At 39.3% G+C, this 72,089-nt stretch overlaps 1 pseudogene; it reads right to left on the minus strand.

Annotated features, from left to right (window-relative positions):
* Positions 1-27,712: 27,712 nt before the first annotated feature.
* LOC107800573 (gamma-glutamyl hydrolase 2-like) lies at positions 27,713-35,530 on the minus strand (annotated as a pseudogene).
* Positions 35,531-72,089: the final 36,559 nt, after the last annotated feature.

A 72,089-nucleotide genomic window follows, 5' to 3' on the forward strand; every position in this document is an offset into this window, starting at 1 on the left:
AAGCAACTGTTGACTGCAAAGTAGACTTCCAACTAACTGGTGCTTTTGCAAAAGTAAACACATAACCAGTAGTTGATCTTCGTTTGTCCAGATCACCCGCAAAATCTGAGTCACAATATCCAACTACAGACTGATTGTATTCCTGCTCAAAAACTAACCCGATATCTACAGTATTATGAATATACCGTAGAATCCACTTCACAGCTTGCCAATGCTCCTTCCCTAGATTGTGCATATATCTGCTAATAACTCCAACAACTTGTGAAATGTCAGGCCTTGTGCAAACCATTGCATACATCAAGCTACCAACAGCATTTGCGTATGGTACCTTTGACATATACTCTCGTTCAGCTTCATCCATTGGCGACATAGTAGTACTTAGCTTAAAATGGGGAGCAAGTGGAGTACTAACTGGCTTAGTCTTGTCATCTATGCCAAGACGTTGTAGTACTCTCTTCAAATATTCTTTCTGAGATAAACAGAGTTTCTTTGAACATCTATCTCTCATTATCTCCATGCCAAGAATTTTCTTTGCCTCACCCAGATCCTTCATCTCGAACTCCTTCTTCAGTTGATTCTTCAATTTATAAATTTCTTCCGAATTCTTGGAAGCTATCAACATATCATCAACGTATAGGAGAAGATATACAAAGGAACCATCTTTAAGCTTGCGCAAATACACACAATGATCGTATTTGCTTCTCTTGTACCTGTAAGCACGTGATTTTTGCTTCACGAGCAATCACTCCAAAAGGAAAACAAAATATAAAAATAGTGACAAGTGACCCCGCGGTACAAATTTTTCATGACATGTATTGTTAGTCTTTTGAGGGTCTGTCCATTTTGCATTTAATCATTATCAAACAAAATACAAAAATGTGTGTCATTAAAAGAAAATTCAAAACATATATATGTGCATCGTTCGTTCTAGGTCTATTTACTTAAATATTTTGTTGCCTTGTTATTTAGTTTTAATTTCATTATTTTTATTATTTGTTATTTTTTTGTTTTAAAAGAAAATGAAATTAGAAAACAAAAAAAAAAGGGATTAAAATCGGTTTGGGCCCAGAAATTGAAACAAAAAAGGTCCCAAAACCAGCATTCAGACCCAGTCCAAACCAGGCCTCAGGCAAACCTCCCAAACGACGCCGTATAAAGGCGTTTGATCTGAGCCGTCTGTCCAGGACGCTCTAACGGCTCAGGACCCCTTTCAGTAACCCGTTTCAAAACCCGACCCAGGAACCAATCCGATCCAACCCCTCACTTAAACCAAACGACCCCGTTTAACTACCAAACGACCCCGTCTCATTTTTCACCATCAGATCCAAGCCGTTGAGATCATCTGATCTAACGGCTCAGATCCGATCAACCTCCCCATATATAAACTCAGCCCTTTACCCCGCACCCCCTATCCGAACCCCACCCCTCACTCGTCTCCTTCCCCAGCCTGAAACCCCCAAACCCTAGCAAGCCGCCTTAGTTTCCCTTCCACCAAAACCCGGCGGCATGAACGCCGGTGGCCACCTCCCGAACACCCTAAGACCCCCTCACTCTCCTGAACATGGATCTGTTACTCCCTAGCCTCGAATCACTTTCCTTCGTCTCGAATCTTCATTTGAAGATTTGAGTCGAACCCGGACCTATGCCAAACCACCCCATCTTCATACCAGACACCCCCCTGACCTTCCTCGTGACCAAACCAAGCTTGGTTTGGTCCGAATCTACCCACAACTCCCAAAAATCCAGATCTGAAAATCCAGACCTTAGAACACATGCACCCGGGGAATCCGGCCGGTCTTGAAAGAGGTTTTGAGGTTCAATGGATCTTAACCAAGGTGTTCTCATGTGAGAACACCCTGGTTAAAATTTGTTCGGCCTCAAATGGGCAGAGTTGAGTCGGATTTGGGTCTGTTTGATTTAAACCTTTTTCGGTAAGTTTTCTTTCCCTTTTCGTTTATATTAATTGCTGATTAAGTCATTAGCATTGCTTTGTGGTAATTGTTTGTTATTTTCTGATAGTTTCTTAATTTCTTTCCTCTCAGTAAAGACTTTTTATTTGGTCGATTGTTTCTGTGTATGATTTAAATGTATCCTATGATAAGCATGTCCGATTAGTATAGTCGTCACATGAATAACTTATATAGGCCCCAGTAGTTGAACAAAAGTTGTCTGATACCCTTTAGGTCCCTGAACATATTGTTTATATGAGCGACTATTTATTACCTGTTATAATTAGTATAGTCGACTCGATAAATGTCGTCGATTAGTTTTCCATAACTAATAAATCGAATGAGCTAATAATGTCGCATGACTAATTGAACTTTGCCACTGACTGAATGCCCCAGCATTGTTTAAAATGGTTTGTTTACATTGTAAAAACTGACTGAAAAGTTTCAGTCCAGGCAGTCTTGAATTTGAACTTTCATCAGTTCAAGAATGCCCTGATGCTGCAATAGGCAGGGCAGTAATAATCAAGGGTTAACAAGGGTATTCTGGGGTGTTAAAAAGGACAGAAAGATTAGTTTAAATAAACTGACAAGTAGGGCACTAATTTGGGATTAAACTAATACCAATGGGGAACAAGACACAAGAGTATGGGGCTTAAAATGAATAATAAAATGATGCCCATAACTCTTGATTAAACAAAAATCAGGCGTGGGGAACAAAGGGGCTGGCACCAAAGATGCTTAGGCATGGGCTTAAAGGGTATGGGTATTCTGCCAATTGGCAGGGCAGGCAGCTTAACAGCACTGGTTCATTTGGCTTATAAATAGGCCATTTGAGAACTTAAAAGGGGCTGGACTTTTAGTCTTCAGAAAAAGAAGAATTTTGAGTCTTGAGACTGGAATCTTTAAGTCTTAAGAAAGGTTTGTGAGTTAAAAGAAAAGATTGAAAACATAAGAGAGTTCCAGTAAGACATTGCAACCAAACACTGTCTGAAAGTTGTATAAGAGTGCATTTTGGTCAAGCTGTCTTGGCCAAGTTCTGTGTTTGCATTGACTGAACTGTTTCTGGTTGTTGAATTGGTAGTGTTGCTGCATTGAATACTCTGTTGTTGCTGTTGTTTCATCATTCTTTTCTGGGTTCACTGGTTTGGTACTCGACTATTTGTTGGTTCTCTTTGGTTCTGGGAAATATTGTTGGTTGTCTGAGGGCTGTGGAAAACATTTGATTGTTGGTTTGTTGCTGTGCTGTTGCTGTGTATCTGCTGTTGCTGTGTTTACTGCATACTGCCCAGCTGATCATTCCTTTCTTCTTTGTTCTCTATACCAGGTACACAACCAATGCACTGTCAAAAAATGTAATTGGAAAAATGAGCATGAATCCAAATGAAAGATCCTGAAGAATGTCTTTTATACATAGATTATTACATTAAATATTCATGTGATGTGTAATAGTTTTACATTTGCTTATGGATACTAGAGGTAGTCTTCAGGCCCATAAATGTCAATGCATGGTAGTCGGATGCTAGAATGTGTATATAGGTTGATGATGAGAGTATGCCCAAGGCAGTAGGTAGTATCCCATACTTAATTCAATAGTGTAGTATGAGCATGTAATGTAGTCCAAGCATGAAATTTGTACACTGTAAATTAGGTTCTTTCCTTTCCAATAAATTGCCATACATAACTCTTAAAGCCATGTTTCAAGATAAAGAACACAAATTCAGGGCCTCAACCTCATGAAGGTCGAGCCCAGGTCGAAAACAGACTAGGCGGGCCCGCATCGAGCGATCAGTGGCCCAGGTCTGGCCTATCACGCATGGGCTGGATTTGGGCCCATGATTATTTGTTCGGCTGACTATATATGCAGCCTCATTTCTGATTTTTTAGCTTTTCTGAATGTCATTACAAACAACTTGCAAGCATTTAATTAATTAGGACTATCTACTGTTTTCAATTGATAAAGACAAACACGACAAGAAACGTAGTTGTTATAGGATATCCTTTAAAAATAAGAACGAGATGAGTTTCGATGAAAATAAACAAAACGCGCAGATGTGGAGCCCTTGTTTAAATGTATATTATCGAAGCATTTAGGTTCCAGGACGGGTTGTTTAGCAAATCTCACAACCCTCCTAAAATAACAATACGTTAGACTCTTTAGGACGCGCCTTAATAAATCTTACCTTCTTAAACTCGGGTGCGCATTTATGTGACCCAAATCCAATTCTCAACGGAGTCGAAATGTGTTTCTAATCACGGGTATATTGATTGTGACGTGGTTCGAGATGCATGTCCATGACGTTGCAAAATTCGTTAAAAAATAAGAACGAGACGAGCCTCGCCAAATAAAAATACAAATTGCGGGGCCCTCAGTAAATATTTGCTTTAAAAATTATTTGGACTTCGGGATGGACCGTTTAGTAAAATTCCACGGTCTTACCCAAAATAAATACGCTAGTCGCTTTAGGCGCGTCTTTAATAATTTAATTTCCTTAAACTCGGGTGCGCATTGATGTGACCCAAATCCAAATCTCAACGGAGTCAAAGTGTGTCGACGACCACGGGTACATTGATTGTAACGCGGTTCGAGATACATTTTCACAACGTTGCAATTCCTGATAAAAACAGTAAAATGATAAAAGCGGTTAAAAGTTAAATTTTGCACATAAGTTCACACTTGTATAAAATCAGATAATCAAGCCGAATATGACAGTTGAGTGACCGTGCTAGAACCACGGAACTCGGGAATGCCTAACACCTTCTCCCGGGTTAACAGAATTCCTTATCCGGATTTCTGGTACGCAAACTGTAATATAGAGTCATTATTTTCCTCGATTCGGGATTAAAATTGGTGACTTGGGACACCCTAAATCTCCCAAGTGGCGACTCTGAAATAAATAAACAAATCCCGTTTCGATTGTCCTTTAATTGGAAAAACTCCCTTGCGCCCTGCGGGTGCGGAAAAAGGAGGTGTGACAGCTCTGGCGACTCTGCTGGGGATCATTTTTACCCAGAACCACTGGTTCAGGGTTAAGAATTCGAGCTTAGAATAATTGTTGTTATTTGGCTTTATTTATTATCGGATTTTTACATGATATATGCTTAATGTGCTAAATGATGCTTTTACCGCTTTAATATTATCTGAATTGTGTATATAAAACTGCTACGAAACCCTCCTCTCTGAGTCTTCTGAATTTATGGTGTACACGTGCGCGTAACCCACCTTTCTGTTAAAGTCATACCAAATAAGACGGAGTTGGGACAAGTAACTAGGCCGGGCAGACTTTCGTGCTCCCGGTACGTTGCCCCCACTTCGGCTCAAACTGTCCGTTTGGGTAAGCCAGGTCTAGAACAATCAACCTCAGGTCTTACACTTAGAATAACTCAGCCATGTACCGGATCCCTAGTAGGAACGTTTATTTGCATCACGTGCATTTGACTTAGGGGACTCAACACAGGGGTTGGGTCTGTCTAGGACAGGTGAACCCAAAATAAAAAGACCATCCTGATGCATCCTACTTGCTATATGTGCATTCATTTGCTTCGAACATGCTTGCTGACCGGTTTAAATAAATTATGGTGAGAGCTGAGGAATAAAATAGGTCTTCATAAATAAAAAGAAAATGAAAAAAAAATAGAATATATATATACATAAAAAATATATAGTTTTCAAATTTTGAAATAAAGGTATCAAATCTTGAAAATAATTTGAAAAAATTCCCAAAAAAAAAAAATTTGAAAAACAATAAAAAAAAATATATAGTTTTAAGTCTTGAAATAGTTTGACTGAAAATGATTGGAGTATGTTTTCGAAATAAGTCTTAACTTTATTAAATTAAAATTTCAGATACAAAATGAGCACCACACAAAACCCTTTCTCCGCAAATACAGAGGAGTTTTTATTCCAGCTTCAAATGTGGTGGTGTGAATTAGGCGAAGATGGTCAAAAGTGGGTCATCAAGCATCTGGGAAATCTCCCGGACATTATGAAGGTAAAACCCCGCGAGGATCTGATTGCGGCATTAGTGACTTTTTGGGACCCTGTTCACAATGTCTTTCGTTTTTCTGACTTCGAGCTCACTCCTACATTAGAGGAGGTAGCCGGATATGTTGGTTTTGACGGAAGTTTAAGGAATCAAAGCTTGATATTCATGAAGTCTCCCTCGGTACATCGATTCTTCGGTCTTCTGAACATCAGCAGTCAAATCAGGAAAAGCAATGTCATCAATGGATGTTGTTCTTTCAACTTTTTGTATTCAAGGTTCGGAAAGTCAGATGGGTTCGAAATTCATGAGAAAGGCCTTACTAACAAGCAAGACAAAGACGCATGGCAGGTTCACCGTCGCTTCGCCTTCATGGTGGCTTTTCTAGGAATCATGGTCTTCCCGAACAAAGAACGAACAATCGATATTCGCACCGCAAAAGTTGTGCAAATCCTCACCTCCAAGGAAAACCACACCATTGTCCCCATCATTCTCTCAGACATTTATCGGGCTTTGACTTTATGTAAAGCAGGAGCGAAAGTCTTCGAAGGATGCGAAATTTTGTTGCAAATGTGGCTGATTGAACATCTCCAACAACAGCCCAAGATCATACAGTACAGGCCAAACAACGATAATTACATCGAGGGTTATGAGGAAAGAGTGAAAAATTATCAGGTTCCAGAAGGGACAAAAGCATGGGTATCTCGGCTAAGGGCTCTAACGGCAAATCAAATTGAATGGACTCTGGGATGGCTACCAATGAGGGAAGTGATACATATGTCAAACTCAAATAGTTATTTGCTACTATTGGGATTGAGAAGCATCCAGCCGTACGCGCCATTGAGAGTCTTAAGGCAACTAGGAAGATATCAGGTAGTCCCCGATGATGAAGATTTGAGCACACAAGAAATCGAATTACACCCAGAGGCCACTATCCCTGAGGCGTTACTTCAACAGATGTGGAATGGGTGTCGATACTTAAAAAGCGATACTCAAGTCCCAGACACCACAAAGGGTGAGATAAATCCCGGATATGCAAGGTGGTTCGAGAAACGGTCTCGCGTGGACGATGTACCAGAACCTGAGCTGAGAAGGCCGATTAAAAGACCCCATATTCAAAACTTCAATGATAAAATCCAAGAGTGGTTGATTTGGGGAGAAAAAGAGAAGGGGTACAAAGCAACTATCCACGCCCTAAAGGAAAATCTAAGGAACCTCAGTCTGGAGAAGGATTTGCAAGCACAAGAAGCTGAAGGCGAGAAGAAGAGTCTAGCCTGTGAGAATGAAAGTCTTCATGCTCGATTCTTGAAAATGAAAAAGGCTTCTGAAACGCCAATAAGGAATTGGAAGGATCAAAAAACCATCGCCAAACTTTTTGAAAGAATGCAGGATTATGATTCCATTCTTGCTGCAAAAGAAAGGGCGTTGAGCAGAGCAAAAGAAAGGGTCAAACAATTAAACGAAGAAGCCAGATCTGATAAGGAACGCCAAAATAGGCAATCCGAGAAAGACAGGGCACAATTCGAGAAGGAAAAAGACCATTGGATACGATCAGGAGACCAACTTCGTGCACAACTAGAAGAGGCAAGGAGATACAGAGAGCATCAACAAGCGGACACTGAGAGAGAAAGAGCGCAGATGAGATTAGAGCAGGCCAGACTCCGAGCTCTATTAGAGTCAGCCCTAGATCGTGAAGGCCGTATCCGAGATGTAGCCACCACTCGCCAGCAGCAATTGCAGGATCAAGGTCAACGTCTCCAAGATTTCAGGGCACAGATCCACGACCTGGCGGTCTACACCTCTCAAAGTTATGTAAACTGCCAAGGCATGGATTATGAAAGGTTTACCGAGCATGCACCCACCTTTGCCCGTCATCTAGCAGTGGAGTTGGAAAGGATGTATCGAACATTGGGAGGACATCCGGGTCAAGCCCCGCCTTGAACAAATGATCTAATAATTTACAACACAAGTGGAAAGTGGGGCACGTTATGAGATGTTAAGAATTGTATCTTTTTATTTCAATTTGAATGTGTGTGTTTCAAGACATTGTTTTTACAAAGTTTTCAAATGTAATGTTGTTCATTTTCTTTGATGTGTATTTCAAGACATTGTTTTACAAAGTTTTCAAATGTAATGTTTGTTCATTTTCTTTTATAAATGTTAGCCTCATGGCAGAACTACGCCTGGTCTGATTCACGCGGGGACGTGATACGTAGGCAATCCCCATAAGATTCGACCGCTTTTAATAAATAAAGAAAAGAAAATGTAAATAAAATAAAACGCAGGGTTTCGCAAAATACTTTAAAGAGACGAATGAGCAAACCGGGATGACGCATGTGGTTTGAAGCAAAGCATGTAGAAACGGTTAACTGCCTAGGTGCATTGCATCCTCTATGTGTTAGGATCAAATCTGTTAAGCTCTAACACTAACAAAGTTTGTTGTTGTCTGATACCAGACAGTTAGTTGTTAAAGAATTCTGGCAACACATTCATACCAAACCAGATCCAAAGGACCGGTAGCAACAAGCATGACTACTTCGGAGAATAGCAATGAGGAAGAAAGGCCGATGAGCCAGTTGTTAAAAGAAGCAATGGAAAAGATTGAAAGGATGGGACTAGAAATGAATGCAATGCAACTAGCCCTAGCCAAAACACAAAAGAGTCCCGAAACACTGGGACACATGCCGGAGTACCCTCACTCTGGCCCTTCCACAAGCCGTCCAAATCCCCTCTATCATCAAGAAAGAAGCCCTCATGATTCCCAAGCTCCACCACCCCATCAACCTCTCCCAACACCCAACATTCCCATTTTTGTGGGACCTGCATCAGCCCTTTTGCAGCGAACGACCAGTGAGCCATTGTTTCAGGCTCACGATACCCAATACTATCCCCCTGAGCCAACATTCCATGCACCCGAACCACAGGCTTACAATCCACATTTGGAAGTACCGGCAGAGGTTGAAAAGCCAGTTAAGGCCCCTGAACAGGATGAAGTGTTGAGAAAGTTCAAAAGCCTAGAGCAATCCTTCAGGAACTTGCACGGGCTGGGCAATCAAGTAAGCGTGGCATACAAAGATCTGTGCCCTTTCCCAGACGTCCAACTCCCGGCTGGGTTCAAGATGCCCAAGTTTGATTTATATGAAGGGCACGGTGATCCCATGGCACATTTGCGGGGATTCTGTAGCAAAATGAGAGGGGCAGGAGGCAAGGACGAGCTTTTGATAGCTTATTTCGGCCAAAGCCTGAGCGGATCTGCACTGGAGTGGTATACCAGGCAGGATTTCAGCAGGTGGTACACGTGGGATGATCTGGCGCAGGCTTTTGCAGGTCATTTCCAGTACAATCTAGAGATAGTCCCTGACCGTCTCACGTTATTAAGAACTGGGAAGAAACCCGGGGAAAGTTTTCGCGAGTTCGGGTTCTGCTGGAGAGAACAAGCAGCTAGAGTCGATCCTCCCATGAGAGAGGGAGAGATGGTGGACTATTTTTTGCAGACATTGGATCCAACCTACTTTGGTCACTTGGTGACAACGGTTGGAAAATCTTTCAACGAGGTGGTCAAAATAGGGGTCATGATAGAAGAAGGTTTGAGGTCGGACAAGATCTTGAACTATTCGGCACTTAAGGCCACAACCCAGGCTATTCAAAGCGGCACGGGAGGTGCATTGAGAAGAAAGAAAGAAGAGGTTGCCACGATCGAGGCAGGCAGTTGGTCCAGGGCTGGCAGGCCGCATTACAACCAACCCAGGCCTCACAGGTCAAACTACCCATACAACCCACCACAAAATTTCTATCCACCTCGAGAACCACATTGTTCCGTACACCAAGCCCAGGTATACACTCAGCCTCCGGTTCGCCCACAATGGCGCGCATCGGCTCCCCAGAACATATATGCACCACCACAAAACACCTACCCTCCACCAAGGGCATATAGAAACCCTTCAGGGGCAGGTTTCCGGGGAAATCCAGATGCTAGGAATGACAGGTTGCGGAAGCAAAGAACCTTCACAGAGCTGGGAGAAACCTACACCGCTTTGTTCCACAAGCTGCGGCAATTGGGTTTGGTTAGTCCTGTCCATACTCGGGAACCAAATCCCCCACCTCAGAATTTGGATCGTTCAATCAGTTGTGAATACTATTCAGGGGTGCTCGGGCACGATACCAAGAAGTGCTGGAAGTTAAGGCATGCCATACAGGATCTTATTGACACCAATAAGATCGAGGTCCAGACAGCGGAGGCTCCTAACATCAACCAAAACCCACTGCCAGCGCACCGCGAAACTCACATGATTGAGTTGGTGTGTGAGGGAGGAGAATTAAGAAAACCCTCACAAATAGTGATGATGATCCAAGCCGCCCCGAAAGAGGTCTTAACTAGTGGAGGAACGAGTGTACAGTCACAGGGAGGAGGCGTCAAGCCGGTAGTGATATTGGGGAAGAGCCCGTCCGTCATAGCAAGCAAACCCGAGCCAAGCAAGTTGGTAATACCAGGGATCCTGCCCACACCGGCAGTCGTGTTGAAAGGGGTATGTAGAGAACGGGTGACCATAAAGCCTGTGGTCCAACTGCCGATGATTGACAGCAGGGCTGTGCCCTGGAAATATGAAAAGGTAGTGGTGATGTACCAAGGAAAACAGGTGGAAGAAGTCAGTTGTGAAGCGCAAGGGCTAACTCGATCAGGTCGATGTTTTGCTCCGGTGGAGTTAAGAAAAACCAACCCAGCGGCAACCAAGAAGCCAGTGTCAGAAGAAGAGGCTGAAGAATTCCTGAGGAACATGAAAGTACAAGACTATTCTGTGGTTGAGCAGCTGAGAAAAACACCTGCCCAGATCTCACTATTGTCATTACTCCTCCATTCCGAGGAACATCGTCGGGCCCTGTTAAAGATATTGAACGAGGCCCATGTACCCAGTGAGATTTCTGTAAACCACCTGGAAACCATTGCCAGCAAGATTTTCGAGGTGAACAGAGTGACATTCTCAGATGATGACCTGCCGGTGGAAGGAACGGAGCACAATAAAGCTCTATACCTAGCTGTCAAATGTGAAGACTCGGTGGTAACCCGAGTATTGGTGGATAACGGCTCAAGCGCCAATATTTGTCCATTATCCACCCTGGACCAGTTAAAGATTGACCGTGGAAGAATCCGGGAGAATAGCATCTGTGTCCGGGGGTTTGACGGAAACGAAACAGCCACTGTGGGGGATGTTGTACTTGAACTGACCATTGGTCCGGTCCTGTTTACCATGGAATTCCAGGTGTTGGACGCCACGGTATCTTATAACCTGCTATTAGGATGACCCTGGATTCATGCAGCCAAGGCGGTGCCTTCCACCCTACATCAGACGGTGAAGTTCGAGTGGGAAAGACAAGAGGTCGTGTTACACGGCGAGGATACAGCATGCACCATGGGCGGAACCATTGTGCCTTTCATAGAGACCACTGATGACAAAGGTCCTTGGGTCTACCAGATTCTCGATACAGGGTCGGCCAACAAAATTTCTGAAGGAGAAATCATCCCGCACCCTAGGGTAGCTACCGCAACAGTCATGATGGTATCAGAAATGTTGGGTAATGGATTTGTGCCGGGAAAAGGCTTGGGAGTCGAGCTTCAAGGGATAGTCCAACCTGTCTCCCTTCCTAAGAATCTGGAAACTTTCGGGTTGGGGTTCAAACCAACCGCAGCAGACAGGAAGCAAGCGCGAAAAATGAAGAAGAGGGTCTGGTTTCTGCCTAAACCAGTGCCACGCCTCTCAAGGTCTTTTGTTAAAGCAAGTGACAAGGGGTCACCGATCCCAAAGATTCGAGGACCTTTGATCGGTATAAATGAAGACCTCAATCAGAGTTTTGAGAGGCTGTTCGCGGATGTCAGTATGGTGGAAGCTAGAGAAGGTTCCAGCAGAGCAGAGATACAATTTGTGGGGCCTGAGGCCAAGACCAACAATTGGACGGTTACTCCTCTTCCTGTCCGAGGGGAGTCTTGGTAGTAGGCTTTGATTAATGTTTTGTTTGTTTGTTTGTTTGATCAGATTATTCAAGGGTGTAATCCAAATTTTACTTTCGTTTTTGTAAAAGTGTGAACCCTTTTTATCCCGCAAATTTAATAAAGTTCTTTTCTTTTGTCCCATTTTAATGTTTGTTTTGTTCTTTTTCTTTCTGAACAGTTCTCTTTTTACTGGTTCTAATGACATGGCATGCACAGCGGATCTTCGACCTAGTCTAATAAATCAATCTGAAACCGACTCAATGATGCAAAAGGTCATTTGTGACGATGAATATGAATGTGACGAAGGTGAAGCCTTCGAAGAAATAAACAGAGAACTGTGCCAATTTGAAGAGAAACCCAAGCCTAACCTAAATGACACCGAGGCTGTGAATCTAGGAGACGTTGATAACGTCCAAGAGACCAAAATTAGCATCCACATTGAGCCGAATGTCAGAGCAGAATTGATCAAAACTCTCAGGGAATTCAAAGATGTTTTTGCCTGGTCATATGATGATATGCCTGGATTAAGCACCAATTTAGTGGTTCACAAATTACCCACTGACCCGGCATACCCTCCGGTCAAGCAAAAACTAAGGAAATTTAAAACAGAAACGAGTGTAAAGATCAAGGAAGAAGTGATTAAGCAGTTACAAGCGAAGGTCATTCGGGTCACTCGATATCCCGAGTGGTTGGCCAATGTGGTACCAGTCCCAAAGAAGGATGGAAAAATCAGGGTGTGCGTTGACTACCGCAACCTCAACAAAGCAAGTCCCAAGGACAATTTTCCGCTGCCCAACATTCATATCTTAATCGACAATTGCGCAGGGCGCGAGATTGGATCCTTTGTGGATTGCTATGCAGGTTATCATCAGATCCTAATGGATGAGGAGGATGCTGAGAAAATAGCGTTTATTACGCCATGGGGAACCTACTGCTATCGGGTAATGCCGTTCGGGTTAAAGAACACTGGGGCAACATACATGCGAGCAATGACTGCGGTGTTTCATGACATGATACACAAGGAAATTGAGGTGTACGTCGATGATGTGATCATCAAATCTTGGCGCCGGGAGGACCATGTAGCAGACCTAAGGAGGTTTTTCCAAAGACTCTGGAGGTATGATATCAAGCTTAACCCGGCCAAATGCGCATTCGGAGTTCCATCAGGAAAGTTGCTAGGATTCATCGTCAGTCGACGGGGGATTGAGTTAGACCCATCCAAAATTGAATCCATCAGAGATTTGCCACCGCCAAGGAACAAAACAGAGGTAATGAGTTTGGTGGGTAGACTCAATTATATCAGCAGGTTCATCGCTCAACTCACAGCAACTTGTGAGCCTATATTTCGGTTGCTGAGAAAGGATGCTGCGGTAGGTTGGACAGCAGAGTGTCAGGAGGCCTTCGACCAAATCAAAGGGTATCTGTCTAATCCACCCGTGTTAGTCCCGCCTAATCCCGGGAAGCCCCTAATCCTTTACCTGACGGTTTTGGAAAATTCATTTGGTTGTGTACTGGGGCAACATGATGACACAGGAATGAAGGAGCGGGCCATCTACTATCTTAGCAAGAAATTCACAGTGCATGAGGTCAAATATACTCAACTCGAGAAAACGTGTTGCGCCCTAACTTGGGTAGCTCAGAAGTTGAAGCACTACTTGTCTTCATATACTACTTATCTCATATCCCGCTTGGACCCATTGAAGTATATCTTTCAGAAACCTATGCCCACGGGTAGGTTGGCAAAGTGGCAAATTCTGCTCACAGAGTTTGATATCATCTACGTAACAAGGACGGCCATGAAAGCCCAGGCACTGGCAGACCATTTGGCAGAGAATCCCGTTGATGAAAAATACGAGCCTTTAAGAACGTATTTTCCTGACGAAGAGGTGATGCATACGAATGAGTTGGAATTACCTGAGGAACCGGGTTGGAAGCTTTTCTTCGATAGAGCTGCAAACACAAAAGGGGTAGGAATAGGAGCAGTACTCATTTCTGAAACAGGACGGCATTATCCTGTTACGGCTCAACTACGTTTCTATTGCACCAACAATATGGCCGAGTATGAGGCTTGCATTCTGGGTCTGCGCTTGGCTGCTGACATGGATGTCCAAGACGTCTTGGTCTTGGGAGACTCGGACCTCTTGGTACATCAAATTCAGGGTGAATGGGAAACACGAGATCTAAAGCTCATACCATACCGACAATGCTTGCATGATCTGAGCAAGTAGTTTCGATCGGTGAAATTCAAACACATTCCGAGAGTTCACAATGAGGTTGCAGATGCTTTGGCCACCTTAGCATCAATGCTGCACCACCCTGACAAAATGTATGTTGATCCTCTACACATCCAGGTCCGTGATCAGCACGCCTACTGCAATGCCATAGAAGAAGAAGCAGATGGCGAACCCTGGTTTCATGATATCAAGGAATACCTCAGAATGGGGATATATCCAGAACATGCATCTGGAGACCAAAAAAGAGCCCTTCGGCATTTGTCGAATGGTTTCTTCCTCAGCGGAGGAGTATTGTACAAAAGAACCCCGGATTTGGGATTGTTGAGATGCATAGATGCCGGGCAGGCAACGTCGGTTATGGCAGAAGTACATGTTGGAGTTTGTGGGCCACACATGAGCGGATATGTATTGGCAAGAAAAATCCTTCGAACAGGGTGTTATTGGCTAACCATGGAACACGACTGCATCACTTTCGTGAGGAAATGCCATCAGTGCCAGTTACATGGAGATTTGATTCATTCTCCGCCAACAGAGTTACATACGATGTCAGCACCCTGGCCGTTTGTAGCATGGGGCATGGATGTCATTGGGCCCATCGAGCCAGCAGAATCCAACGGTCATAGGTTCATTCTAGTGACCATTGATTACTTCACCAAATGGGTTGAGGCTAAAACCTTCAAATCAGTAACCAAGAAGGCAGTGGTGGACTTTGTTCACTCCCATATCATCTGCAGATTTGGGATCCCAAAAGTGATCATCACGGATAACAGTGCGAATCTTAATAGCAGCTTGATGAGAGAGGTATGCCAACAATTCAAGATTACACACCGCAATTCCGCCCCATATCGTCCTAAGGCAAATGGAGCAGTCGAAGCAGCCAATAAGAATATCAAGAAGATACTGCGAAAAATGGTGGAAGGGTCCAGACAATGGCACGAGAAATTACCCTTTGCCTTGTTGGGTTACCGCACTACCGTCCGGACTTCCATAGGCACAACTCCTTATTTGTTGGTGTATGGAACTGAGGCCGTGATACCAGCGGAGGTCGAAATTCCGTCCCTCCGAATTGTCACTGAAGCCGGGATTGATGATGATGAATGGATCAAAGCTCGCTTGGAACAGTTGAGCCTGATAGATGAGAAAAGATTGGCAGCAGTGTGCCATGGTCAGCTGTACCAGAAGAGAATGGCAAGAGCGTATAATAAGAAGGTGCGCCCTAGGAAATTTGAAGTAGGGCAGCAGGTATTAAAGAAGATCCTCCCACATCAGGTCGAGGCAAAAGGCAAATTCGCCCCAAATTGGCAAGGGCCTTATATCGTGACCAGAATATTGTCCAACGGTGCTTTGTGTTTGACAGATGTCGAAGGTAGATGTGTCGACATGGCTATCAATTCAGATGCAGTCAAGAGATATTATGCGTAACTTCTTTAATTATGGCAATTTTTTGGTTTATTTGTTTGTATTTGGCATTTGTCGAATGATGAGATGACGGAGGCAATTCTTTCTTCTATCCAAACACTTTTAACCCTCGCTTCCCCCTTTGAGCCTTAAGCAATTCTTTCAATACCCCTCTTTTGGAATCACTAATGGGAAAGATATGAAAAAAAGAGAAAAGAAAAGAAAAGAAAAAGAAAAGAAAAAGACATGGAAAAAATGAGAAGAAGGAAAGGAAAAAAAAAGAAGAAGAAGATAAATCACAAATACAAAACCGTGGGAACTACGTTTGACCTGATTCCTCAAAGAGGATACGTAGGCGCCTCACGGCTCGGTCATAGTATGCATCATAGCAAATATAGGATGCATAATGTACATAGTGTGCACAATATAGCACAATGTGCGTAACGCACGTAGCTCAACATAAGCGTAAAAAATAAATTCCCCAAGCAAGAAAACTGGGGCAGAGGTTATGTTTTAAGTTCCAACAAAGGTTTGATTCCAAAAGTTGTAGCACATCACCCTTCAAATTGTTTTCATTTTTATAGCCTTTCTTCAAACCCACACCAAAACCAACATCAACATCCAAAAGACCTCCCGATCAATGTTCGAGAGATGCCAAGTCCGGCGAATAAGGCCGAGAATAATACACTGATCCCCAGCAAAGAAGAGGATCGTAAGACTGGAAATGAGTTGATGGTCAAGGGAATCTCCAGAAAGGAGGGACGTATCTACAACACCCCGATTTCCTGAAAGGAATAAAATGAGAGAGTCTTATCGGTGAAAACCTTCACAAGCACCGAGAGGCGATGTAAGATGAGGGATATGAAATGAGAGAGTCTTATTGGTGAAAACCTTCACAGGCACCATAAGGCGCTGGGAGATGAGAGAAAAGAGAGAGTCTAATTAGTGAAAACCCCTCGAAGGGCACTATGAGGCGACAAGACAGATCAGCAAAGCTACCACATTCGAAACGAAATGAACACTCCTTTATCATCCCCAGCAAGTCAAACCATCGGGCAAATCAATTGATACAAATAGACTGGGTCGGGAATCTATGGTGCACGCCATGATCACGGGGACCAGTTGTGTCCTCCAGATAAGTTCTTTTGATTGTCTCCTCCCACAAAAATATTGGTTCAGAAAGATTTTCTCCTTTCCATATCTTTTATTTCTTTTCCTAAAACGTGTCTTGAAAGGATTTTTCAAAGCTTACTACCAGAAACCGAAGGGGAATTCATCCAATGCAGGATAATACAAACAGTCTTAAAGGCCGGTCCCAGGCCATGCAGTGATCATACCCGACACTATCGGAGGAAGTAAGGTCATAAAGGGAGTGGTTTCAGGAGTTAAAAGCAGACTCCCGCAGCATGTGCTTAAAGAGAAAGCAGAAAGGGGAATTAATTGAAAGCCAATCCCCAGCAGGCTAGAGACCCCCCCAGCAGGCAACTCTGCCCGTTAATCGATTATGGGGACATAAAGCAAGAAAAGGGGAAGAGAGAAAAGTTGCTCGCCGGAAAGGCACCCTCTACCACCACAATTAAAACTGACTAAATCCTTTTGTCTGTTGCAGGAGAACAAGGAATTGACAAAGGCAGCAAGATGCAACACCAGGGAAGTCACCAAAACCGGGGCAGAAAATTTTCTGCCAATTGTCGAAAATTTTCTCAGAAGAACGGGGAAGCAATTTCAATACTTTTAAGTTCTAGGTCGCCCACCAGTATAATGCGGGAATACATTTATGTTCTAGGTCGCCCACCAGTATAATGCGGGAATACATTTATGTTCTAGGTCGCCCACCAGTATAATGCGGGAATACTTTTAAGTTCTAGGTCGCCCACCAGTATAATGCGGGAATGCTTTTATGTTCTAGGTCGCCCACCAGTATAATGCGGGAATACTTTTAAGTTCTAGGTCGCCCACCAGTATAATGCGGGAATACATTTATGTTCTAGGTCGCCCACCAGTATAATGCGGGAATACATTTATGTTCTAGGTCGCCCACCAGTATAATGCGGGAATACATTTATGTTCTAGGTCGCCCACCAGTATAATGCGGGAATACTTTTAAGTTCTAGGTCGCCCACCAGTATAATGCGGGAATGCTTTTATGTTCTAGGTCGCCCACCAGTATAATGCGGGAATACTTTTAAGTTCTAGGTCGCCCACCAGTATAATGCGGGAATGCTTTTATGTTCTAGGTCGCCCACCAGTATAATGCGGGAATACTTTTAAGTTCTAGGTCGCCCACCAGTATAATGCGGGAATACATTTCAGTTCTAGGTCGCCCACCAGTATAATGCGGGAATACATTTAAGTTCTAGGTCGCCCACCAGTATAATGCGGGAATACATTTAAGTTCTAGGTCGCCCACCAGTATAATGCGGGAATACTTTTAAGTTCTAGGTCGCCCACCAGTATAATGCGGGAATACATTTATGTTCTAGGTCGCCCACCAGTATAATGCGGGAATACATTTATGTTCTAGGTCGCCCACCAGTATAATGCGGGAATACTTTTAAGTTCTAGGTCGCCCACCAGTATAATGCGGGAATACATTTATGTTCTAGGTCGCCCACCAGTATAATGCGGGAATACTTTTAAGTTCTAGGTCGCCCACCAGTATAATGCGGGAATACTTTTATGTTCTAGGTCGCCCACCAGTATAATGCGGGAATACATTTAAGTTCTAGGTCGCCCACCAGTATAATGCGGGAATACTTTTAAGTTCTAGGTCGCCCACCAGTATAATGCGGGAATACTTTTAAGTTCTAGGTCGCCCACCAGTATAATGCGGGAATACATTTATGTTCTAGGTCGCCCACCAGTATAATGCGGGAATACATTTATGTTCTAGGTCGCCCACCAGTATAATGCGGGAATACATTTAAGTTCTAGGTCGCCCACCAGTATAATGCGGGAATACTTTTAAGTTCTAGGTCGCCCACCAGTATAATGCGGGAATACTTTTAAGTTCTAGGTCGCCCACCAGTATAATGCGGGAATACATTTATGTTCTAGGTCGCCCACCAGTATAATGCGGGAATACTTTTAAGTTCTAGGTCGCCCACCAGTATAATGCGGGAATACTTTTATGTTCTAGGTCGCCCACCAGTATAATGCGGGAATACTTTTAAGTTCTAGGTCGCCCACCAGTATAATGCGGGAATACATTTAAGTTCTAGGTCGCCCACCAGTATAATGCGGGAATACATTTATGTTCTAGGTCGCCCACCAGTATAATGCGGGAATACTTTTAAGTTCTAGGTCGCCCACCAGTATAATGCGGGAATACTTTTAAGTTCTAGGTCGCCCACCAGTATAATGCGGGAATACTTTTAAGTTCTAGGTCGCCCACCAGTATAATGCGGGAATACTTTTATGTTCTAGGTCGCCCACCAGTATAATGCGGGAATACTTTTAAGTTCTAGGTCGCCCACCAGTATAATGCGGGAATACTTTTAAGTTCTAGGTCGCCCACCAGTATAATGCGGGAATACATTTCAGTTCTAGGTCGCCCACCAGTATAATGCGGGAATACATTTAAGTTCTAGGTCGCCCACCAGTATAATGCGGGAACACTTTTAGCTCTATAGTTTGGAATCAGTAGCCCCACCTGAAGACGGAAGGTTACAACAGAGAGCCCCAAGCAGGAAAAACAATAAAATCCCCAGCGCCAAGAAGCAGAAGTCTGCCAAAGCAAGCGCACATTCAAAAGGAAGAAAGAACGCGTCTCAGAAGAAGCAGTTCGGAAACATTGTAGCATGCCCAGTATGACAATACTGATGAAGAGACATACCACTGAAGAAACCAGTGGAAGATTTAAAGAAGAAAGCCATGTTCCCAGCAAATCAAACAAAGTGATGAAAACTGGCATTCAGAAAGGCGATGGACCAGCATCATCTCCAAAGTTCACAAAATAAAGGCGTCAGAGGAAAGCGTTAGCCGCCAAGAAAGCAAGACAACAAGAACAAGTTGAAGATATATGAGATCTCACACTCTAGCTTAGCTTCTTGTTTTTCCTTTCAAGAATAATGTAACAAGGAGATTAGTGAGCGGTAGCATCCTACAGCAGCATGCAACAGCGCACAACAGCAGCAAGCAATACAGTCACACGGTAGTCCCAGCTACCAAAATTTCCCGAACTACATTGACCTGATTCCTGTTTCAGCCCAGGATATGTAGGAAACCTCTGAAGCAAAGGTTCGGTCAAATCTTTTTCAAAAATGCTTCACACGGAGTATTCGGACGGGCAAAAATCGCTCGCTTATCTTTGCGCGAAAACCCTTCGTGTCTTCGTGCAAAGAGGGGCAGCTGTAAACACGTGATTTTTGCTTCACGAGCAATCACTCCAAAAGGAAAACAAAATATAAAAATAGTGACAAGTGACCCCGCGGTACAAATTTTTCATGACATGTATTGTTAGTCTTTTGAGGGTCTGTCCATTTTGCATTTAATCATTATCAAACAAAATACAAAAATGTGTGTCATTAAAAGAAAATTCAAAACATATATATGTGCATCGTTCGTTCTAGGTCTATTTACTTAAATATTTTGTTGCCTTGTTATTTAGTTTTAATTTCATTATTTTTATTATTTGTTATTTTTTTGTTTTAAAAGAAAATGAAATTAGAAAACAAAAAAAAAAGGGATTAAAATCGGTTTGGGCCCAGAAATTGAAACAAAAAAAGGGCCCAAAACCAGCATTCAGACCCAGTCCGAACCAGGCCTCAGGCAAACCTCCCAAACGACGCCGTATAAAGGCGTTTGATCTGAGCCGTCTGTCCAGGACGATCTAACGGCTCAGGACCCCTTTCAGTAACCCGTTTCAAACCCGACCCAGGAACCAATCCGATCCAACCCCTCACTTAAACCAAACGACCCCGTCTCATTTTTCACCATCAGATCCAAGCCGTTGAGATCATCTGATCTAACGGCTCAGATCCGATCAACCTCCCCATATATAAACTCAGCCCTTTACCCCGCACCCCCTATCCGAACCCCACCCCTCACTCGTCTCCTTCCCCAGCCTGAAACCCCCAAACCCTAGCAAGCCGCCTTAGTTTCCCTTCCACCAAAACCCGGCGGCATGAACGCCGGTGGCCACCTCCCGAACACCCTAAGACCCCCTCACTCTCCTGAACATGGATCTGTTACTCCCTAGCCTCGAATCACTTTCCTTCGTCTCGAATCTTCATTTGAAGATTTGAGTCGAACCCGGACCTATGCCAAACCACCCCATCTTCATACCAGACACCCCCCTGACCTTCCTCGTGACCAAACCAAGCTTGGTTTGGTCCGAATCTACCCACAACTCCCAAAAATCCAGATCTGAAAATCCAGACCTTAGAACACATGCACCCGGGGAATCCGGCCGGTCTTGAAAGGGGTTTTGAGGTTCAATGGATCTTAACCAAGGTGTTCTCATGTGAGAACACCCTGGTTAAAATTTGTTCGGCCTCAAATGGGCAGAGTTGAGTCGGATTTGGGTCTGTTTGATTTAAACATTTTTCGGTAAGTTTTCTTTCCCTTTTCGTTTATATTAATTGCTGATTAAGTCATTAGCATTGCTTTGTGGTAATTGTTTGTTATTTTCTGATATTTTCTTAATTTCTTTCCTCTCAGTAAAGACCTTTTATTTGGTCGATTGTTTCTGTGTATGATTTAAATGTATCCTATGATAAGCATGTCCGATTAGTATAGTCGTCGCATGAATAATTTATATAGGCCCCAGTAGTTGAACAAAAGTTGTCTGATACCCTTTAGGTCCCTGAACGTATTGTTTATATGAGCGACTATTTATTACCTGTTATAATTAGTATAGTCGACTCGATAAATGTCGTCGATTAGTTTTCCATAACTAATAAATCGAATGAGCTAATAATGTCGCATGACTAATTGAACTTTGCCACTGACTGAATGCCCCAGCATTGTTTGAAATGGTTTGTTTGCATTGTAAAAACTGACTGAAAAGTTTCAGTCCAGGCAGTCTTGAATTTGAACTTTCATCAGTTCAAGAATGCCCTGATGCTGCAATAGGAAGGGCAGTAATAATCAAGGGTTAACAAGGGTATTCTAGGGTGTTAAAAAGGACAGAAAGATTAGTTTAAATAAACTGACAAGTAGGGCACTAATTTGGGATTAAACTAATACCAATGGGGAACAAGACACAAGAATATGGGGCTTAAAATGAATAATAAAATGATGCCCATAACTCTTGATTAAACAAAAATCAGGCGTGGGGAACAAAGGGGCTGGCACCAAAGATGCTTAGGCATGGGCTTAAAGGGTATGGGTATTCTGCCAATTGGCAGGGCAGGCAGCTTAACAGCACTGGTTCATTTGGCTTATAAATAGGCCATTTGAGAACTTAAAAGGGGCTGGACTTTTAGTCTTCAGAAAAAGAAGAATTTTGAGTCTTGAGGCTGGAATCTTTAAGTCTTAAGAAAGGTTTGTGAGTTAAAAGAAAAGATTGAAAACATAAGAGAGTTCCAGTAAGACATTGCAACCAAACACTGTCTGAAAGTTGTATAAGAGTACATTTTGGTCAAGCTGTCTTGGCCAAGTTCTGTGTTTGCATTGACTGAACTGTTTCTGGTTGTTGAATTGGTAGTGTTGCTGCATTGAATACTCTGTTGTTGCTGTTGTTTCATCATTCTTTTCTGGGTTCACTGGTTTGGTACTCGACTATTTGTTGGTTCTCTTTGGTTCTGGGAAATATTGTTGGTTGTCTGAGGGCTGTGGAAAACATTTGATTGTTGGTTTGTTGCTGTGCTGTTGCTGTGTATCTGCTGTTGCTGTGTTTACTGCATACTGCCCAGCTGATCATTCCTTTCTTCTTTGTTCTCTATACCAGGTACACAACCAATGCACTGTCAAAAAATGTAATTGGAAAAATGAGCATGAATCCAAATGAAAGATCCTGAAGAATGTCTTTTATACATAGATTATTACATTAAATATTCATGTGATGTGTAATAGTTTTACATTTGCTTATGGATACTAGAGGTAGTCTTCAGGCCCATAAATGTCAATGCATGGTAGTCGGATGCTAGAATGTGTATATAGGTTGATGATGAGAGTATGCCCAAGGCAGTAGGTAGTATCCCATACTTAATTCAATAGTGTAGTATGAGCCTGTAATGTAGTCCAAGCATGAAATTTGTACACTGTAAATTAGGTTCTTTCCTTTCCAATAAATTGCCATACATAACTCTTAAAGCCATGTTTCAAGATAAAGAACACAAATTCAGGGCCTCAACCTCATGAAGGTCGGGCCCAGGTCGAAAACAGACTAGGCGGGCCCGCATCGAGCGATCAGTGGCCCAGGTCTGGCCTATCACGCATGGGCTGGATTTGGGCCCATGATTATTTGTTCGGCTGACTATATATGCAGCCTCATTTCTGATTTTTTAGCTTTTCTGAATGTCATTACAAACAACTTGCAAGCATTTAATTAATTAGGACTATCTACTGTTTTCAATTGATAAAGACAAACACGACAAGAAACGTAGTTGTTATAGGATATCCTTTAAAAATAAGAACGAGATGAGTTTCGATGAAAATAAACAAAACGCGCAGATGCGGAGCCCTTGTTTAAATGTATATTATCGAAGCATTTAGGTTCCAGGACGGGTTGTTTAGCAAATCTCACAACCCTCCTAAAATAACAATACGTTAGACTCTTTAGGACGCGCCTTAATAAATCTTACCTTCTTAAACTCGGGTGCGCATTTATGTGACCCAAATCCAATTCTCAACGGAGTCGAAATGTGTTTCTAATCACGGGTATATTGATTGTGACGTGGTTCGAGATGCATGTCCATGACGTTGCAAAATTCGTTAAAAAATAAGAACGAGACGAGCCTCGCCAAATAAAAATACAAATTGCGGGGCCCTCAGTAAATATTTGCTTTAAAAATTATTTGGACTTCGGGATGGACCGTTTAGTAAAATTCCACGGTCTTACCCAAAATAAATACGCTAGTCGCTTTAGGCGCGTCTTTAATAATTTAATTTCCTTAAACTCGGGTGCGCATTGATGTGACCCAAATCCAAATCTCAACGGAGTCAAAGTGTGTCGACGACCACGGGTACATTGATTATAACGCGGTTCGAGATACATTTTCACAACGTTGCAATTCCTGATAAAAACAGTAAAATGATAAAAGCGGTTAAAAGTTAAATTTTGCACATAAGTTCACACTTGTATAAAATCAGATAATCAAGCCGAATATGACAGTTGAGCGACCGTGCTAGAACCACGGAACTCGGGAATGCCTAACACCTTCTCCCGGGTTAACAGAATTCCTTATCCGGATTTCTGGTACGCAGACTGTAATATAGAGTCATTATTTTCCTCGATTCGGGATTAAAATTGGTGACTTAGGACACCCTAAATCTCCCAAGTGGCGACTCTGAAATAAATAAACAAATCCCATTTTGATTGTCCTTTAATTGGAAAAACTCCATTGCGCCCTGCGGGTGCGGAAAAAGGAGGTGTGACAGTACCCTTGCCGCAACATAAACTCGTCAAATCGCTTGTACCATTGTCTAGAAGATTGTTTCAATCCGTACAACGATTTTTCAAGTTTGCATACCATATTTTCTTTTCCAGCAACTTTGAATCCTTCTGGCTGAGTCATGTAGATTTCCTCCTCCAAGTTTCCATGTAAAAACGCAGTTTTTACATCCATCTGAACTAGTTCCAAATCCAATTGTGCTACCAAAGCCAACATAATTCTAATGGATGAATGTTTTACAACTGGAGAAAACACTTCATTGTAATCAATTCCCTCCTTTTGAGCATATCCTTTGGCCACCAATCTTGCTTTGTAGCGAACATCTACTTGGTTAGGAAATCCTTCCTTCTTTGCAAATACCCATTTGCACCCAATTGCTTTCTTTCCCTTCGGGAGATTGGCCAATCTCCATGTTTGATTCTGATGAAGGGACTGTATTTCATCACATGGCAATCCTCCACTTATCTTCTTCTGAACTTTGGACAGCGTCTTTATAAGTAGTAGGAACATCATCAGCTATAATTGAGGTTGCACAAGCAACCGTCTCTATGAGACGAATAGGTTTCGTTATTGTTCTTTTTGGCCTGCTGGTTGCTATTGATTCAAGTTGTTGTTGAGGTTCCTGAGTTGAAATCTCCTCTACTGGCTCTCCTTCCAGAGGGTAATCTTCATTTGTTTCCTCCTCTGCTTCTTGTGTAGGAAAAATAAATTTTCCCTCAAACTCCACATGCTTAGAAGCACCTTTATTTTGTTTGGTATCTTCTGTTACCTTATTTACCATAGCAGATTCATCAAAGGTAACATCCCTGCTGAATATTACTTTCTTTGTCATAGGACACCATAAGCGATATCCTTTGACTCCAGAAGTAATTCCCATAAAAATAGCCTTCTTTGCCCTTGGATCCAATTTTGACTCCGTCACATGATAATATGCAGTTGAGTCAAACACGTGCAAAGAGTTATAATCTACAACAGGTTTTCCATACCATTTTTCAAATGGTGTCTTGCCATCAATAGCAGCAGATGGTAGACGATTAATGAGGTGGCATGCATATGTAATTGCCTCAGCCCAAAATTCTTTGCCCAAGCCAGCATTGGACAACATACACCGTACCTTCTCCAGCAAGGTCCGGTTCATACGTTCTGCCACTCCATTTTGTTGTGGTGTATGCCTAACAGTGAAGTGTCAGACGATGCCATCATTTTCACAGACCTTATTGAAATGATCATTTTTGTATTCACCTCCATTGTCTGTGCGAATACACTTGATCCTCTTGCCTGTTTGATTCTCCACCATCGTCTTCCATTTGAGAAAAATTCCCAACACTTCATCTTTGCTCTTCATTGTATACACCCATACTCTTCGGGAAAAATCATCAACAAAGGTTACAAAATAGTGCTTCCCACCCAATGAAGGTGTTTTGGAAGGACCCCAAACATCTGAGTGTACATAATCCAAAATGCCTTTAGTATTATGGATTGCTGTACCAAATTTAACCCTTGTCTGTTTCCTTTTAACACAATGCTCACAAAACTCCAAGTTGCAAGCCTTTGCTCCTTTTAACAATCCTTGATCTGATAGAGTTTTCAAGGATTTTCCTCCAGCATGTCCCAAGCGCATGTGCCATAGCTTGGTTGCTTCTGCTTCTTTGTCATCACTGGATGTCACTGTCGCTGTCCCAATAACTGTACTGCCACGATAGCGGTACATATTATTATTCTTCCGATTAGCCTTCATTACCACTAGTGCACCGGAGCATACTCTCATCACTCCATTTTCTGCAATGATTTTGAACCCTTTTGATTCTAGGGCTCCCACAAAGATGAGATTCTTCTTCAAATCCGGTACATATCGAACATCTGTCAATGTTCTGATCATTCCATCATGGTTCCTTAATCGTATTGAACCAATGCCATATGAGGTAAGAGGGCTGTTATCCGCTGTGTGGACGACTCCATATTCTCCTTCTTGAAATTCCACGAACCAGTCCCTGTTGGGACACATATGATAGCTACAAGCCGAGTCCATCAACCATATGTCTGATGATGTTGATGACTCTGTTGTAACTAATGAGAAGTCTGAATCATCACAATCAGCTACATTTGAATCCATAATGGCCTTTCCATTATTATATTTGACCTTATTCTTCAACTTCGGACAGTCTTTCTTCCAGTGCCCTTTTTCTCGACAAAAGGCACATTCATCTTTGCTGGGTCTGGATCTTGACTTGGATCTTCCCTTCTTTGTCCTCGTTTGATTTTGAGGACGACCCCTCACAAACAGTGCTTCTCCTTCTCCGCCCTTCTGTTTTTCTCGCTTTCTTTGTTCATAGCTGTACAAAGCCGAACAAACTTCTCTGAGAGAAATTTTGTCATTTCCATGGAGTAGAGTAGTTTTAAGGTGCTCGTACTCATCAGGAAGTGACGCCAACAACATTAAGGCCAAGTCACCATCATCATAAGTTGTATCCATATTTTGCAAATCTGTGACCAACTTATTGAAACTGGTGATATGTTCATTCATCGTGGTACCAGGAACATAGGTGAAGTGAAACAGTCTCTTCTTCATGTACAATTTATTTTGACTGTTTTTCTTCAAAAATTTATCCTCCAGTGCTTTCCATAATTTACTTGCAGAAATTTCCTTTGTGTATGGATATTTCTGCTCTCTAGCAAGATAGGATCGAATGGTACCGCAGGCAACACGGTTGATAATTCTCCAATCTTCTTCTCCAATAACATCTGGTTTCTTTTCTTCAATGACCAGATCTAGCCCTTGCTGAAAAAGGACATCTAGAACCTCGCCTTGCCACATCCCAAAATGTCCAGACCCGTCAAATATTTCTACCGCAAATTTCGCATTTGACACAATTCTTGTCATAAGCGAAGATGCCAATGATGACGTATTGTTGACACTTGATGTAGATTCTTCTTGTTTATTGTCTCCCATCTTTGACACAAATATTATTTAATAGCTGACGACACAAATCAAGATTATTTCCTTTCTGGTGTGGAAGATCAGACTAAGCTGCAACCACAGAGCATACTCAGACAGAACCTTGACTCAGTTACCAAGATAAATCTTTTCTGATGTGGAAGATCAGACTATGCTGCAACCACAGAGCATACTTAGACAGTACCTTGGCTCTGATACCAATTGTTGCGGAAGCCAAATGTATATAGTGTGAATAAGTCACAACTACTATACCAAAAATTATGACAGCCACCAAATAATAAATAAGACAATAAAGCAACAATAAAGAGAACACCAGAATTTACGAGGTTCGGCTAATTTTGCCTACTCCTCGGACACAACCAAATATTTTATTCCACTCCAAAAATACAAGTGAAATAATACTAGAGAGAGAAGATACAAATGCCTTAAACAGATGAGAAGGCAAATGAGAGGTGTGTTTCAATCCTAAACATTAGGCCTTCTTTTATAGGGGGGAAATCCCCCCAAACTTAACTCCCAACCGATGTGGGACTTTGGCATTTTCCCAAACTTCAACAAACATCACATACTGACCGCAACTCCAAGTCTTGACGTGCATCTTAGATTGCATAGTTGTTGATGCTCAATTACACTATTTTTTTTCTTTTTCCTCTATAGATAGCTCAAGGCAGAATGCGGAGTGAAGAGATAAACCTCATCATAACCCTTCCTACAGGACAAGATAAAAGAGAATCAAGTTCCTGAAATCAATGTGTTAATTTTACCAACCTGAAATTGCTGCCGGACTTACCCTGCCTTCCCACCATAAGTGGGACTATAATTGTAGATGAGATTATCAAGCACTTTGCGAGCTACTGGCTTGTTAGTAGACTTTCTAGCTTCGCTGCAATTTAAAATATACAAATTAAACTTACAAACCTAGAAGCACAACAGCAAAATATTTTTTTTTTTTAAAAAGGACGGGGTAATAGAGGTTCAGGTATAACTTGACTCAATTCCGGCTCCGGACAGGGCAAGAAATAATTAGGAAAAGATAGGTATGTTTGGCTAGGTGCAAATATGAAGTAGGATGACAAGAGGATGAAAGTGCTTATGCCTATCATACTCTTAATCACAATATGCAGAAGTTAAACAGTTACAGTTGACGAGTAAGAACAATTTGTAAAAAGCAGGCCCCTCAATTAGTTCATACTACTTGTGCATCTGTATGTTTATATCCAAGACAACTGTAGCCTTAAAATCTGTCTTTGCCAACTTATGAGCAATACAAATGAATCCAGTGCCATAGTGGATGCGCTCAACCTATAACTACCTATTAGGAAAGCATTAGTTCTCTTCAATATCTCATCTTAGAAATTAGGATAATCAGATAATTGATAACCAGAAAGCATTTCTCGTCCCTGATAGTATGCCTGGATCTGAACCAATCACCAAGATTCCCCACCCCATCCCACACCTCCGAATCATCCTCGGCAGACAGGAAAGGTAAGAAGGGTCTATACCTGATAAAATAGTTGGCAACATGTGTAGTAACTTGAACTGCATCCTCAGAATGTGGAATCCTTAATGAGCCCCATTCGAAAACATTTTTCTGTAGTAACATAACCAGCTAAAAGCATTTAAATTTGGAATTTCAGGTAAAAGAATTGTGTCAAGATAAAAGGTCGAGTTTTTGCATTAAGATGAGCTATTATCTCCGAGGAAAATTTCAAAGGGCATTAATATATTGTATTAACTCTCCTTGTTTTAATATAAGCCCATAATTAATATCTTTATTCCAATGAAAACATGAAAACAAGATGAGTGTGTATAAAGTTCTGTCAGAACCTTTTTCATGAACCTACCAATAACCTTTGTGCATTACCCACTAAAACGTAATCTGTAACGTAATTTAAGAACACCAAAGCCACTCAAAGAATGAAACAAGCTAGGAAAACATTACACTATGCTATCTCACGTTGTTATATCTAACTATTAAGTTACTGCATACTTCACATATTAATTGTAAATCTGAAGTCAGACGCCAAAGATGGTACCTCTGGGTGTCATTGAAAACCAGCTATAGGATAACGTTTAGCTTGAATAGTAGAGACATAGACCTGAATCAGATAATTAATTAATCAAAACAAATCAGTTCAAAAAGAATATCTACTAGATATCTTATCAATCGGAAACATTCACCAGAAATATCCCAACAGAGAAAAGTGGTAGAATTCAACATGTACCTTGTTGTTTTCATCCGTACTAGTTGTCAAGACCCTGAAAAAGCCACTCAAGTATTTATTCGCCAGAAATCTTTCTGGTGATATACCAAACTGCAGCATTAATAAGGAAACACACAATTAATCAGCCGTATCACTGCATACCTAAAGCGCCCAATAAGGCCTGAAGCAAAAACAGATAAAACGAGAACTCAAAGACGAGGAATATCTAGCCTGCTTGTATTCTAAGATTAGCATGACTCATTCACCTAAAGAAGTGTAACGACCCAGCCAGTCATTTTGAGTGTTGTAACCCAGTTCCCCCATTTACTGCTTATTCTATGCTCAATTTTTGTTATGTGACTTGCCAGGATAGTTGGTTTGGTTCCGGAGATGTTTCGGAATGAATCGGGACACTTAGTCCCAAGGTTGGAAGCTTAAGTTGAAAGAGTTGACCGGATATTGACTTATATGTAAATGGCTCCGAAATGGAGTTTTGATGGTTCTGATAGCTCCGCATGGTGATTTTGACTTAGGAGTGTGTCCGGATATTGATTTGGAGGTACGTAGATTTTGGCTTGAAATGGCGAAAATTGAAAAATTAGGAGTTTGGAAAGTTAGAGAAGTTTGACCGACAGTTGACTTTGTGGTTACCATGCTTGGATTTTGCTTCCGGAAGTTGTAATAGGTCCGTTGTGTTATTTATGACTTGTGTGCAAAATTTGAGGCCAATCGGAGTTGATTTGATAGGTTTTGGCATCAAATATAGAAGTTGGAAGTTCATTAGTTTCAATAGGCTCGAATTGGGGTGCGATTCGTGTTTTTGATGTTAATTGATGTGATTTGAGACCTCGACTAGGCTCGTGTTGTGTGTTAGGACTTGTTGGTATATTTGGTTGAGGTCCCGAGGGCTTCAGGTTTGATTCAGATTGAATTCGGGTTGAGAATTGGACTTAAGAAAATGCTGGTGCTTCAGCTCTGGTGAAATCGCACCTGCGAGAGGTGCGAGCTCGCATAAGCGAGCAGGGGGTCACAGGTACGGGCCTGAAGGGGGTTGGCCAGTGGTCGCAGGTACGAGGGATCTTCCGTATCTGCGAGCCTGCAGATGCGGAGATGGGTAAGTGAGGTTGGCTTCGCAAAAGCGGACGCCTGGGCGCAGAAGCGCTTCCGCAGGTGCAGATCTTGGAGCGCAGGTGCGAAGCTTGGGGAACTTAGTGAGATCCGCAGGTGCAGAGTTTTTTCCGCAGAAGCAGTTCCGCAAATGTGGAGTTTTGGGCCGCAGAAGCGAAGGCCTGGGCAATGTTTAAATTTGAAGGGGTTCCAAGGTTTTAATCATTTTTGGACTTTGTAAGCTCGGATTAAGGCGATGTTTGAGAGGGATTTCGAGTGATTTCTTGATGTAAGTCACTTTTGATCATTTTTATTCAATAATATTGATTACACATTGAATGTTCCACCTAGTTTATGTGCTTTTAAGGTGTAATTTTGGGAGTTTTTGGCTAGGGATTGGAGAGTAAAATTTGGAGATTTGAGTAACGATTAGGTGTCGGAATTTGGTAAATTTGGTATCATTGGACTCATGGTTGAATGAGTGTTCGGATTTTGTAACTTTTGCTGGATTTTGAGACGTGGGCCCGGGGTTGACTTTTTAGTTGACTTTTTGACTTTTGATTAATAACTTAGCATTTTCATATGGAATTGATTCCTATAGCTTGTGTTGATTGTATCGAGTTGTTTGTGGCTAGATTCGAGGCGTTCGGAGGCTGATTCGCGAGGCAAAGGCTTGCTAGCGGGGTGATTCTATTTGCTTGAGATAAGTATCTTATTTAAACTCGGTTGAGGCACTAGTTGCCTGAATTGTTGTGATAGCAATGTGCTATTGGGTGTGCACATGCGTGGGATGAACCCATGTACGGGCACCGGGATCATATATTTATGCGGGTTGTGCTCAGGCTCTTATAAGCCTAGAATTGACTGTTAAACTTTAAGCTATGATATCTCTCATGTTGTAACAGTTTGTGTGATCTATTAGGGCCATGCTGAGGCTACATAGAGGTTTAATCCCTGAACGAACTTGATAAATGCTTTTCAGAGATGAAATTGACGATTTGAGCTACAATAGCACACTTTGCACATGCCTACACTTTAGCATATCATTTATACCAGTCAGGAGCATGGGAATCTTATTTCATTCATCATATACATGTATACTTGTTTAACTGCTCATGTATGGTATATTTGGACTGGAGGCCTGAGACTATGTCGGGCGGATTATGTTATTGGCACGTGAGTTGTCCGTGCGGATCCATATATTGATATTATTTTCACGTGAGTTGTCCGTGTGGATCCATATATTGATATTATTCACACGTGACTTGTCCATGCATGTTCTATTATTAGCACGTGTTTGTCCGTGCAGCGTGTGGATACAGATCCATCCCCTTAGAGTCACTCTCTCATGTTCTCTCTTGATGGTGTATATGCGGTTATTGAGAATACTGATCAGTGGTTTGGAACCGATATGGAAAGTTGAGAGAATCCGGCCAGTGTTGTGTCGAATTTGCATTTCCTTGTTCGTTTATCTGATTTAATTGTTTTCCTCCTCTACATGCCATGATATTGTCTGAGCAGGGTATTTGAGAAAATGTACACATGCACACACAGATATTCTTCTCATGAAACTTGATGAGTTAGCTTTAAATACTATTTTGTGCCGGTTTAAAAGACGGAACTACATCGGAATAACTAGTATCATTAATAATTCAAGCTTCTCTTGCCTTGCCTTATTTATTTACGATACTTATTGAGTTGGATGTACTCATACTGCATTCTGCATTTTGTGTGCAGATCCAGGTGCTTCCGATCATAGAGGTTGCTAGTGGTGGAACTTGTTCAGTTCGGAGACTATTGAGCTAGCTGCCTTGGCGCCCGCAGAACTTGACTCTCCTCCTTTCTCTTTTAGTTTCATTTATACTGCTCTACTTTCCTAGACAGTGTTTTTCTGCAGTCAGACCATTGATATTGTGTAGATGCTCATGTACTCAGTGACACCCGGATTTTGGGGGGGAAATTTTGTATTGAGTTGCGATGTTTTTCTTCCAGTTATTATGAGATTTTATTTACTTAAACCTATTTCAGCATGTTTTAAATTAAAGACGCCTGTATTTGTGAGTTGTCGGCTTGCCTAGTATCGCAATAGGCGCCATCACGGCATGTGTGTTTTTGGGTCGTGACAAGAAGTTTGTCTCTCCTGCGTTAAATCTTCAAACGAAGTTGACGCGACAATCACTGATCTCTAAGTGACAGTCTATGAGTTATGCAAATGTTTATGGAGGAACATGAATTCCTTGCTAAGACAAGCTGAAATAGAACTGCAGATACAGCAGTGTGAATGAATCTAACAAGTAATGTAAGAGATATGGAAGTAACCCCATAGCAGGTGACTCAATGATCAAATGCCTGAATTAATGTTGGATGAAACTAGCATAAGAATCTTAACATTCTAAAACCCAAAACTGATATACAAGCCTTACTAGATGTAATATGCTAAAAGATTTAGGACATAATTCAAGAGTAATACTATTGAGCAATTACAATCTTCACTAGACAAAATAAAACATGTAGTAAATCTTGTAAAATCACAAGTAAGTGTCACACAAGGACAAGAAAAAACCTAATTTGTAAAACTCACATGATGATTTTGCATCACAAGGCAATCTATACTCATCTTCTTTAGCAACACGGGGGGAATCTGCAGGAAAGTTGATAGCCAGTTGTATATCAGTAAAATAAGAATTATTACTGAAACTTGACCCCTTCACAAGCACAACCACTGTACTTTCACATAGCTCTCAAGAAAGTACAATGAAGAGTTTACATGAATGAGAGTATACATTCTCTTTGATATGCAAATGCGGGTCATAAGTGCTCATTCAATATAGAGTTGAGCATCAACAGGCTTTTAAAATGCATGAAGTGAATAGTAGACAATCCTTCCTCCAATATGCCATCATCATAAGCACAATTCTGCTCATCACCACCACCAGTTCCTTTGTTTCCCCTTTTAAATCAGTCCTTCAACCACCGTTTTCTGTTCTTCTTCGAGATGAACATTTTACACATAGCAAGGCCAAGATATTTAAGTAACAGTTCTTACAGATCACATTAAATGCCAGGTTTTGTTCTTCCCAAATAATATTAAACTCTCCTTTCATGCGAAAATTACCTATTATGGTACAGTTTGAATGCAATGGGAGCCTTACATTCAAAGCCGATCAGGCAAGCCTCTTTAATGTTTTTCTATCAATGAAAAGCTTGAATTTACCATTATGACCCAACTATCTGTTATATTTATCTTTTAAAGCCCTTCGAATAGGGTAATCTGGCATTTTTCCCAAGTGAAATGAAATGGAGAAGCAAAGCAGAAAAGAGAAAATTGGAAGAGAGAGAACAAAAAGAAGATGAAGTCATAAAGAGGCAAACAAACATATACCTTCCAAATACTGTTCCTTCAATATCCACATTTTCCACAAACTGTACTGTAGATGCTTGACTCGCTGCACTGAATTCCTCGAGGATATTGTTGTCCTATTATTAGACAAAGAAATGTCTTGAAATCAACCCATGGAAACAACTGAACTCAAGTCTTAAAAATGTAAAAATCTGATAATCGTATAGGAGAAAGTTTGGGTCACATAGAGGTGCGCAAGTTGTTTCCCTATACTGTCTAAGAGGCGGGATTGTGTCCCTGACATATTCTGTTTGGTTTGTAGTTGGTTTTCTGGAAAAACCCTACCTTGACGTGTCAAATATTTCGCAATATTTTAGATATAATACACAGATGTGTGAGTAATATGCAGGCATCAAAGTATACTAAGGTACAACTCAGAACGCGAAATTAGGTATATATGAAAGAAAAAAATCTACAACTGGAAGCACCAGAAAAAGATAGGGAAAATTCTAACTGGCAGCAATATACAACTCATATTCTTTATTGCCTCTTATTCCAAAGAGTTTCTAACTTTTACTGCATCTATACTCGTATAATCTTTAATCAGATGCTATACAATGTCATACATGGAATGCGCTCTCATACATGCACTTAGACAATGAGTATGCTAAGCATACATTCAGGAGTAATTGACTATCGGGAGATTCTGAGAACTGAATATAATATTACAAGCTCGCATTTTATGCATAAAAAATTATAATGGAACACTTTCTGACTTCCCACAGAAATCTTTAATTACTGTTTGTTTGTTTGATAGTATTGTATCAAGTGTCTATGCAAGTTTGTCCTGAAAGCGGAAAAACTGCTGTGAAACCCTTTACAATATATTATATTAAATAGTACCGACTTTTCAAAGTGTAAATTCTCAATAAAGGTAAATGGAACATCTATGTTCTCCGATACACTTTACCTTGGTGATGATCATTGTTAAAAGTTCATATCCCAAGCAGATTGCAAGTATAGGGAAATGCTCGCCAGCATCATTCTTCTCCAAAGCTTTCTGCGAGTATCATTGAAGCATTTAAAATCATTATAATGATTTTCATTAAAGAACATCTTTACTAATATCCTGTATTCGAATTAAAAGACTAGGAAATTTCATTATGTCAAACTTTTTGGTCACAGATTCCAATCCAAATGCAGAGTATTTCCACTTAATAAATATTGCGGCAATAGGAGCATGATAGCATGAGTCTATGTAGGTACAAGCAGAGTAGATAATCACCTGGAAAATTCCTTTAATAACATCAAAATATAGACCGTCCTTGGCCCACCCACCAGTGAAGATAATGCCATTAACAAGATTAAGTTTCTGCAAAGAGAAATTGAATAAGCAAATCTCAAACTGCAATTGATAGGGACGATCCTATGGAAGATAACATCTACTGCTTTTAACATTTCAACACTTCAAAAGACGAGAGAAATGAAAAAGGAATAGTAATTGATACTTGCTTGATTGAGAATTTCAGGAGGCTCTGTGTATATGAGAGGAGTGACTCTAGCACCAGACATTTCAGCAAACTTAACATAGGAAGCAGCAATGCAGGAAATATTAGTAGCGTTGCTAAGGCGGCAGGAGGCGCCATCGCCGGGATGACTAACAATTCCGATAGCCGGCCGGTAATTAAGTGTTGGGTCAGGAGCTGGACAGCTCGACGGGAGAGTCAGCTGGGAGTCAAAGTGTTGACTTCCTGCAGTAGCAGAAGTAGCAATCCCGAAGACAACAAGAAGAAATGAAATCAAAACTTTTTTCCTCATTTAATGTAATTAAGACTGTGTTTCGCTAAGTTTATAAGCCGGTCAAACTGGCTTATAAGTATTTTTTGGCTTATCTACACATTTGGTAAAATTAAAAATGCTTATAAGTTAAGTGCTTATAAGCCAAAAGCCATAAGTTGGTCTCCCCCAACTTATCAAATTTCAGCTTATACGCACTTTAGGTTTGACCAAAATATTTATTATTCTATCCTTAAAATACTTTTTTTAGAACAAAACTCTTCGTCTACCTAGTTTTTCGGCCGCTTATTATTAATTTCAGCATTTTTATCCAAACACGTAACTGCTTATTTTTTAAATCAGTTTCAGCACTTAAAAGTGTTTTTCAGCACCTAATGCTTATCAGCTAAGCCAAACGGGCTCTAAATACGAGGGGAACAAGTACAATGTAGCAAGTGTAGGAGTAACGCAAAATCTAAGTTCTGAAATTATTATAGATGGGAATTAATGCATTTTATTTTGTTTTAGTTTGGAACCAATCGTGGATTATCTGTTAATTCCGAGAAAAGGAAATAAGAAGAAAAGGGGAAAATAACAAAAATGTGATATGATAATTTTTTGACACCGGCAATAGAAGTTTTGGGAAAATATCCCGGCGACAGATTTTAAAGCATGCTTGCCAGAATTTCAGCAAATTATGACAAATTTTTGATGATCACCGAAATTTTCAATTGCAATGCTAAAAATTCAACCCCGACGGATTACCATAATTTTGTAGCATTGTGGCTGAACTTCTAGTGCTTTAAAATTATGACAATTGGCAGAATCACTTTCAAATTCTGACTAACATGTGTTCAAATTCAGCCGAGGCTCTATCGAAACAGCTTCTTTGTCCTATCGGGTAGGGATAAAGTCTGCGTGTACATTATCCTTACCAGACCCCACTTTATAGAATTTTACTGGGTAATTGTTATTGTTGTTTATGTTTCAAAATTCTGGCTAAAGGCTATTTTTCAGGACTTTTCTTATTGGGGTCAAAATTTAAAGGGAAATTTTCGTTTCTATACCATATATGAAACTATATTATCAAATATGTTCATAGTTTGCATATTACCCGCCATGCTAATAGTATTTCTACAAAATATAGACAATTCATTAAATAGGGAATCATTGTAGTTGTAGGCTTCCTTATTTAAGCGCATTAATATTGGGGAATTAAATATTCTTACATATATTTCACAACGCAAATCACACATTAATATTATCGGCTATTTCGATTCAAAATTTAGCGACTCCGTTTTTGCGATACACTGCGTTTCAACATTTTTTCTGATTTCACAAATCAAAAAAGACTAAATCTTCTATAATTCTTCTGCAACAAACGCAATTATGTCCAAAATCCTAATTATGCTACAACTGGATGGGAATTGGGATAGTTATGGGAGATTTAGAGAATTTCAGGTCGATGGCATTGTAGTCGATGAGGATGCGAGCTATAGTCTATTGATTTCTACAATAGCACATCAATTAATGATCGATACATCCGAAAGAATTATAGAAATCAAATACAAAGCAAAGGAAAAGAGAGCAGCAATTCCACCATTGACACCCATCAAAAACTTTGAAAATTTGAATTCAAATTTGGGTTTTCAAAAATCATTATTTTTCTACAATTTCTGCAATATAATGTATGTCATGTCTTCTTCTTCTTCTTCGAGTTTCAATCTGAAATTTAGCCAAAACCAAGTCTAATCTTCACCAAAATCCCTCAAAATTGAGATATAAACTCCAAACCATATTCCCAATTATTTTCAACAATACTCAATCCAAACAAAATGATTTTTGAAAATCCAAATTCGAATTCAAAGCTTCAAAGCTTTTTAATGGTTGTTAATGGTGGAGGGGTTACAAATTTTCGCTAGTTTTAAAAGAGGAATAGTGGATGATTGAAGAGGAAATCGTGGAGTGTGGTTTGATACGTGAGTGAGGTTGTGAGATTTGGAGAGAGAAACTTGGGGGAGTAAGAATATACGGTTGAGTAAAATTAGGAGACTAATTAATACCATTAAAATCCTAAAATGATACATAAATAGTAATTATGTATATAGAAGGTAATTATATTAAAAGTTAAGCATGAAGGGTAATATAGTTTATTATATGACATAAGAATGTAAAAATTCCAAATTTAAATGGTGATACTAAATAAGTCCATCCAATGTAATTATGAAGAAGAAGAAGGGAGATATTTAAGGTAAGGCCCATGGTTGGAGCCCATGAAAGAAGCCCATTAGTGGACTACCATGCAAACCAAGAATCTAATTTTTTCATACCTATACAAAATTAGAAACTTTATTATAAAAAATGTTCATGTTTACATAATTACCCTACCTACTTATGTTTAGTCTACAAAATATATACAATCCACCTTAAAAAGCTTCCAAATTCATTATTTGTGCTTTTGATCAAGGAATTTAGTTACATCTTTTTTCTTTTTTCTCTATCTCTCCCCTCTTCTCTCCAAATTAATATATTTAGGGATTTAGATTTAGTAATACGCCATTCTATATGTATACTAGTTTCTCGACACGTGCGTTGCACGTGTATGTCGAGTCATGTAATAACAGTTTCATAAAATAATATCAATATTATTAAGACAAAGCTTTGAGTAAATAATTATACATTATGGAATAAAGTGCAAGGTTAATTATCAATATGAATCACTGTACAATGACTTACTTGTCGAGGTCAAGATGATTGAATATAAGTGATTATTATTTTTTTTAAAATACTATTTTTACGATAGTAATTTCCCCATATGGTGCAGATAGTTAAATAAAAATTATATCCTCAAACACAGTGTCCACTAAAAAAATTAATGGTGCACTATAAATTTCTTCTAACACAAAAAAATCAATCCAATAAAAAAAAGTCTAGAAGTTAGAATAGAAGATCGAAGGAAAAATGAACGTCCAATCTTAGTGCGAATAAAGAAGATTTTGGCAGAATATATGTTCAAAAGAATGGCTCTCTCACTGTTGGCTTAATAGAGGGAAAAGCCTTAATATAGAAGCGTCTTTTGATTTTAAAGGCAGCCAACCGTTGCAAATTCAAAAGATTAAATTACAAATAGAAGCATTGCAATCCTTGGAAAAGATACCTTCTTTTTAAGTACTTTTATCATAAGTAATTAATATTTATAAAAATTATTATATATATAAAAGTCACCTACTTATTATTTTATTTAACAATAATTAATATACTGGCTCAAAATAAAGGAAGGACAATATTGAGTATTTGTATAATACATAACTAAAGTTAGCTAACCAAGCCTTGAAACTTTGAAAGCAGTCAATATGGACTTTCACTATATCATGTTGTAGCAAGTACTTTAGAATCCACCATTAGATTAATTGAAAGCGGCCTCTTCACTTTCTTATATATGTATAGAGAAGATAATCTCATCCAGAGAGCTATATAACCGCTCTATTATTCCACTTTAAGCTAGATTCAAAAAACTTTAATGCCATCAATAAATTTTCAATACGAGGAACCTATTTGAGATTTTTCATTAACTTTGTTGTACTTCTATTTTTTCAAAATAATATTAGTCATTAATTTTTAATCATTAGCCTTATATCCCAGTACTTAAAATATTTTAAGTGCCATATTCATGGGCTAATTCATATTGTTGACTATTATAATGCCCAAAGCATTAATACTTTATGCCCAAATTAAAGTATTTTTATCTCAAATTGTTATAACATCAAGTATATATTTAATCCACACAAATAAAATACCTCATATTTATTACTTTTATATCTCAAGATAATTATCAAGCATTATTACACATTTAATTCATGTCTTACAACCTTGAAAATCATCTTTCACATATTTTTATACCTGGCACAAAATTATATATTAATAAATTAATTTTATTTGGTAAAAGAAATAATTACTATAATAACCTTAGTTATTCCTAACCATAACATACATGCAAGACATAATTAAAATAATTATGAAATCATGACCATTATCCGATCATTTAATATTGAATTTTATAAATCAGAGATGGTTAAAGAACGTAGAACCTGAGTTTAGCACTTTCTTCTTCTTAATCCGTTGCTTTGGTGCAGTTAGTCATGTCGTTAACTGATAAACCGATGAAAAAATTTGAGAACCAAAAAGTTCATCCACTTTATTGTTTATTGTATTTTGTCCTTAAAAGAATTGTCCAAATGTGTAGACAATCCATATAAACCTAGTGCATCTATCTTTTAGTGGTTACTCTAATTAACACATACTCTTGTGAATACTTCAGAAAAGATCCAATCCAAAATGTATGCAAATTATGTTTACATAATCCAATTCCTTATAATGCAATTAAAACTTGATAATAGAAATTCAAGCATAATGCAATTGGATATTTGGGAATAGAATAATCAAACTAAATTTTGAATTAACTCTAAAATATTTTTAAGTATTTGGATCTTTGTGAAAAGTTTTGATAAATGCGTTTAAGAAAGATATTATTAAAAGAAGAGATACTGTTTTTAATAATTATTGATACATTGATCAGACAAGAAGTAATATTATTTGTCATTTATTATTAAAAATAAAAAAGCATCCGAATGAAAAGGAATTCTTACAGGAACTTCTTGAAAGGTAAGAGCATAATCTCTCCACAAATATTGGTTGCTACTTAAAACATTTAGAAAGCTTTTGAAGAAAAACAATATACATACACATATTTTTTTTTACTAAACGCAGTGGTTTGCTTTTTCACTAAAGTAACGAACGAATAGAATTCAAATTGGATATTTAGTTGCATACTAAAAGGACATAACCTTTCATAAAAGACACTTAAAATTAAATTAGCTTTTATTCTAATAAATATTAAATTTTAAGAAGGGTATTATAGTAATTTAACTTTTTAGTTTAGGGCTTCCCACTTTTATAATAATCATGTATCATGTATAGAAGTACATAAGGATCGAAGGACAGCAGCTGGCAAACTTCAAACTTGGACAAACTTTTTCTTTCTTATAATCATTAATAATTGACAGTTTAACGCAAACTAAAGATCTTAGATGTATTTGTAGATCGTGCCATCAGTACTACTGCTCAACATTGCAGATAAGAGTATCGCATATATTTGTGATGTCTGCATGAACAACGACAATTGGCTTTACTACTGCGTTGGTTGTGATTTTGCATCTCATTTGCACTGTGCAATTAGTCCTGAAGTTGGTGTTTTCCCGAGACAGCAGCGTCCAATTCCAAATCAAAATCCGAACACAAATCCAAATCAAACACTGGAGATGATAAATTACTTGGAGTTTTCTCAAATGCCTCCACTGTTAGTGATTTTGAGACTAAGGAGATCGAGCATGTAAATAGCTGATTTAACCAAATTCAACATATTGACACAAAATATAAATGTACATATTGTTTACGTTATTATTTTACCCAGTTAAATACAATTACAATATCATACAACTTGAATACAATTTTTTTTCAAATTTTATATGATATGTCTTTTGTATATTTTGTATCTGATTTATATATAGTAAAAATAAATTTCATACAACTAATTATATATTATACAACTTATCTACAACATATCTACAACTTTCATACATTATTTCTACCTAGTTATATACAACTACAATATCATACCACGTAAATACAATTTTTATACAATATGCTTTAGTATATTTTGTATCTGATTTATACATAGTAAAAACAACTTTCATACAACTAATTATATATTATACAACTTATCTATAACTTATCTACAACTTTCATACATTATTTCTACCCAGTTATATACAACTACAATATCATACCACGTAAATACAATTTTTATACAAATATTGTTCAACTTTCATACAATATTTAAACAACAAAATAACAATTTTTCTACAATTTTATTATAAATGTACTACAATTTCGTAAGTATAATGTATGTCATGTCTTCTTCTTCTTCTTCTTCGAGTTTCAATCTGAAATTCAGCCAAAATCAAGTCTAATATTCACTAAAACACCCTTAAAATTGAGATATGAATTCCAAACCATATTCCCAATTGTTTGCAACAACACCCAATTCAAACAAATAATGGTTTTTGAAATCCCAAATTCGAATTCAAAGCTTCAAAGCTTTTTAATGACCGTCAATGGTGGAATTGCTGCTCTCTTTTCCTTTGCTTTACACTACTGGAATTAGGGATTGAGAGATAGAGAGAGACGCAGAGAGAATCCTCAATTGTTTGCAACAACACTCAATTCAAACAAATAATATTTTTTGAAAACCCAAATTCGAATTCGAAGCTTCAAAGTTTTTTAATGGTTGTCAATGGTGGAATTGCTGCTCTCTTTTCCTTTGCTGTACTTTACTGGACGAGATTGAGAGATAGAGAGACGTAAAGAGAGAAAGAGCGCAAGAGAGAGAGAGACAGAGAGAGAGAGAGAGCACATGAGGGAGAGAATAAGGATGAGAAATAATTGATTCCTAATATAAATGAATACCCATCTAATTTCTAAAGTGTATATAATTGGTAAATTTGTATATAGGAGGTAATTAAATTAAAACTTGAGTAAGGAAAGTAATAAAGTTTCCAATAATGTATAAGTATGTAAAAATCCCTATTGAATATGTTGTTGTTGTTAATATGAATTGCCAATTGCCATTAACTTTCTGCCTGCCTTGTTTCTCCTTTGAGGTTTGTGAATGTATGTTAATTGAATGCGATAGAATTGAGTTTTGTTGACTGTTGAAATCTATCATGCAAAATTCTTTGGACAATGAGCAATCTTTGACAGGATTCAGGAGCAAACATTATCTTTGGCGAAGGCTATCGACATGAGGATTCATGTTTCCAGAAAGTTTAGTCACTCAATGTGTTCAAGCTTCCATTATGTTGGGCTTTCTAAACGTTATCTAGGTTAAAATAGCATGGGCTAGTCAGTTTTTGGACGGATTATTTAAAAATAGCCAACGTTTGCCAAGATTTTAAAAATAACCACTATTTTACTGCAACAAAGACCGGTCCAGCATAATATACTGAAATTTGGTGCACCTGTGTATGAACTTCTAGCATATTATACTGGACCGGTATACTTTGCTGGCTCCAATATAATATACTGGAATTCCAGTATATTATGCTGGAGTATTTTCAGGATTTTGAACAGTATTTTCGTTCAGATTTATCTTTACATGAAAAGTGGCTAAATTTCATTAACTTTTGAAACCGTGGCTATTTTTGAATGACCACCTATAAATCTGGCTATTTTTGAATTTCTCCCGTTATCTAGCGTAAAAAGCGAGCAAAAATTATTTATAATCACTCGGTAAAAACTAATGGCAACTGGTCCATAAAGCATACAATTCATAGCCCAAAACCAATTATAAGGACTACCCAGTGAAAACTAAAAACCTAGCGAGAGACCCTTGCTCCTCAATGCAACCATAATAACTTCTAGCCCAACCTTTGATAGTCACCTAACATTCTTTTACACTTAATATTAGTAGTCAAAAAATTTCAAATCCCACCAAATGACCCACAAAATCCTTCATACATAGTGAGATCCCCGTCAAAATCCACTCCTTCAACCCAAAAATTCCATTAAACCCAACCGTCTTCTCCATAACCCCCAAACTTTCACAAAATTACAACCCCTTTTTTATTTTTTACAAAAAAACTTAAATTTTTAATTATCCAATCTAGAAAAATATAATATTGCATGAGCAAAAACACTCATGATATAAGAAGAAGAGGAAGATGGTGATGTATAGGTTTTACATGTACTATACACATTATACACTAGTATAAAGTGTATATACAATTTTTATAAATCATTGAACAGTATATATACTATTATACAAAATATATACAAAATTGTCACGACTCAGATTTTTTACCCTCGGGAATCGTGATGGCACCTACTCATGAAAGCTAAGCAAGCCAACTATTAGGGTTCTACACAGTAACAGTCAATCCCAAACAGTTATAAGTAGAAATTAAAATTTAACAGATGATAAATGCGGAAGAGTTGTAATATAATCAAATAAACCAATACAAGTCTACCCACAGATCTGGTGTCACAATTTCACGAACATCTACGAGTTACTATAAATACTAGTCCAAAAAGAAAGTACAACTGTTCTCGGAAAAGAAAAGAGACAACAGAAGGCTAAAACAGGGAAGGGGGACTTCAAGCTCTGCGAGCGCTAGCAGATCTACCTTGGTCTCCCTGGATTGAAGGCAGCTACCTCAGCTACTCACCGGGTTCCAGTACCGGGATCTGTATAAAAGAGTGCAGAGTGTAGTATCAGTACAACCGACCCCATGTACTAAGTAAGTGTCGAGCCTAACCTCGGCGAAGTAGTGACGAGGCTAGGATACAACAAACAACATAACCTGTGTAGTTAAATCATATACAGAAGAATCATAATAACAGGAATCAATAGAATAAAGTGGGGAGGGGACGTGCTGCGGGGAATAACAGGTTATAACAATAAGCCAATAAAGAAGCATCAATAAAGAAGCATACTGAACATCATATCTATATCAACAACAATAATGAAACGGTATTACATGCATGACATCACCCTTCGTGCTTTTACTCTCGTCCTCACCATATGAAACAACAGAAATCACACGACATCACCCTTCGTGCATTACCTCACATAATCGTGGCACGACATCACCTTTCGTGCATTATTCCTCACAATATCGGCACGACATCACCCTTCGTGCATTAACTCTCAAATCATGGCACGACATCACCCTTCGTACATTAACACTCATAATATCGGCACGACATCCCCTTCGTGCTTTACACTCTCTCACAATATCATGCACGACATCACCCTCCGTACTTTATGCTCTTCCTCACCCAAACAATAGAAACAATATGTCTCGGCAAGGGAAACAACAATATCAGCAATAATGTCCCGGCAAGGGAATCAACAATATCAACAATAACATCCCGGCAAGGGATTCAGCTATAACCAATTTCGTTTCCAACAATTATTTTACAAGAATGAAACTCAACTTGTGCCAATTCTCAACACTAAATAATTGCCACAGAACTTTCATAAGCTTTGTTCAACATTAATAATCATCAAGTTGAGCATAATCGATACATATTAGAGTCACAAAATCATGATATAAGACTCACGGGCATGCTTGACACCAACGTATAGGTACTCGTCACCACACCTATACGCCGTACTCGATACAAACACATAGCAAATAGACCACAACTCTTATTCTCTCAAGCTAAGGTTAGACCAAACACTTACTTCGAATCTACGGACAAGATTAAGCCTCAACTACCGCTTTACCTCTCGGTTCCACTTCCAATTCGCTTGTATCTAGTCAAAATGTACTTAATAACATCAATAAGTGCTATACAAACCAATTCTAATTCATGAAAATAGGTTTCCCATTGTTTTTCCCAAAAAGTCAAAAATCGACTCCGGACCCGCTTGGTCAAAACCCGAGGTTCGAACCAAAACCCGATCACCCATTCACTCACGAACTCAAATATGTAATTAGTTTTGAAATCGGACCTCAAATCGAGGTCCAAATCTTTAAAATTTGAAAATCCTATCTTCTACCCAAAACACCCAATTTCCAATGAAAAACCCTAGATTTTGAAGTGAAATCATGCAAAAAGATGTTATAGATTGAAGGAAATAGGTTAAAAGTCGTTTACCTATGATTTGGGAAGAACTCTCTTCAAGAAAATCGCCTATGGGATGTTTAGGTTTGAAAAAGTGTAAAAGTGAAGAATCCCGTCAAAATCTCACTTAACAGGTCTTAGATATCGCATTTACGACTAGGGGTTCGCAATTGCGAACCCTTTGGAATCCTTTCATCTTCGCAATTGCGAAGGAAAATGTCGCATTTGCGATGGGCTTCGCAATTCGCAGCCCAGTATTCACATTTGAGAAAAGGGCATGCCCAGGCTTGGTTCGCATTTGCGACACTGGGGTCGCATTTCCCAAACCTGAGCATTTCGCATTTGCGAACACTGATCTCGCAATTGTGAGATCAGAGGCCTGTTACACAGCTGCAACATACCAACAATTTTCCTAAGTCCAAATTCACTCTGTGGCTTATCCAAAACTCACCCGAGCCCTCGGGGATCCAAACCAAACATGCACGCAAGTCTAAAAATATCATACAGACTTGCTTGTGCGATCAAATTATCAAAATAACATCAGTAATTATGAATTTAACCTCAAATTCATGAAATTACCCAAGAACATTGAAATTTCCATTTTCTCAACTATAGGTTCGATTTATACCAAACCAATTCCGATTCTTACCAAATTTCACAGATTCAACTTAATTATTATTTTAAACTTGTACCAGGCTCCGGAACCAAAATACGGGCCCGATACAACAACATCCCAGTATAATCCCACTAGTGGGGTCTGGGGAGAGTAATATGTACGCAGAACTTACCCCTACCCCGAGGGGCAGAGAGGCTATTTCTAGGAGACCCTACTCAAGAAAGTGACAAGAGACGATATATTAGTACTAATCAATAGACTCATAATAAAATAACATAAAATAAAAATAACAGCAATATAAGAAATATAGGAGTACGAAAAAGATGGAAGATATAATAATATCCAGCAGATAAAGCCCTACATCAGTAGCTGAGCAGTAGTATCCACGACTAACTCCTAACTGGCTAGTCTCACTTTAGTGTGCTGTAGAAATACTCACAACTTCCCCTTGCCTACAACCTTAATGCTCGACCTCCATAATTCCCTGTCAAGGGCCATGTCCTCAGTAATCCTAAGTCGCACCATGTCCTGCCTGATCACCTCTCCCCAATACTTCTTAGGTCTCCCTCTACCTATCCTCGTGCCCACCACAGCCAGTCGTTCACACCTCCTCACCGGTGCCTCAGTGCTCCTCCTCTGAATGTGCCCGAACCATCTGAGTATTGCTTCCCGCATCTTGTCCTCCATGGGGGCCACACCCACCTTCTCTCTACTATCTTCATTCCTAATCTTATCCATCCTTGTATGCCTGCACATCCAGCAGGAGTACAAGAAATATAGGAGTACAAAAAAGATGGAAGATATAATAATATCCAGCAGATAAAGCCCTGCATCAGTAGCTGAGCAGTAGCATCCAAGACTAACTCCTAACTGACTAGTCTCACTTTAGTGTGCTGTAGAAATACTCAAAACTTCCCCCTAGCCTACAACCTTAATGCTCGACCTCCACAATTCCATGTCAAGGGCCATGTCCTCAGTAATCCTAAGTCGCACCATGTCCTGCCTGATCACCTCTCCCCAATACTTCTTAGGTCTCCCTCTACCTATCCTCGTGCCCACCACAGTCAGTCGTTCACACCTCCTCACCGGTGCCTCAGTGCTCCTCCTCTGAATGTGCCCGAACTATCTGAGTCTTGCTTCCCGCATCTTGTCCTCCATAGGGGCCACGCCGACCTTCTCTCGAATATCTTCATTCCTAATCTTATCCATCCTTGTATGCCTGCACATCCACCTCAACATCCTCATCTCTACTACTTTCATCTTCTGGATGTGAGAGTTCTTAACCGGCCAACACTCGGTCCCATACAACATGGCAGGCCTAACCACTGCTCTATAAAACTTACCTTTTAGTAACGTTGGCACTTTCTTGTCACACAGGACTCCCGACGCTAACCTCCACTTCATCCACCCCACCCCTATACGGTGTGTGACATCCTCGTCGATCTCCCCGATCCCCTGAATAACTGACCCAAGGTACTTGAAACTACTCCTCTTAGGAATGACTTGAGAGTCAAGCCTCGCTTCCACTCTCGCTTCCATCGGCTCGGCCCCAAATTTGCACTCGAGGTATTCCGTCTTCGTCCTGCTCAGCCTGAAGCCTTTATACGGGCCCGATACGATCCAGAAAATGCATCATTTTACTTCTAAAAGTCTTTATATTTTCCTGCAAATAATTTTCTATAAAAATTCTTTTCTCGGGCTTGGGAACTTGGAATTAGATTCCGGGCATACATCCAAGTCCCATATTTTACTACGGACCCTACAGGATCGTCCGATCACGGGTCTGGGTCCGTTTACCAAGAATGTTGACCAAAGTCAACTTTAACCAATTTTAAAGACCAAATTCATATTTTTTTTCTAAAATTTCACATAAAAGCTTTCCGGAAATACGCCCAGACTGCGCATGCAAATTGAGGTGAGACAAAAAGAGGTTTTAAGGCCTCGGAACACAGTTTTGACTTCTAAAACAAGAGATGACCTTTAGGGTCATCACATTATCTACTTCTAAAACAACCGTTCGTCCTCGAACGGACATAAAAAAGTACCTAAGTCGGTAAAAAGATGAGGATAATGGCTCCGCATATCGGACTCGGGCTCTCAGGTCGCTACCTCAATAGGCTGACCTCTCTACTGCACACGAACTGAAGGGAAATTCTTTTATCTCAACTGACGAACCTGCCGATCTAGAATAGCTACCGGCTCCTCCTCATAGGTCAAGTCCTTGTCCAACTGGACAATGCTGAAGTCTAACACGTGGGATGAATCGCCGTGATACTTCCGAAGCATGGACATATGAAACACTGGGTGCACAACTGATAAACTCGGCGGCAACGCAAGTCTGTAAGTCACCTCTCCCACTCGATCAAGAATCTCAAAAGGACCAATGAATCTAGGGCTTAGCTTGCCCTTCTTCCCAAATTTCATCAAGCCCTTCATGGGCGACACCCGAAGTAATACTCGCTCTCCGACCATGAATGCCACATCACGAGCCTTGCGGTCGACGTAACTCTTTTGCCTGGACTGAGCTGTACGTAGCCTATCCTGAATGATCTTAAACTTATCCAAGACATCCTGTACAATATCTGTACCCAACAACTGAGCCTCTCCCGGCTCAAACCATCCAACCAGTGACCGACACCGCCTACTATATAAAGCCTCATAGGGAGCCATCTAGATGCTCGACTAGTAATTGTTGTTGTAGGCAAACTCTGCTAATGGCAAGAACTGATCCCACGAACCTGCAAAGTCAATAACACATGCTCGGAGCATATCCTTCAAAATTTGAATGGTACGCTCGGACTGTCCGTCCATTTGAGGATGAAATGTTGTGCTCAACTCGACCCGTGTGCCCAACTCACACTGAACTGCTCTCCAAAAATGCGAGATAAACTACGTACCTTGATCAGAAATGATAGACACGGGCACACCATGAAGACGAACGATCTCCTAGATATAAATCTCTGCCAACCGCTCAGAAGAATAAAAGACTGCCACAAGAATGAAATGTGCTGACTTAGTCAGCCTATCCACAATAACCCACACTGCGTCGAACTTCCTCTGAGTCTGTGGGAGTCCAACAACGAAGTCCATAGTGATACGCTCCCACTTCCACTCAGGAATCTCAATCTTCTGGAACAAACCACCAGGTCTCTAATGCTCGTACTTTACCCGCTGACTGTGAGCATGTGATTTTTGTCCTATATGAAATACTCCTATATGATCCCAAGAAAATAGGTTTTCTGTTAATTATTTGCCATTTTAGGAATTTTTGTAGAATTTTTCTTAATTATTTGCATTTGTCTGTGCATGTTTAATTTATTTAAATCATGAAAAAATACCAAAAATATCATATGTTTTGCATTTAGTATTTGTATTATATTTTTAGAATTAATCAGTAATTATTTGTTTTATAAAAATTTAAAAATCACAAAAATAGTTCATTTTTACATTTTTGTCTTTTAATTTTTAGTTTATTGATTTTCCTCTTTTAATATAGAGTTAAGTGATGTTTATAATTTTTATAATTAGTTAAATAGTTTAATTTCACATTGTTAGATAATTTAGGATTTTTTTAAATATGTAGGATTTTTTAATTAAAAGAAAAAAATGGAAAAAAATTATTTTGAAATGAAAGAAAATTGAGAAGGGGTTTATTTGCTGAAATTGGGCCTCTTATACATTTAAATTCGGCCCCAGACCCGTCCAAATTACCCAAGAACCCAAGCCCAAAATAATTACACCCGGTCCAGTTCCCCCAAAAACCCAAAGGACCTCGTTTCATCACCCTTTAATCCCAACCGTTGGATTTCCTTGATCCAACGGCTCGCAACTCCCTACCCAAAATCAATATAACTGTCCTAATGAGAACCCCCCCGTCTAACCCCCTTCAGTCATCACTCCCACCTCTCTCTCAATAAACCTTAGCCGCCCTAATACTCCACGCCGCCCCCACCGCAAACCACCACCGAAAATCGCCTCACGGCGGTTCCGGTAGTCCAATCATCACCAAAATAACACAATGAACTCCCCTTCACCTCCCCATTCCAAATCTCCACTCCCTTTCCCTCGAATCACTGTCGTTTTCTTTGAGTCTTAAATCGAAGGACACGACCAAAACCCTAGTTATTCCAAATCCCACCAAATTAACACCCTACAACCCTTACCCCTCTCTAAGCCCTAAATTACCTTTAGCCCCTTCCAAATCGGCCCCAATTTTCTTGAATTTTAGATCGTATTTTCAGAAACCCTAAAAAACCTCTGCCTGAGTTGATTCCGGGGTTTTAATAGCTCCACTCTACATGAGTCGATTGCTTTTGATGAGAGCAATTGACTCATGTGGATTGGACCTATTGTTCGAAATGCCTGGATCCAACCAAATCCTCCGGTTCCAGTTGGTTCAATTACGAGTAACTTTCTGAACCTGTTCTCTCTATCTCCTTTTCCTTTTTCTTTTTCTCCTGGCCATCTTCTTCTCCCTTCCTTTTGTTTGATTCTTCATGGGTTAGTCCGTTTGCAGTTGCATGTTTAGGTTTCTTGTTCTGCATTCTTATCATTTAGGAACTAATCATGTTAGTATTTTACGTTGTGAGGTGTCTCTTCATTAGTATTTTAGGTTGCCACCTAATAAAGATCTACTAAGAGTCATAGCTTAAAAATGTGGCTAGCTGCCTCGTTTTTGGGGTGAAAATTATTAATTTTTATCCACTTATTAGTTAATTCGGTAATATCTCGTTACCCGGTAATTAACCAATTCCCCACATAATTTAAAAATTATCTCAAATTACTTAAAATTCTACTTATTTTTTTAATATATTTTATATATCATATACCATGGTCATATGGTACTTTGTATGGTACTAGTCCATAAATATCGGGTATTTTAGCTTCGCCGTATTTTACCCCAAAATGCCAAACTTTGACGAAAATTCATTTTCTTTGACTTGCTTCCCCTTTCACCTTCATGAATTTACTCATCACTTGTGAAATAGCATAATCCGTATATTCTCCAAATAATGTTTAACTTGGACTGATGTCAATTACCTTACGACAAATTCAACGTACAATACTACATGGTGCAACATCGTCGTAACTTAATACTGCGAAGTGTAACATTATCGTAATATTGCCGGGTGTAACATCATTCCCCCCTTTGGAACATTCGTCCTCGAATGTTGACTAATGCTCTTATCATTTTCATAGCTTATAGCTCTTATGAATACCTTAATACTCTCCTTGCTATTTAAGCAGTTGCTCTGTAAATAAATCCAAAGTCTAGGGTATTCCCCCTTTAGTCTTTTTGGTCATATCATGACTTGTGGTCGAAATCTTTCTAATCTCTCAACTGCTGCTACATCCTGTCATGCAGCCTATATGACCTTGGCTTTGTAAGTGTACTTATGCGATTCATCTTTCCTTTTTTCTTTTATCTTTTAGTCAATCTCTAGGCCTTACTTTGTAAACATATACAAGGCTTAATAGAATGCCTCTCTTGGCATCTATTACTGTACTGAAGTTCTTTGCTTGATTCTTTGTAGAACTTACAAATATGGCTATATCTTATTTCATAGATCTAGTTATCTATTCGTATGACTTTACTACATTTACATGGGTTATACTATACCATAATTTTTACTTCAATTTATCGTTACTGAGGTATGCTTACCAAGCTCCCAGTTACTTTTGGTTGCCTATACTTTAGGTATAAATCTCAGTCCTTTAATGCTCCTTCATTACCATTCATCTTAAGAATCATGGCCTAATCTCATGTCATACTTTGTAACTTGTATCTGTCAATTGTTGATTCACCTCAATGTTTATCTACAATCCTCTACGTGAAGACTTGAAACTTCTTATGTAATACATTACCACTAGGGCTTACGTTGCATTGAAGAATATTTGAAGTGATTTTCATAATCATATTTCATAGTGTCTCAATGTGATTCACCTTTTGGGAGTATCCTAATTTCGTGCCGCCAGCGAAATCTTTTCTCCTTTTCTTTTTTTTTCAAATCATTATTCAATCGAAATCCCAAACGTCATCCTTTATCTGTCACAATTATACCCTTATTTTATTACCATGTCAGCATTTCATTCTTTCTAAATGCTATTAATCTTAGATTCCTTTGAGTTCATTTAGGCTATACTAAACTTTCAATAACATAGAGAAACCATTATCTCTCTTGTTTTCATGGACTTAATCCCGCGGATTTATCCATTCTCGTCACCTTTTCACTTGCCTTTCCTTATCCTTACTCATGTTTTCTTAAAACTTTGTCGCTCTACCATACTTTAGCTTGCGACCTATGCATATCCATTTGTACTACTCACAACTTTCCTTCAACTTGCTTGCACCTTAGATTTCCTTATGTTATTCTGGAACGTCAAGCGAGACGTCACATCATTTCTAACTCTTCTATACTCTTTTAACTACACCTCTCGATATGTAGAAACCATAAGCTGGAAGATATGCCACTAACGATGCCGCTATCATTCCTGGATATTGAATCCCCGTGCTTATAACCTTCTATCCGAAGTATGGATTCTTCACAACTTTTTGCATTTTAGTGCCTCGTATGTTGTTCACTTTAACCTTACTTACTTAAAATCTCGTATCATATCTTCTATCTCTTTCATAACCTCCCTTCCACCTAGGTGTAATTCATGTCCATAACTTGAAGCTCTATTATAACATTCGCAACTCTGGTACATGCACAATCCGGTGAGAGCTTCATACTGACTTCTTATGAGGCTGGTACTTCTTCTAACTGGCTTCCTTGTAGAGCCATTATAGATTATGGTTGTTGTGTTATTTCTCTTGAACATCTGATATTAAGAGTGATTCTGTCATGTTCTCCAACACAACTTCTATAATTTTTTTAGGTCCAATAATCATACTCCTAATTTACTTCGGTGATGTACTTCTTTAGTTTCCTCTTTATTCTGATCAGCCTTTACGTAGGCTTAAACTATCTTCTGATCCATGGCTCATGGTATCAGTTATTACCTTAGCCTTTCATGGGCGTTATGGAATATCCATGATACAATCTTCTAACAATTCAATCCTTTGTCTATGCCCTGGGCTCAATTCTTTCTTTTAACTTATATCGGAGTCTTTTATGGCTGTATGATTATCAACAAATATGTTACCTAGATAATGCTCCAAATTCTTGAGTGTATCCATAACGTAGTAACTCGGGATCATTGATCGAATCATTCCTTTTGTTCCATCTCAGCTTTCTTTAAACGTGTGTAATTACTTTTCCTGGTCTTTCTGCCCCTTGTTGCGTCCCTACTTAGCTTATCTTAGTGCCCACACTTTCCAGAGTTTTCAAACAACTCATATGATCTCGAATATTAGTTCTAATTCTTACTTCCCGTTCATTAGCCATGGTAGATGCCACATTCCTTTGGAATGCTTACAATGTTGTTGCGAGATTGTTGTTACACGACCATTTTCTCTTTAGGTCGTTGTGCTTAGGTTGAAGCCTTCTTTCTTATCTCCTTATCTAGTCTTTCGTTGTAGTACTTAGGGAGAACCCTTGACTCTCGTAAAGCTGTGAGCTTATTATATCGTATTCCCGATAGAATTTTTGATGTTTGTGCTCAGTTGTAATTATCTTTAGTTACTTACCTCCATACTCATCTGCTCGTTCGACTGCTTCTGAACTGAAGTTTTGACTGTCTTTCTAGTGGAACTATCTTTTATTTCGTTATACTCATACGGTACCTTTAACTACCCCAACTCCTATTTGAATACTTCTCAAGTATTGCAATGTCATAACTATGAGGCTAAATTCACTATATTGGGTTTTACTATCTTTATCTTGCATGACCTACTGTCTTATCTGTATCCTCTTGACTAGCCATGACTAGGCTCTTCCTGAATTAATTACTAACTACTTGTTGGCCCATCCTTATGTCAATATTCTGTGAAATCTTCCTTGGGTTATTTCTTTGGTCTTAACTTACGTCTCGCACTGGCTCCTTAATTATCAATAACATCTCGGGTAGGAACCCTTACTTCTTCTCCTTGACATTGCGTTTGCATAATGTTCTAGAATCGTAGCATACCTGTAGCATTTGGATAAGTGCAATCTCAACCCTTTCTCATTTTTATCGCATTCTTTCTTTTATCATTCCATATTCCCCCCCTTTAGGGGAGTACTAAGAGTTGGAGCTACGAGGATCTACCTATAGATGTTTTCTTCTTCATCTTTGGCATCGTTTCTTAACATCAATGATCCGTACTCGCCTTGCGGAAATTCTCCTGTACCAAGGATGATAAATTCCCTTACTCGCGAGGGTGACACTTAGCGTAACTGGCACATACAGTCTCTTAACAACTTTGCTCATATTGCTTGCTCTAGGGAAGCGTCTCCCTGAATGATTATTCTCTGAATTCATCGTGAATCTTCTTCTGTGGTCCATTCTATTACTGCCGGAATGAAATCTAAAATTCCCATGATGCCGAGTACTTTCCAATTATTCAGTCCCTAATTCATATTTGGTTTATCTTGTTTACCAGTCCATACTGATTTCTGTTACTCTGGGGATTAACTCTCCCCTCTGGTAGTCACAAACTTATTTCTCGAAATGAGGATATAACCTTGTGGCCTATACTATTTCATTGTCTGAAGGCCCATCACCATTCGTCTCTTCTTTCATTTGACTATAGGTTCTGTAACACTCTACAGTTTTCATCCATGTATCACACTTTATTCATAATACTTCCTTATCTCTCTTCTCATTACTCTGTTAATATTTCTACATATCCCATTTCTTGTGAAAACTTCAATACAACATTCTTTCGCTTTTAGCTTCCCTTTGCTCCATCCAATGGCTCTTTGGGTTGCTCAACATCCTCGCTCTACTAGGGATGAGAGCCACACTTAAGGTAATATTTATCCCATCCAGGCTTTCATTATATCTTCTGAACGCTAGTATTCACATCTAATCGTAATATTCTAGGGTGCACTATTTGGGTGTCTCACAAGAAGATCTATTGGCACATTTGTAATACCCTTCGAAAATGCCAACAAATGAAAGTAATCCATTTACCAATTTGGGTTACTCTAACCCCAGCCGGATCTTGATATACCATCCTTCTCTTAACTATACCTATTAGCCCCCACAGGACATAACTGAAATAGGTGTGACAAATTGTACATACCTCTGTTACTGTTGAATATAACTCAAAAAGCTTATGTTCCTTTGCCTCAATTATAAACGCTGCTAACCTTTATTAACTAGGCGCCTCGTACCCTTCTTCATCTTTCTTCTTTTGCTTGTTGAAACTTGTATTTATCTTCTTAATCTCTCATTGTCTTTCACCATAAAGGTGGATAGACATTCTTGCCTTAAGGCTCATTTTCAAGAGGCTTCCACCTTTCAATACGTACATGATCTGCTGAAGACCTTATATTTACTTATCACAAGTATGATACAAAGTCGAGTTCCTCTAATTCAACACTTCCACAGCTATATCTCTTATCGATCATCTTTCTGAACGTAGGCATCTTCTTATTACGAATAAAAATAGAAGCTCGAGATTTGAATTCTTATAAGTGAGCTCTACCATACAATCTAGAGTAAGAAGAAAGAGTGACAATCCTAAATGCCCTGTAGCCTCCTGCTTATAAGTGTGGTGCACGACACACCCATAAACAAGACTCTACTAGACACGGCTTGTAGACTCCCTAGGATAGAACTGCTTTGATACCACTTTTGTCACGACCCAAATTGATGGGCTGCGATGGGCACCCGGTACCTTACTCAACCGAGTACCAACGTAACATATCTTTCTTATTATATCATCATATACACATGACATACGGGCCTAATAGGCTAGCATGATTCTTTATAAACTCGAAACATAGGCCACAAGGCCATACAATCTTTTATGTACACGACATATGTCTACAAGCCTCTAAGAATACATAAATATCATAAAGGTCAAGACAGAGTCCCGCCATACCAAACAATATACATCTAACTCATACTAATCAAACAAGCAACTCCGAAGCAAATGGAGTGCACCAACATCTTCGGCTCAGCTGATAGCCTACATGGAGGGCTCTCGACCTGTCTATCGGGATCTGTGGACATGAAACGTAGCATCCCAGGCAAAAGGGACGTCAATACGAATAATGTACTGAGTATGTAAGGTACATAAATAAATACATAAGAAACATGGAAGACATATAGAGTACATGACTCAACCTATAAGTCTGAATAACTTTGTAAATCATAAATTACTTTTAGCGTCATGCGTATGCATATGAATGTCATGTCATGCATAGGTACATATTTCATAACATCATCAGCCTCTGAGGGCATCCCATCATATTATCTCGGCCACTGCGGGCAAAATCATCATCGTATACCAGATGATTAGGTGGTGGTGCGTATATAATGCCATAACCTTTCCCATATCCCATATACATATATACGCATATATAACGCTGTTTGAATCATATTTACATATGTATATGCGTATATAACGCCGTTTGAATCATATTTCAGCCACTGTGGGCAACATCATCATCATATACCAACTGATCAGGTTGTGGTACATATATAACGCCGTAACCTTTTCCCATATCCCATATACATATATTTACATATATACGCGTATATAACACCATCTGGTCATGGTTCAATGCACGTGAATGCAATACATGAAAAGTACGTTAATAAAATCTTTCAGAATTTCATAAGACCATTTTGTCTTGAGCAATCTCATAAAGTAAACTTTTTTTTCTCAACTTTCATATTTTTCTGAGACCCATGAACAGATGATAAAATATTATGACACATGGAAATTCAGGAACATATATATCTCTAATACTTCTATGAATAGAGTCATTTATGGAATTTTTGCATTTTCACGTTTCGTTTGTATCGTATGGATCATGCCAACAGAAAGAAGGGATAGCCTTAACATACCTGGAGTAGGAAAAATCCGTATAATGTTCTTGAAAAAGGTTGCACCGTACTCCGTTAGAACCACAAATTTTATGTTGCTAACAATTCTCGTTGGATTTCTTTTAGTTGAGGAAAGTCTCGTTATTAATATCTTTGTAGGAACTTGAATGGTAAGAACTTCTAAGGTTCTGTTATGAAGGAACTTTGTAGGATTTTTCTATGTAATTTTGGCTAAGGTGCAAAGCTCACTTACGAATTGCTAACCGAACAATTAATAAAGGGTTGAATTCAATATATGGGCCATTCTGACATGGAGTCTCTTGATTCAAAGAGTACTTAGCACATTACTTTTCAACTCTTGTATTTAAGTTGTGAGGTGTCTCTTCATTAGTATTTTAGGTTGCCACCTAATAAAGATCTACTAAGAGTCATAGCTTAAAAATGTGGCTAGCTGCCACGTTTGTGGGGTGAAAATTATTAATTTTTATCCACTTATTAGTTAATTAGGTAATGTCTCGTCACCCGGTAATTAACTAATTACCCACATAATTTAAAAATTATCTCAAATTACTTAAAATTCTACTTATTTTTTTAATATATTTTATATATCATATACCATGGTCATAGGGTACTTTGTATGGTACTAGTCCATAAATATCGGGTATTTTAGCTCGGCCGTATTTTACCCCAAAATGCCAAACTTTGACGAAAATTCATTTTCTTTGACTTGCTTCCCCTTTCACCTTCATGAATTTACTCATCACTTGTGAAATAGCATAATCCGTATATTCTCCAAATAATGTTTTACTTGGACTGATGTCAATTACCTTACGACAAATTCAACGTACAATACTACAGGGTGCAACATCGTCGTAACTTAATACTGCGAAGCGTAACATCATTGTAATATTACGGGGTGTAACATTATCCCCCTGTCCAGCAAAAGCAAAGGAAGTTCAAAACTGATTTCAGTGACAAGATCAAGGAAGAGGTCACAAAACAGTTGAAGACGGGGGTGATCCGAGTGGTCTAATGCACCACCTGGTTAGCTAATGTGGTTCCCGCGCCAAAGAAAGATGGGAAGACTCGAGTGTATGTTGACTACTGAGATCTGAACAAAGCAAGTCGCAAGGACAATTTCCCTTTACCAAACATCCACATCCTTGTTGATAACTGTGCCAAACATGAGATACAGTCTTTCGTAGATTGTTATGCAAGATATCATCAGGTGTTGATGGATGAAGAGGATGCGGAAAAGATGGCCTTCACCACACCCTGGGGCACCTATTGTTACAAGGTCATTCCTTTTGGTTTGAAGAATGCCGGGGCAACTTATACGAGGGCCATGACTGCCATCTTTCATGACATGATGCACCAAGAGTTCGAGGTGTATGTAGACGATGTGATCATCAAATCCAGAACATAGGACGACCATGTTCGAAACTTGAGAAAGTTCTTTGAGCGGCTGCGTAAGTATGATTTGAAGCTAATCCGGCCAAATGTGCATTTGGGGTTCTGTCTGGCAAACTCTTGGGATTTATAGTCAGTCGTAGGGGCATCGAGCTAGACCCAACAAAGATAAAGTCTATTCAGGATTTGCCTCCTCCAAGAACTAAGAAAGAGGTTATGAGCCTGTTGGGAAAGTTGAACTACATTAGCCGATTCATTGCTCAGTTGACTTCCACATGTGAACCCATCTTGAAGCTGTTAAAGAAAGATGCAGTGATTAAATGGACGGAGATGAGTGTCAAGAAGCCTTTGACAAAATCAAAGAATATCTATCGAACCCGCCAGTCTTGGTCCCCCCTGAACCTGGGAGGCCTTTGTTTCTGTATTTGACAGTCTTGGGGAATTCCTTCGGTTGTGTCCTCGGGCAACATGATGTGACCGGAAGGAGATATCAGGCAATCTACTATCTGATCAAGAAGTTTACTAGTTATGAAGCCAAATACACTTTGTTGGAAAGGACTTGCTGCGCTTTAACTTGGATTTTTCAGAAGCTTAGGCATTACTTGTTGGCCTACACCACCTATCTCATCACCAGGTTGGACCCCCTGAAGTACATATTCCAGAAACCGATGCCCACAAGGAGGTTAGCCAAATGGCAGATCCTGCTCACTGAATTTGACATAGTCTATGTCACCCGCACGGCAATGAAAGCCCAGGCTTTAGCAAATCACCTAGCTGAAAACCCTGTTGATGATGAATATCAGCCCTTGAATACTTACTTCCCGAATGAGGAGGTGAATTCAGTTGAGGTAACATCAGAAGACACCAATTCTTGGAAAATGTTCTTCGATGGAGCTGTGAATGCGAAAGGCATCGGAATTGGGGCAATCTTGATCTCACCCACTGGTCAGCACTATCCAGCCACAACCCGGCTTCGGTTTTTCTGCACAAACAACACTGCTGAGTATGAAGCCTGCATTATGGATATGAATATGGCAATCAACCAAGATGTGGAAGAATTGTTGATCATGGGAGATTCGGACTTGATTATCCGACAAGCTCAGGGTGAATGAGAAACTCTGGATGTCAAGCTTATTCCCTGCAGAAAACATGTGGAATATCTTAGCAAGCGGTTGAAGTCAATCGAGTTCAGGTACATTCCTCATTTTCACTATGAGTTAGCTGATGCACTCGCTACTTTGGCCTCGATGTTGCCATATCCAGGCAATCTCCACATTGACTCGTTGGAAATCCAAATCCGAGAAAGGCATGGTTACTGCAATACGGTTGAGGTGGAACCGGATGTTTAGCCATGGTATCGTGATATTAAGAGATTTTTGAAAACTAAAGAATATCCCGATCAAGCCAGTGGAGACCAAAAGAGAACCATTAGACGGCTTGCAAGTGGTTTCTTCTTGAATGGTGAGGTCTTGTACAAAAGGACTCCAGATCTCAACTTGTTAAGATGTGTTGACGCCGAAGAGGCCAGAAGAATCATGTATGAAGTGCACACAGGAGTGTGTGGATCCCACATGAATGGGTACGTTTTGGCAAAAGAAAATCCTTCGAGCAGGCTATTACTGGATGACTATGGAAAAGGATTGCTTCAGTTTTGTCCAAAAATGTCATTAGTGTCAGGTACACGGTGATCTGATTCATGCACCGCCCATAGAACTGCACCCTATGTCAACACCGTGGCCATTCGTTGCTTGGGGTATAGATGTTATTGGGCCGATCGAGCCAAAAGCTTCAAATGAACATAGATTCATATTGGTTGCCATCGACTACTTCACAAAGTGGGTCGAAGCAATTACTCTCAAAGCTGTCACTAAGAAAGCTATGGTAGACTTCGTGCACTCCAATATCATCTACCATTTCGGTATTCCTGCAACTATCATTACGGATAATACTACAAACTTGAATAGTCACTTGATGAGGGAGATATGTGAGCAGTTTAAGATCACACATCGAAATTCTACCCCTTATCGGCCCAAAGCCAATGGTGCTATCGAAGCAGCAAACAAGAACATCAAGAAGATTTTGAGAAAGATGATCCAAAGTTCCAGGCAATGGAATGAAAAGTTGCCATTTGTATTGTTGGATATCGCACAACTATGCGCACATCAGTCAAAGCAACCCGCTATCTATTGGTTTATGGCATTAAAGCCGTAATACCGGTAGAAGTTGAAATCCCCTCTCTTTGGATTATTGTTGAAGCTGAAATTGAGGATAGTGAGTGGGTCAAAACCCGTCTGGAACAATTAACCCTGATTGATGAAAAGCGAATGGCCGCAGTCTACCACGGGCAGTTGTATCAACAAAGAATGACCCGTGCTTACAACAAGAAAGTGCGGCCTAGGAACTTTGAAGTGGGGCAACTCTTTTTGAGGAGTATTCTCCCTCACCACCAGGAAGCAAAAGGAAATTCGCTCCCAACTGGAAAGGCCCGTACATTATAAGGAAGTTGTTACCAAAAGGGGCATTGTACTTGGGCAACATTGAAGGAAATGATCCTGAAACAACAGTAAATGCAGACACAGTTAAAAGGTACTACGTTTAACCCATTTGTGGTACCAATACTATCCGATTGGGATGATGAAGGCTTTCATTCACACTACCCCAAACACTCCAATCCTTTGCTAACCCTTTGATCCAGTTACCTTTCTTTTAGTACCCTCTTTGGAACCTGAAAATGCTTGCAAAAAAAAATCCAAACAAAAAGACACAAGAAAAACAACAAAAAACAACAAAAACAAAGTTCCCTGAACTACTTTCGACTTGATTCTGAAAGGATACTTAGGCAGCCTCTCTTTAGGGTTCAGTCACACCAAAACAAAAATTCAATTTCCCCCAAAAGTGAAACTGGGGCAGATGTTGTAATGATTCAGCGATGGTTCGCCGGAAAAGGTTCCAAAGTTATAATTCAATCCAAACTCTTTTTACCCTAAATCCTGTTCAAGCCCTTCCAATCAATCAGTGAGACTGTTCAAGAATCGAAGAACACAACTATTTGGATCCGATGCAATCAAGATGAGAGTAATAAAATGAGAGAGTCTTATTGGTGAAAACCCATACGGGCACCGTAAGGCGATGGTGAGCAGAGAAATTGAAAACGAGAGAGCCTTGTTAGTGAAAACTCGTAAAGAACACTATAAGGAGACAGTGAGAAGAGAAATGAGAGAGGTCGATTGGCGAAAACCCGTAAAGGGTGCCGTTGATCGAAAAGAAGGAATCCCATCCAACCATTGACACTGAAAGAGTCCTGGCAAGGTTTTTCGGTTTCAAAGCCCGGGTCATAATGGGTTCATGAGAAGCTGGATAGTTGCGCAGATCGAGTATCCAGTCCAAGAAGCATGTCACGTCTATTGAAGTCTGCATGCACTTAAGATAAGTCCTTCTTTACTCCACCGAAAGGGACACTTCTCTTTAAATTCATTTTTCTGTCCTTTGTTTACTCTTCTTTGAATCCCTTTCGGTTTAATTCTTCTCCGAAACTAATACAAAGAAAAGGTGGAAAGATTGGTTTTACGAGGTTCTGCTTAACAAAAGCCAAATCCAAAGAAAGTACCCAGCCTCAGCGGATGCATCAAGTCGATCCAAACTGGCCATGATGGCCGATGCTCCAAAGTCAAAATTATGGAAAATGAAAGAAACCCAAAGTCAAGTTCCCATAAAGGCAGAATAAGATGAAAAGGCCAATGTCCCACATGGGTGAACCATCATGTTAAGTTTTGGAAAGTCAAGATCCTTGGTTTTAGAAAAAAGATCGATCTCCAGAAAGCCAGCAGGCGACAGAGATGTTCATCGAAAGAGTTGGGCCGAGATCAAGTGATCAAAACAATAAAGGCCATAAAACCAACCACCGTCTCAAACTAACAATTGTTCTTTGTTTGAAAAAATGAAACAGGTGCAATCTAAAGCAACCTTGCAAGAAGAAGGTGCAACCAAAGAGAAACTGCGCAAGGGCTAGAAACAGCTTTGTAGTAACAATCCATGAAAATGGAAGTCCCCCCCCCAAAAAAAATTCTTTCCTACATTCACTCATTCAATTAAAAAAAAATGAAAAAGAATAAATAAAAAGAGGAAGAAACAGAATAAAAAGAGAGATAAGAAGAAAATTCAAAAAATGGTAGCCTAGGATCCCCAATCTCTATTTACGCCTTTTCCAACATAGGGTCTCCACTCCCTAGTTGAATTTTTTAGACATAGGGTCTCCACTCCCTAGTCGCCTTTTCCAACATAGGGTCTCCACTCCCTAGTTGAATTTTTTAGACATAGGGTGTCCACTCCTTAGTCGCCTTTGCCAACATAGGGTCTCCACTCCCTAGTTGAGTTTATTTTTAGACATAGGGTCTCCACTCCCTAGTCGTCTTTTCAACATAGGGTCTCCACTCCCTAGTTGATTTTATTTTAGACATATGGTCTCCACTCCCTAGTTGCCTTTCCTACATAGGGTCTCCACTCCCTAGTTGATTTTATTTTTAGACATTAGGTCTCCACTCCCTAGTCTTCTTTTCCAACATAGGGTCTCTACTCCCTAGTTGATTTTATTTTAGACATAGGGTCTCCACTCCCTAGTCGCTTTTCCAACATAGGGTCTCCACTCCCTAGTTGAGTTTATTTTTAGACATAGGGTCTTCACTCCCTAGTCGCTTTTCCAACATAGGGTCTCCACTCCCTAGTTGAGTTTATTTTTAGACATAGGGTCTCCACTCCCTAGTCGCCTTTCCAACATAGGGTCTCCACTCCCTAGTTGAGTTTATTTTAGACATAGGGTCTCCACTCCCTAGTTGAGTTTATTTTAGACATAGGGTCTCCACTCCCTAGTCATCTTTCCAACATAGGGTCTCCACTCCTTAGTTGAGTTTATTTTTAGACATACGGTCTCCACTCCCTAGTCACTTTTCCAACATAGGGTCTCCACTCCCTAGTTGAGTTTATTTTTAGGCATAGGGTTTCCACTTCCTAGTCACTTTTTCCAACATAGGGTCTCCACTCCCTAGTTGAAGTTATTTTAGACACAGGGTCTCCACTCCCTAGTTGAAGTTATTTTAGACATAGGGTCTTCACTCCCTAGTCGCTTTTCCAACATAGGGTCTCCACTCCCTAGTTGAGTTTATTTTAGACATAGGGCCTCCACTCCCTAGTCACCCTTTCAACATAGGGTCGCCACTCCCTAGTTGATTTTATTTTAGACATAGGGTCTCCATTTCCTAGTCGCCTTTCCAACATAGGGTCTCCACTCCCTAGTTGAATTTATTTTAGAAATAGGGTATTCACTCCCTAGTCGCCTTTCCAACATAGGGTCTCCACTCCCTAGTTGAATTTATTTTAGACATAGGGTCTCCACTCCCTAGTCGCTTTTTCCAATATAAGGTCTTCACTCCTTAGTTGAAGTTATTTTAGACATAGGGCCTCCACTCCCTAGTCTGCTTTTCCAACATAGGGTGTCCACTCCCTAGTTGAAGTTATTTTAGACATAGGGTCTCCACTCCCTAGTCGCTTTTTCAACATAGGGTCTCCACTCCCTAGTTGAGTTTATTTTTAGACATATGGTCTCCTCTCCCTAGACTGCTTTTCTAACATAGGGGCTCTACTCCCTAGTTGATTTTATTTTAGACATAGGGTCTCCACTCCCTAGTCGTCTTTCCAACATAAGGTCTCCATTCCCTAGTTGAGTTTTATTTTAGACGTATGGTCTCCACTCCGTAGTCGTTTTTCCAAATACAGGGTCTCCACTCTTTGGTTGATTTTTAGTATAGATCTAGGGTTCCACTCCCTAATATCTTTCTCCCAAGGATACACAATCTTGATTTTATTGGTCTCAATAAAGAAATAGTTTAGATTTTGTTACAATAACTCACAAAATATTCCTAGTGAAAATTGAGGCAGAAAAATTTCGTTCGTTTGTTTGTTTTGGTGCCTAAACAGGTTCTCACCGTGAGGCAAAAGGATTGAGATGACCAAAAGAAGAAGCCTCAACCCAAATAAAAGAAAAGAAGAAACAAGAAAATAAGTTTAACTCAAGATGCAGAAGCGGAGAAAAGATGCGGACTACTCAAAATTTGATTGAGGTCACAAGCTTTGCATGTCCCGCCTTGGTCCAAAAGCTGAAGAAAAGTGAACCAGCGGTTGCAGCTAACGAGCAACAAGATTCAGATCAGAGTCTACAAGAAGAACCAACCAAGACTCAAGATCAAGATTTAATAACTCGTAGTTGATAGGCTTAGTTAGTTTAGCTTTTCATCTTTCATTTTGGTGTAATAAAGAGTTCAGCAAGCACAAACAGTAGCAACAACAATGAAATCACAGTTTCCGGTAGTCCCAGCTACCAATACTTTTAGAACTACACTGACCTGATTCCTTTATAGCAAAGGATATGTAGGCAACCTCTGAAGCAAGTTTCCGTCAGGCTTTCTCAAAAGATGATTCTCACGGAGTTTCAGATGGGCAAAAATCCCTCGTAATTGCTCATCTTATCTTTGCACGAAAACCCTTCGTGTCTCCGAGCAAAGAGGGGCAACTGTGAGCATGTGATTTTTTCCCTATATGAAATACTCCTATAGAATCTCAAGAAAATAGGTTTTCTGTTAATTATTTGCCATTTTAGGAATTTTTATAGAATTTTTCTTAATTACTTACATTTGTCTGTGCATGTTTAATTTATTTAAATCATGAAAAAATACCAAAAATATCATGTATTTTGCATTTAGGATTTGTGTTATATTTTTAGAATTAATCAGTAATTATTTGTTTTATAGAAATTTGAAAATCACAAAAAATAGTTCATTTTTACATTTTTGTCTTTTAATTTTTAGTTTATTGAGTTTTCTCTTTTAATCTAGAGTTAAGTGATGTTTATAATTTTTACAATTAGTTAAAGAGTTTAATTTCACATTGTTAGATAATTTAGGATTTATTTTAAAAATGTAGGATTTTTTAATTAAAAGAAAAAAAAGATAAAAAATTATTTAGAAATGAAAGAAAATTGAGAAGGGGTTTATTTGCTGAGATTGGGCCTTTTTTACATTTAAATTCGGCTCCAGACCCGTCCAAATTACCCTAGAACCCAAGCCCAAAACAATTACACCCGGTCCAGTTCCCCCATAAACCCAAACGACCCCGTTTCATCACCCTTTAATCCTAGCCGTTGGATTTCCTTGATCCAACGACTCGCAACTCCCTACCCAAAATCAATATAACTGTCCTAAATAGACCCCCCCGTATAACCCCCTTCAGTCATCACTCTCATCTCTCTCTCTCTCTCTCTCTCAATAAACCCTAGCCGCCCTAATACTCCACGCCGCCCCCACTGCAAACCACTGCCGGAAATTGCCTCACGGCGGTTCCGGTGGTCCAATCATCCCAAATATAACACCATGAACTCCCCTTTACCTCCCCATTCCAAATCTCCACTCCCTTTCCCTCGAATCACTATCGTTTTCTTCGAATCTTAAATCGAAGGACACGGCCAAAACCCTAGTTATTCCAAATCCCGCCAAATTAACACCCTACAACCCTTACCCCTTTCTAAGCCCTAAATTACATTTAGACCCTTCCAAATCAGCCCCAATTTGCCTGAATTTTAGATCGTAGATTCAAAAACCCTAAAAACCTCTACCTGAGTTGATTCCGGGGTTTTAATAGCTTCACTCTACATTAGTCGATTGCTTTTGATGAGAGAAATTGACCCATGTGGATTGGACCTATTGTTCGAAATGCCTGAATCCGACCAAATCCCCCGGTTCCAGTTGGTTCAATTACTAGTAACTTTCTGAACCTGTTCTCTCTATCTCCTTTTCCTTTTTCTTTTTCTCTTGGCCATCTTCTTCTCCCTTCCTTTTGTTTGATTATTCATGGGTTAGTCCGTTTGCAGTTGCATGTTTAGGTTTCTTGTTCTGCATTCTTATCATTTAAGAACTAATCATGTTAGTTTAGGTTTTATTTTTAGTTTTAGTTTGTTGGTTACTCAGTTTTCCCCCGTGATTTCATATTAATTTCTTTTTCCTTAATTACTTTGCTGACTGGTTGCCCGTTTAGGTGTAATATAACTTCTTTATTAGGTGTAATATAAGGAGATTTTTACTCTCTAACCTCTCTTTGATCTTATTTTTTCTATTAGCATTGAGGACAATGTTAGTTTTTATTTGGGTGGGAGGGGGGTCCTATTTTGATGATTTAACAACTAGATTGTAATTATAATACTTAGTTTTCTTTATTGTTATTTTTCACTTTTGGTATGTATATAACTTTACCATTTATTTTTCACTTTTCGTTATTTTTCAATTTTGGTATGTATATAAAGTTACTTTTGCATGTATATATTCATTCCCCTCTTATGTATATTCGTCTCAATACCCTATTGTACATATTCGATTTACTTTTCGTATTTTACTTTATAACTTCTTTTGCAATTTTTCCTTAATAGCATAGCTTCTTATTTCATTTAGTGGCTTCTTTTTCAATTTGTAGCTTCTTACCTTTACAAGTTTTCGTGATCAATAAGCCTTTGGTTTTCTTAATACCACGGTTCTTTTCAAAGGTGGAGTTTGTGTGATTGAGGTGGCTCTTCCCGATGATGGATGGCATGACAACCTTGTTAAGGGTTTGAGTCCATTTTCTTTATGTTTTTATGTAAGTAGTAGTAATGAATAAAAGTGTCTCAGGCAAAGCTTCACTTCGATCTAAAACATTTACCTTTGATCTTATGGTTAGAAATAAATTGATATGTAAAGGATGGTGATAGTTGTGACCTTTAGACTCTTGTGTTGACTAAACAATCATTGCGTGGTTATTCGGGACCATTTGTGTTGCTCAAATCTTAGCTAAGGTTGTTGTGGGGCCTCAACTCTGTTTTCTTTAGCAATCCAACAGCTTGTGTGGTGAGGGTTTGACTTGCGAGTCCAAGTCCCATGTCAATAAGTCTAGAACTTGCCCTGAATGTTTGTCTAGGTGAAATTTTAAGTGTAGCTCGACTTGAGAAATGATTATAAGCTCTCCTTGATCCAAATTTGAACTTGAAAGCATCCATAGCCCACCAAATATGATATCCCTAGTCAACCCCGTTGAGCCGAAGTCCTTGTTCTTTCAATAACCATGATACAAGCCTTTATACGTTCTAAAATGATCCTCTCTTGGCACCCGATCTTTCCTTATCACAATTCGCAAAAGCATAAGTTTGGGGGGAGAGGCGAGGAATGCAAAAGTGATAAAAGGTACAAAATGAAGAAAAGGGAAGGCAAAAGAAAAAGAAAGAAAAGCCAAAAAATCAAAAGGAAAGTGAACAATGTAGAAAAAAGAAAGGGATTCAATAAAATGTCAAGACCCAACCGATGAGCCGCGACGGACACCCAGTACCTTACTCAATCGAGCTCCTACATAACATATCGTTTCATGTCATACTATGATAGATAACTGAGCCAGATGGCTGCCGTGAGATAAGTAGAATACAAAATGTAATACCAACTTATACATAAGACATACGAGCCTATAAGACCAAAATAACCACTCGTACACTGAACATAGGCCGACAAGGCCATACAATCTTTTACATACATGACATTTGTCTACAAGCCTCTAAGAATACATAATTTTCATAAAGGTTGTGACAGAGTCCCGCCATACCAAACAATACACGTCTAAATTGTACTAACCAAACAAGCAACTCCGAAGCAAATGGAGCGCATCAACATCTTTCACTGAGCTGATAGCCTACTTGGAGGGTTCTCGACCTATCTATCGGTACCTACAGGCATGAAACGCAGCATCGCCAGGCAAAAGGTATGTCAATACGAGTAATATATCGAGTATGTAAGGTACATAAATAAATACATAACAGACATGGGAGAAATATAGAGTAAATGACTTAACCTGTAAGTTTGGATAACTCTATAAATCATGAAATAATTATAGTGTCATACATATGTGTATGAATGTCATGTCGCGCATAGGTACATGTTTCATAAAATCATCAGGCCTTTAAGGGCATCCCATCATATCATCTCGTCCACTGTGGGCAAAATCGTCAATGTATACCAGCTGATCAGGTGGTGATGCATATATAATGCCATAACCTTTCCCATATCCCACACACACACACACACACACACACATATATATATATATATATGTATATATACGCGTATATAATGCCATCTGGTCATGGATCAATGTGCATGTATAAATGCATAAAATGCATATGTGATACGTTAATAAAATCTCTCGGTATATCATAAGAGTATTATGCCTCTGATTAATACCATGAAATAAAATTTACCAACTTACGTATTTTTGAGACCCATGAACAGATGATAGAATAATAATTCACATGGGGAATCAAGAATATAGACACCCCTAATATTTCTATGAATAGAGTCATCTATGAAAGTTGCGTATTTTGCTCGTTTCATTTGTATTATTTGGATCATGCCAAAAAGAAAGAAGGGGTAGCCTTAATATACCTGAGTTGATTATCTTGACAATCCTTCTAACACACATCAATTGTAACAATACTTAACAACAGATCAAAGTAGGGATAAATCCGTATGATATTCTTGAGAAAGATTATATCGTGCTTTCTTAGAATTGTATCTCACGCATAATAGGATTTTTTTTATGAATTCTCACGTTACAATCATATAGGTTCTTGGATGAAATTTTCTTGCTGAGGATCATTACTTTGGTGATGGAATGTAAGCATCTCAATTTTGTGCTTTAGAGAGGCTTTTATATTTGTGGGTGTGGGCCCCATTTTTGGGGATTAGTCTTTCCCAAAGATCCCTTAATGTGCCACCTAGTCTTGATAATTCAAGAGTCATGTCCATATAGCCCCATTGCTGCCACGTTACCAACTCATCCACCATATTTTCAAATTGATTTATTAATTTGTTAATCGCCCACTAATCAATAATTAGCCAATTGCCCACATAATCAAGAATTATCTCAAATTACTTAAAATACTACTCACTTTTAACATATCTTGTACACCTTACTATCATGGCCATGTGGTACCTTGTATGGTACTAGTCCATAAATACCGGGTATTTTAGCTCGGGCCATATTTTATCCCAAAATGTCAAACTTCGATGAAATTCATTTTCTTCCATTTCCTTACTCTCTCACCTTCATGAATTTACTCATTACTTATTTTAAATAGCATAAAATGCTTATAATCTTAAAATAATCTCATTCCCAAACTTAATTACGACAAAACTTTGACGTACGAAAATAAGGGGTGTAACATCATTTCCTCTTTGAAACATTCGTCCTCGAATGTTGACTGATGCACTCATCATTTCCATAACATATGTCTTCCAAATACTTTAGTATTTTCCTTGCTATCTAGGCAATTTTTTTTTTTGAAGAAATCCAAAGGCCAGGGTACTCCCCCCTTTAAGCCTCTTTCTTTCACCATGACTTCTAGTAAGAATTCTTCTAATCTCGTAACTGTTGCTACCTTCTATCATGTAGCATGTACGACTCTATATATGTGTGCCTATGCGACTCTTCTGTCCTCTTTCCTCCAGCTTTTAGCCAATCTGTAGGCTTCACTTTGTGAACATATATAAAATGATGTCAAGCTGTCCCTGTAGGTGTCATTAGCTTTACTACATCTAAGTAAGTCATGCTATATCATAATTCTTAATTTGATTTATCGTTACGAAGGTCTGGTACCAAATTCCAGCTTAACTCTTGTTGCTTATCCCATATGTATAAATCTAAGTCTTTTAATGCTTCCTTATTACTGTTCATCTTAAGAATGACGACCTAATCTCAGTTCATACTTTGTGACTTTTGTCCATCCAGTATGATTTGCCTCAATATTGATCTAGAATATACTACTGATAACTTGAAACTTCTTACATAAAACCTTGCCACTAGGGCTTACGTTGCATCGAGGAATATTTGAAATAATTTCCATAATCGTATTTCATAGTATCTCGATGTGATTCACCTTATGGGGGTATTCTGATCTCGTGCAGTCAGCGAAATCTTCTATCCTTCTCCCTTTTGTTCTTCAAATCATTATTCAATCGAAGGCCCAAACGTTATCTTTTATCTGTCACAATTACACCTTTATTTCATTACCAGGGCAGCATTCCATCTCTTCAAAATTCTACTAGTCTTAAACTTCTTTGAGTTCATTCAGGCTATACTGAGCCTTCTATATCTTAGAGAACTCATCAGCTCTCTTGTTTTTATGGGCTTAATCCCGAGAACTTATTCATTCTCGTCACCTTCTCACTCACCCTTTCTTGTTCTTACTCTTGTCTTCATAAAATCTTGTCGGTCTATCATACTTTAGCTTGTGACCTACATATATCCATTTATACAGCTCGCAATATTGCTCCACCGTAGATTTTGTTGTACTATTCTAGAACATCAAGCGAGATATCTCATCGTCTGTAACTCTTCATTACTCTCTTGGCTAGATCTCTTGGTACCTAGAAACCATTAGCTGGAAAATATACCATTAACCATGCTGCTATCATTCCTGGATATTGAATCCCTGGGCTTCTAGACTTCTATTCGAAGTATGGACTATTCATAGCCTTCTGCATTTAAGTATCTTGTACTTTGTTCACCTTTACTTTACTTACCTTAAAATCTTGCATCACATCTTATATCTCTTTCGTAACCTCCCTTCCACGTAGGTATGATGCACATCAACAACTTGGAGCTTTATTATAATACTACAATCCGGTGGGAGCTTCATACTGACTTCTTATGAGGCTATTACTTTTCTAACTGGATTTGTCATAGAGTTGTTATAGAATATGGTTGTTGTACTATCTCTCTTGTACCTTTGATATTAAGGCTAGTCCTGCAATGTTCTCGATCACGATTTCTATTATTCTCTAGGTCCAATAATCAGACTCCTAATTTACTTAGTTGATATAACTCTTTAGTTTTCTCTTCCCTTTGATCAACCTTCGTGTAGGCTTAAGCTATCTTCCAATCTACGGCTCATGCTATTAGCTATTACTTTGGTCCTTCAGGGACGCTATAGAATATCTAGGATATAATCTTTTAACAATTCAATTCTTTGTCTATAACCTAGACCCAATTCTTTCTTTATCTTATACGGGAGTCTTCTACGGCTGTATGACTGTCAACATATATGTTGCATTAATAATACTCCAAACTCTTAAGTGCGTTCATAACGTAGCTAACTCCGGATCATTAATTGGATAATTCTTTTCGTTCCTTCTTAGCTCTCTTTAAATGTACACTATTATTTTTCTTGGTCCTTTTGCCTCCTTTTTACGTGCCTACTTAGCTTATCTTAGCTCCTACACATGCCAGAGTTTCCGTGCAACTCCTATGATTTCGAGTATTACTTTTGGCTTTACTCTTCGTTCATTAGCCATGATAGGTGTCACTTTCTTTTAGAGTGCTTATAATGTTGTTGTGAGACTGTTGTTACAAGACCTTTTCCTATTTCGGTCACTGTGCTTAGGTTGAAGACTTCTTCCTTATTCCCTCAGTTAGTCGTTCATTGTACTACTTAGGGAGGACCCTCTGACTCTTGTAAAGCTGCAAGCTTATCACATCATATATTGGACTGAATTTTTGATGTTCTTCCTGCCTATAATAATTCGTAGTTACTTATCTCCACGCCCTTGTGCTTGTAGGGTTGCTTCTGAACTAATATTTTGACTGTCTTCCCAGTGGCACTCTCTTTTATTTCCGTAACACTCATATGGTACTTTTAACTATCCTACTACTATCTGAATATTTCTCAAGTATTACAATATCATAACTGCGAGACTGAATTCATTATGTTGGGGTTTACTATGTTTATATTGCACGATCTGTTGATTTGTCTATATCCTCTTGTCTAGTCATAACTAGGCTCTTCTTGAATTACCTACTAGCTACTCGTTGGACCATTCTCATATCAATATTCCGCGTAATCTTCCTTAG

Source organism: Nicotiana tabacum, chromosome 10 (genome assembly GCF_000715075.1).
Source record: "Nicotiana tabacum cultivar K326 chromosome 10, ASM71507v2, whole genome shotgun sequence".
NCBI lineage: Eukaryota > Viridiplantae > Streptophyta > Magnoliopsida > Solanales > Solanaceae > Nicotiana > Nicotiana tabacum.